Source organism: Peromyscus maniculatus, chromosome 7, assembly GCF_049852395.1.
Source record: "Peromyscus maniculatus bairdii isolate BWxNUB_F1_BW_parent chromosome 7, HU_Pman_BW_mat_3.1, whole genome shotgun sequence".
NCBI lineage: Eukaryota > Metazoa > Chordata > Mammalia > Rodentia > Cricetidae > Peromyscus > Peromyscus maniculatus.
The window spans coordinates 94,330,037-94,388,853 of NC_134858.1; the positions used below are offsets into that span (position 1 = coordinate 94,330,037).

General features: G+C 45.2%; 1 long non-coding RNA gene and 1 other non-coding gene across 2 annotated transcripts; one reads left to right on the forward strand and one right to left on the reverse strand.

Annotated features, from left to right (window-relative positions):
- Positions 1-6,328: 6,328 nt before the first annotated feature.
- Positions 6,329-31,329, reverse strand: LOC102911884 (uncharacterized). The gene is made up of 5 exons (XR_013052886.1): positions 30,861-31,329; positions 29,761-29,842; positions 9,521-9,586; positions 8,530-8,979; positions 6,329-7,482 (listed from the first exon to the last, which is right to left on the reverse strand). It is a non-coding gene; the product is annotated as an uncharacterized LOC102911884 (transcript).
- A 6,748-nt stretch (positions 31,330-38,077) lies between these two features.
- On the forward strand, positions 38,078-52,091 carry LOC121830946 (uncharacterized). The gene is made up of 2 exons (XR_013052887.1): positions 38,078-39,280; positions 50,592-52,091. It is a non-coding gene; the product is annotated as an uncharacterized LOC121830946 (long non-coding RNA).
- The last annotated feature ends 6,726 nt before the right edge of the window (positions 52,092-58,817 follow it).

The window sequence follows — 58,817 nt, forward strand, 5'->3', positions numbered from 1 at the left end:
TGAAAGCCAGGCTTAATGGTCCACGCCTTTAGTCCCAGCACTCAGGAGGCAGAGGCAGGTGGATCTCTGTGAGTTCAAAGCCAGCCTGGTCTACAGAGAGAGATCCAGGACAGCCAGGGCTAGAGACCCTATCTTGAAAACAACAATATATAAAGTGTGGGATTTCCTTTGAAATAATGAAGGCCTTGGCATGAAAGAAGGGGACATTTGTTAAGCCCCTTTGCTTCTATTTATGTTCAAGATCTTCATAGCAAAGTTTTAAAAGGTTATGTTTGTGAAAGATTTTTAAATGGTATAAAATGCTTGTGCTGTGTTAATCAACGTGTCTAGAAAACATTCAAATGTTCACGGAATGTAGATAAAAGATTAAAATGACAGGTGTGAAACATTAATATTCTAACTGTTTCACAGTATGTATATCATAGTTTTATAAGTAAAAGTAATGAAATTAGAAGACAACATTCAGTAGAAAATATTACTAGACATTGGGGCCAGTGGGATGGCTCTGTGGGTAAAGGTGCATGCTGCAAAGCCTGGTGGCCTGAATTCAGTCCCTGGGCTCCCTAAAGTTATCCTCTGATCTCCCCAAGTGTGTGCACATGCGGGGGGGACGGGGGGTGCACATCCGCGCGCGCGCGAATGTACGTGCGCACACACAGTTTTTAAAAATATTATTAGAAATCAAACAAAACTTATCGACTTAATCTGGCCAGTTGACCCCCCAAACAGATTATAATTTACAAACAGAATCATCATCCATGCATGTAATCCCAGTACTCTGCAGACCAAGGCAGGGGAACCACGAGTTTAAATTCAGCTTGAGCTACAAAGGGAAATCGCATTTTAATAAAGGGAGGAAGAGAGGGAGGACCGATCTTCAAATCTAACTAACCTGTGACCTGTTTTTGTATGGCCTGAGAATAATTTTATATTTTTTAAGCGTAAACAATCTGTTTAGATTATGTGTATTCATAATATGTGTCTGTGTTGCGTGATATGCACATAGTACAGGTGCCTGCAGAGAGGCCAGAGGCACTGGATCCCCTGGAGCTAGAGTTACAGACCGTTGTGAGCAAGACGAGTTCTGGGAATCCAACTTGGGGCCTTTGCAAAAGCAGCATTATTTTCTCTAAACCAACTGAGCCATCTCTCCAGCCCAAGTTTTACATTTTTAAGTGATTGGGGTAGGGAGAGTGTCAAAAAGAAGAACATTAAATGATGAGAAAATCATATGAAATTCAAATTTCATTGCCCATAGTAGTGTAGAGACACAATCACAGCCATATCCATTATAGTTACTATTTTATATCATATTTCGTGTCATCAATACAAAACTTGTGGAAATTTGCTTCCTTCTTTGTCCCATATCCTCAGCTTTGCTTCCACTCACTGTTTTTGTTTTTTTCTTGTTGTTTTGTTTCTTTGAGACAGGGTCTCACTGTAACTCTGGCTGGCCTGGCACTCACCGTGTAGATCAGACTGGCCTTGCACTTTGAGAACTCTGTCTGCTTCTACCTCTGGCGTGCTGGGATTAAAGGTGGATGGCACCATGCCCAGCTTAAATAAAAACTGATACAGAGTTCCTCGTGGATCCCAGTAGATGAACCAAAGGGGAGCCACTCAGCACTGGATGGTGAAGAAAGAAGGAGAGAAGGGGGGAGGGGGGAGGCTAGGAAGGAAGAAAGGAGGGAGAGAGGGAGAGAAGGAAGGAAGAGGCAGGCTTTGAGAGAGCCAAATGCAGAGAAGCATGGATTTGGGAAAGAGAATTTCTTGGCCCTGCAGCTTACAGCAGGTATTTTGGATAGTGTTAGCCATGGTCATACCATTTTGTAAAGTCCCTCCATTTAGGTTAAAAAAAAAAATTGACAATTCTCAGAACTAAAGTAACTTGTTTTTCTAGATTCTTACCCCCCTCTCCCCAATCCTACCAACCCCTAGTAATAAAGGCTCACCACCACAGGAACGTTTATTGCTCACCGACATTCTTTAACCCACTGCTCAGTTTATTTCTCTAGCTACCCTAGCATTGGCTGGCCAGGGGCCAAAAGAGGGACATCTCCCACCCCCTTCTCCTTTTCTGCCCTCGGACTCCCCCAGCCTGTGAGTGGAAAACAGGCAGACTCCTTAGACTGTGAACATCCCTATGGTCTTCTCCCAAATAAAGTCTGTGCTGTCCTTGAGTCACTGGTCCCGTTGTCTGTCTTTTGTTGTGGAGATCGCTCTGTATAAGTAAAATGCTGATTGGCCAGTAGCCAGGCAGGAAGTATAGGCGGGACAAAGAGAGAGGAGAATTCTGGGAACAGGAAGGCTGAGTCAGGAGACGCTGCCAGCCGCTGCCATGAGTACCAACATGTAAGATACTGGTAAGCCATGAGCCATGTGGCAAGGTATAGATTTATAGAAATTGGTTAATTTAAGATGTAAAAACTAGACAGCTAGAAGCCTGAGCCATTAGGCCAAACAGTTTAAATAATATAAGAGTCTGTGTGTTTATTTTATAAGTGGGCTGTGGGACTGCCGGAGCTTGGCAGGACTCGGAGAGAAACTCTCCAGCTACAGTCTTTCCTGCTCCCAGACCTTGCAGGTAGAACTCCAGTCTGTGCTCTGTAGAAGTCCAACAGCACTTGGGCACAGCACATCCTAAAAGCCCCCTCATTTTGTTTAAACTTTGGTGGAGATCTAATAGAACAATAGGGAAGGGGGTCTTCTCTGGCTTAGGATGGAACTGGAGACTTTGTAAGGCTCCAGGATTTATCCCATCTAAGGAGATCCGTCAGTGGGTGCCAGCCAATGGGCTACTTGGCATAATTAAGGAACAAGGTCAATGAGATGCTCAAAGACCAACAGAATGGCGTGGAGCTTTGTCTCTGGTGCAGCCGGTCTGCGGCCTGCACCCGACTTCTGTCTCTACTGCAAACCTTGTCCACTTTCTCCCTGTACCCTGAACCCCTGGCTTCAAAGTGGGGCAAAGTAGCCCCCCCCCCGTTTGCCCCCACTGCCTGCCGCTCCCTTTGTTCCCACTTTCTAACCTTCTGCACCCCCACCCACCTCAGCGCTGCCCTTTCAGTCGGCGCCACCCCCTTTTGCCTTCTGGATGACACCCTGTTCTCTCCATCTCTCCACATGACTTCCCTGGACCCCGCATACAGGCGTAGTTCCCCTGAATCCATGGCGTAGTTCCCCCTGTCCCTACTAAAAACCCTCCTTTTCCCTTTCTCAGTTCTAGAAATAAGGAGAAAAGGGGGTGGGGTGGGTGGGGATTACAAGGGCACTGCCCTTCTGGGATTTAACCACATTCTCAGCTGGTGGCCTTTGTTTCCTCATCTCACTGGCTTGTAAGGCCCTCAGGCGGGGCACTCTGCAGCAGGCTCAGTGTTGGGGACCCGGGCAGCACAGAGTGAGGCCTTAATTAGAGCAAGGCCTCAGACCTGGTGAGGGATTTTAGTATGCAGACGGAAAAGGAAATTTCAAAATACCCATTTGGTAGAGCGAGGGTAAAGAAGATGGTTATTATGTAAAGCAAACAATGAAAGCCTCCATGCATTCGTGAACACAGAAAGAATATTTAGACTGGCGTTTTTAAAAACAAAGCAGTACTAGAAAACAAACCCCCTCTGCAGGTCTGACAGAGTGAGGGTGGACACAAATACTGCTCTCCAGCCCTTAGCAGGAAGGAGCTGCGGATGCAAAGATGCCATTAAAGGAAAAGATGCAGAGTCAGCGGCAAGACCAGGGAGCAATTTTCTGGTCACTGAGATGTTTAGGCCACAGCGGTGATGTGCCGGGATCACGTAACATCACCTAACAAAGATGAGTGATTTAGCAACTGGGTTCAATTTACCTGCTGACCAGAAAGCTTTCTGTGGATTGGTCAGGAGCCGGGCGTCCCCGCCTCCTTGCCGGCAGCAAGGTGAAAAGGCAAAAGCATCTTGCCTGCATCACAAATTCAAATGTTTGCATTCAAGGGCTTCTCAGCCTAACATCTGCTCATGAATTCAAAAGTGGCAGCCGTTGTTGAGGTCACCTGGCAGTGCAGGCAGACCAGCTTGGAGAAGGGCAGCCAGGCAGACGGTGGCTTATTAGGAGCCAACACGACTTAGCAAGGTGGTGAGAGAAAAGACAGGGTCCAAGTGAAGACCTGTCCTTGACGTTGGCTGAGCTGCCTGTAAACTGAAGAATGAACTTCAGGGAACAATAACAAAGCTTTCTTTCTGCAACAGGAAGGATACATAATTGTGCCTGTCCATATCATTATCTCGCCCTGTGTGGGGACCTGAGAACAGAGTCCCATGGGGGCCCTGTCATATTCCATTTGGCCTAGCTGATAACAGTGTCTGTTACTTAGTAAATGCTCAAACACACCAAGATGTGAACCAAATTGCTGAGGCATCTATCTCTTCCTTCCACCCATGGCAGGCCGTTCTCTGCAACAAAGGACGAGAGCAAGCTTTGTCCTGCAGGAGGATGCTTCATAAAACCAATGAAGAATGAGGAATCAGCCAGGCCACCTCCGTGGTACTGTGTAGTCAGTTTTAGAAAGAACATTCTAGAATGTTCAGAAGGCTTTTAGGAACCATATAGTGTTGAACTTGTCTAACAGATCATCCCTGTCCTCCGATCCTCATCAGCAGCCTAACCTAACAGGCACAGAGGAGCACTGGCTCTTAAGACCTTTCTTAGCCCTGTTACTACAACCGAGAAAAAATGACGGCACTAAGGCCTTTCAAAGCCACTGCAGAGCCGGACTATGTTAGGCTTTTCAGGACAAAGGCTGTTTACTGGCCAATTGAAATGTGGACCCTTCAAGCATTTTATCTTAGAAAAAAAAAAATCAAAGTTTCAATGTTTTGCCATGAGCTTAAATCCTGGAGTCCTTATGAAAAACAAAACAAGATACTTTCCAGAACATTCCTTGCTCCAAGAGGCCGTTACTGAGTTGATATTGGGTCTGTGCCAGCGTTGCATCACTATGTGGGATGCAGTGCCAAGAGTTTCACTCTACCTTCCCAGGCAGATTCAGGGTGCCGCTGGGGTCAAAGGCAGCCATATCTGGTGTCTGCCAGGCCAGAACCAGCCACAGGGGCTGGGCTGCCTTCTTCACATCAGGAGCTCCCCGAGGCAGAAGCAACCGTGGAGCTGTGAAGCCTGGCTTCAAGAGGCTGAAGGGTCCACAAAGACATGATTGCAATTCGTGCTTGAACATGGCGCTGTGTGGAGCAGGCCTGCCCTCTCCTTGCTTGGCTTCGTCCTCTCCTTGCCGGGCTGCGTCCTCACCTTGCAGGTCTCTACTCCTGTACCACACACAGCCCCAGGAAGGCTTTCCCAAACCAAACATTCAAGTGGTTCTCCCTACAACTGTATCACCCTTGCTGGTTTTGTTTTGTTTGTTTGTTTAACTTTTAGTTCTTCTTTGTTTTTGAGACAGGGTTACTAGCCCAGGCTAGCCCAGGGCTGGAACTTGTGCTACTGCACCCAGCTGCTTTTCCTTCTTGTTCTTGTGTTCGTTAGCTGTTTGCTTCCATGTTCGTTTTTCCCACTCCCCCGCTGTCTGCCCTGCCATATCGGAGGCAGGGGCATGAGAAGCAAGCTCCCGTCTGTCTTGTTGATTCCTGTATTTCTAGCTTCTAGAATATGCCTGGTAGACAGTAGGCGCTTAGTAAATGTGTTGAATGGTTAGCCTTGGAAAGTAGCTATTTGAACAAGCCGCATGGGACCAGAAACTCAAAGGCTTACTTAGCATGATTTAGTAATAAAGAGAAAGGTACTAAGTGTTTTTTAGATTCCCCCCCACACACACACACATATAAAGCAATAAAGAGGCCCCAAGTCTACACTGTGGCCTGGCTGCCAGTCTACGGGGTGTGTGTGTGTGTGTGTGTGTGTCCCTCAGAAAAGACCGAGTTAGATCCACGTCAGTGTAGAAGCAAAAGATGAAGCCTTACATCGCCACTGAGCTAAAAGCTTGGAAAAACATTTCTCTGTTCCCCAAAGAAAAACAAGGGTTGAGAATTTCATACGATAAATCATTCAGGCAGAAAACCACACATTTGCCCATTTCATTTTGGTAAGAACAAAGCAGTTGTTTGCACATTCTCCTGTCGCACCTGCTCTGGCCTGCCCGGCACAAACACCTCAGCCAAAACGTGTAAATGGGTTAAGCCTACCTCTGTTAGACAGCGGGCGGCGGCGGCGGGAAGGAGTGAGGGGCGCTTCCCCCGTTCAGCTCATCCAGGAAATCCAATGATCATTGTAAATGGGGAAGTTTAGAAAAGCTTTGTGCCTTGCAAACATCGCTCTAAGCGACACACAACAAAGTCATAAATAACAATTATTCTTCCATTCACTGGTCTATTTATTAGAGTCATAATGGTACAGTGTATTTCCCAACAGTCTTATTTGGTTTTCTGGCTCTATGAATTATATTTGAAATTCTTTTAGGCATGACCAAGAGCAACACAAATGAATAATGTCAATTAAAAAAAACATTAGATATGAGCATCTACGAGATGACGTCACCACGCTTAAGTAGAAAACAAAAGGACCAACATTCTGTGAATGTGGGGGCTATCAGGCATTCATTCATGCTAAAACAACAACTGCATTTCATCCATCTAATCTTGTAATTAAGATTCAGATTCATTTGAAATGATTAATTTGCACTGGCCTATCAAGATGGAAGACATTCTGTTAGAATCTGTCTGGACAGCAAGTGTTTTAACTACAAATGCTGAGCTCGCTGTGTTTGTCCAGGAGCCACTGACGATTGCCCGATCTTCCTGAAACTGTTAATGCTGCTGGTCCTAAAATAAAAGTCCATTCCGAGTCAGGTCTCTGACATTTCCCTTTGGTCTGCAATCTGATAGATACTATATTCAAAATGCACTTAGTCATTTTAAGTCACAGGCAAGAAGCAAAATGGCTCCCAAGCAGATTTAAAAAAAAAAAAAAAAGGTGTTGCAGGAGGAAGGCTATTTCGTGGCAAGCCCAGAGAACGAATCACCAGATGAATCACGTTCTAATATAACTGAGCCACAGAATGATTCCAAGCACAATAATTTAGTTGGCCTCAAAACAACACAATAACAATAAACAAGCACCCCTCTTTAGCCCCTGAGAGATTTGACTGCAGATCACACTGTAGGAAATGAAACAGACTGCTAAAAACAGGCAACTATTTACATGCACGGCTCTGAATCTCAAACTTCTTCACCTGGGAGCACCTCCCAGAGGAGGGAGGTTTCAGGTCTGGCAGCAGCCGCAGAGAGGCTCCCGTGAGGGCTCAGTGTGCACTTGTCATGGGGAAGGAAGGCTTGGCTTTGGGTCCAGCTCTACCCTGCGCTGGGAGGCTACCATGGAGGGCTGAGGAAGGTGGAAGCAGAGGCATTGGCTGAGTCTTAGAATTTCTGCAACAGCTTTTGTTTCAGAGGCGCTGGTGAGCCGTGAGAATGGAAGCACACCTCTCCACAAACCTTGACCTGCATTCTAGAGCGCATGGAGAAACCTTAATTTAGAACGCATTGAGCACAAAGAGGGGAGAGAAAGGCGTTCACGGAGCCAGCCTCTGTAAATTTAGAGATGCAGTTGAGATGTTAAGGCTTGAAACTGCTTTTTTAAAAAAAAATGTCTAAAGCCAGTTCACATTCTATGTGAGAGGACACAAAACTGTGTGTGAGACTCTCACGTGGCAAATGTCTCCTTTTCTAACACATTCTTGTGCATATCTATTACTGCATTTTTAAATACGAGTTGGTTACCAAGGAAACAGGTTCTGGCCCAGTGTTAAATTGAAACTAAAATATTTTTGAGGGGTTAGGCTCAAAGGGAAGAGCTTGTGAAATGATTTTGGAAGATGCCAGGGTTTGGTACATAGAGAGCACAACTGTATTTCTGCACCAAGCCGTTCCAAGGGCTCAGCTTCCAGCCATTCTAGGGGCTCAGCTTCATTTAATGGAGCTCAGTTTCTGCTAAGAGGGCCACGGAATCTTAGCATTTCTCCCTTTAAAAATGATAACTCCCCGCCCTCCAGCTATATGCACATACAAATAGTGAATTTATCATTGTATATGACAAAAATATGATTTTGAAAGGATTTAACTTTCAGTTTTCATAGTCCACACAATACAATTAAAGTCCGCTTCTTAAAGATTAAACATTTTTGATAGTTCCTATTGAGCTTATTTACGCTCTTTGAAATTATCTCAGAAACCCATTTGTTTTTAGTTTCAAGCTAAAATTGAGCCAAATCACCAGACTTTTCAAAAAATTCTTTTGTCTAGTGGCGCCACACCTATCATACAACTAAATTTCTTTGAAAAAGAATCCATCTCACTTTTATAGCAGAATCACTTTATAAGTTGTTTATGCTTAGGTTTATATAGTATTTGGATACAAGAGGCTATCCAGTTTAATGCCATCCCTAACATAATACAAGTATCTTAGTTTTAATTCTGAAAGTCACATTTTAATGCATCTAATGTTTTTCCTGCATGGCTCCAAAAAAATCTATAAAGCATGCAAATTCCAACCTACCTGTGCGCGTCACTCAGGGCAGCGTTAGCATAACAAGACACTCGGCCATTTTTATGGAAGGCGATGGAGACCCACTGATTTCTCCGTCTTCTTGCTCACAAGTTTTAGATGCGATTGTCACACACCCCAAAAATCATACGCAGAACAGCTTGAATGCACTCTGATCACGAGGGCTGAATTTATCAACAGCAAAACAGGACTGAAAAAAGAAGTTTCTGATCCAAGGATTCTCGGAGGCTGTAACCGAGGAGGTGGTGTGTTGAATTTTTTTTTCCTCCCTTGCTCCTTTGAGAGTTCAAAGCTCAATGCTGACCGCTGCAAAGGCCACTGTCACATTTGCTGAAAATCAAACCACTGATCCCAGCACTGAAAACACAATATGAGAACCTGTGTTGCTTGCACACGATGCAGTGCCTAGGAGTTAAAAATAGAGTCCACCTGGCCTCCTACCTGCATAATAAACATGTAAGTTTCAAGTGTTTAATTTGATATTCACATTAATTAACAATACAACATACATTATTTAAAAGACAGCAAATGCAAGAAGAAAGGGGAGCCACCATCTGGTAGCAGAGTTTTGTTGTTCTTGTTTGGGTTTTAGGGTTTTGTGGGATTTATTTGGCTTTGTTCAAAAAAAAAAAAAAAAAAAAGACAGGATCTTATTCTGAATGTGATGAAAAGCAAACCTCCAGAAGCAGATGAATCCGAAAAGAAAGATGATGTCGAAATAACGAAGGTTGTAATGAGGCAAAGCAAGTCTTCGCTACCAGATGATATGGCATAGAGAGCATTTACATACTCACATCTGAAATACTAGGCAACATGTAATGAATTCTACACAGCACGCACACACAGCACAGCACGGCTAATCCTGCCTGCCATCTTAGGCTCACACAAGCAAGATACGCACTGCATGCAGCCCACGAGCGAGCGAGCGAGTGAGCAAGCGAGCGAGCACGAGGGAAGGAGGAGGAGGCAAGGGACAGCTCACCTTAAATGCAGTATCTGATTAATGTTGTAAGTGACATTGCATACCAGCCTCAGAGTCTTGGCTCAACTGGGTAGGAGGGAACAAAGAGAAATGTCATCAACTGCTGATGCAGGATGAGCCCAATCACTAACCACTGTTTAGCAAACTCCAAATTCTGCAACCAGGCAGTAGAAGGCATTTCTTGCACTTAAGCAGGGCGGCCGCACAATGAATGAGTCCTTCTGCTTCTGAAAACCAAACAGTCCTTTTGCTAAGGAAGAAAATCAGCAGGAACGAATACTGTCATATCCTCTTCTTGGAGAGAGCTTGCAATACAGTATGTATCTGCTTGGGGATGCATTTTATAGACTGTTCCTTTCATAGAATTGCTAACAGCAGCAGAAAAAAAAATTTTTTTTTTTAAATCAAACCTGCTAAGCTACAGCCAAGTGAAGATGAATTCTGAAAAAGGGCATAGCATTTGTAGATTAAAAAAAAAAAAAAATCCTAAGGTGCCGGCAGGCTTGTAGAAAAATGCATGATCGGTTGTCTGTATCCGTTCTATAACCTTTAACCACAGGCAGCGTAAATGTATCCGGCTAAATGTATCTGCAGTACAGAATGGCGGATACCTCTGCAGACAGAATTGTATGAAGATGGAAGTGGATTTTCTTACAGCTAGAAGCCAAATAAAATCGGTATAGAAAAAGAATTCGACGTCAGGTTCCTTAGGATGTACAGCTGGCCTTCATAAACAATTTTAAAGCTATCTTTAGGATATTGACCTAAATACTAGTAAGATTTACAGCAGCACACTGTACGTGTTCCAAACATAGAAAATGCAGAGTGCTTCGTCTTCCCCCTCCCCCTCCCAAGCGAACAAGCCAGTTACAGGAACACCGAAAGGCAACGGACAGTGCACACTGGAGGACAGACGGTGTGTGCCGAGAGGCGATGTCCCTTTGTTTTACGTTGAGGTTTATTCGAGCTACACTGGCATTAGGAGGCCAGGGCTGATGGGGGGTTGCTCTCCATTTTATGAGTGAAATGTTTCCCGAAAATGAAATCTCCTCTACTCAGACACCCAATTCCATGTCTTCTTCACGGCCACCTCCCCGACTGCTCAGGACTGAGGGGACCCAGTCTGGGTGTATGTAATAAACTGGGGTCACTTTCTATAGACTCCAGTTCATAATTGTGAGGAATTATTTTTTAATTAAAAAAGTCTTCAAGAATTCATAGGCACAGACCCTTTCGTCCCTTCCTCTCTCTTACACACTTACACGTGCATGCACACGCATGTGCACACACGGTCATACGCACATACACACACACACACTTGGAGCTCAAATGGCAACAGAACGTTTAACACAGTGGAACAAAAACTGTTAAATGGCTGCTTATTCAGGATTTTAAAGAAATACTTCATAAGCAAATACCATTTTGCTACAAAACCAGTGTAACTATGTCTCCAAAGAGGAAGACAGGGTAGCAGGGTAGCTTGGTGGACTTTTTTTTTTTAAGATCCTACCAGCAGATTAAAAACAGAAAAAAAAAAAAATTAACAAGAAGTCTTTTATTTTAAGAAAACAAAACAGATTCTTTTTTTTAACAAAGAAACCATACCCACCCCCACCCTCAGAGCCCAGATATAAGCTAGCATTTTTATGAAATGCTCTGATTATTTTAAAATATGTAATCTTTACATATTTCTTTTCATCTCTCACACGGTCTTTAATTGCCTATTGCATCACCAATATGCTAATGTTAATCAATTTTAACAATGCAACAATGAATTAATGTTTCCTTGGTTTGCCAGTTTCCTAGTGACTCTGTCTTCTGTAAGAACTGCCTGATAATAATGAGGTTGGCAAATCGTTCGTGTGCCCTAGAAATTGCTGAAAGGAGAAAATCCATTTGAAAAACCTCGGCTTAGGTAGTAGGCTTCCCAACTGGATTGTTTCTAGTTTGAATTCTGTCTTCTCCCTCGGAACAGAAGTGATTTGCAGCTGACCGTGTGGAAGGCACCCCTGCCTATCTCTAGCCCATCGGCGTTATTCTGTCAGTCGGACGGTGGGTCCTACCTGATCCACAGCAAGTCATTTTCTTGTTGAAGCACACTTCTCTCTCACAAGTGCTCCAGAAATGAATGTGGCGTTAATGAAACCCGTAGCTCTGGTGTTCCTAACACCAAAGCTGGAGCCCTCTTCCCCGCCCCCCACATCATGGCTCTCTAAGCCCTGGCTAACAACATTGACAGCGACAGAAAATTAGAACGGAGTGTGTTTGTGCTAATTCCTTCCTTACCAAGGGGTTCTAGAATTCGACTGTTAGGGGGAATTACAAGCGCCAAGTTATTTACCATACGGTCGTCTCTAAAGTGGGGTCCTTCAAGAGGAGTTGAAGGGTGAAGGAAACACCTTGGCACATGACACTCAATGGCTGTTGAGAAAGTCCCCGTGAATGACATCAGAAGGCTAGACGTTCACATTATATATGCACAACGTATTATTAAGATACAGAATCGGTGGTGACCATATTGAGCCAAGTCAGTGCCTCCTCTGTCTGGAATAATAAATGCCAGTGACAACAACTGTCATCCATTTCGAGCTCCCTGGAGACAAGTGAATAGTGTTACATCCCAACCTTCCTTCCTAACGCTGACCCTTCAAGACAGTTCCTCATGTTGTGCTGACCTCCCACCATACAATTATTTTCATTGCTATTTCATAACTGTGATTTTGCTATTGTTATAAATCATGATGTAAATATCTGACATGCAGGATATCTGATATGCATCCCCTGTGAAAGGGTTGTTCAGCTCCCAAAAGGGTCAAGACCCGCTTTATAGTGCAGGGTGGTGGCTGTGGTTGGGCCCTATACTGGTACGTCTTATAACCAGATGCCAGGGCAAAGGGTTTTCACACCTCTCTGTGGGGTGCCCTTGTTCACTACTTGTGTCAAAATGAGCAAAAAAACACATATTGAATGTTATTTTGTGATTTCCCTAAACAGTGATCAAACGTGATATATTTACCAAACCTACTTGGGTTAAACAAACATGAATTCTAGCTGTAAATATTCTGAGGAATGAGTGTGTTTGGGCAGATGCTGTCAACTAATAAATCTTGTTTTGTACTGGAAAAAAAAAAAACAAGGCATGCTCATGCCTGAATTATTTAAGCTTTGTCACGATTATGAGTGGTGAAGATATGCATGCATTCGCTTAGGATTTTTAAAAAATTGAATGCCCTTCCTCCTCAGGGCATATGCACAGACATTAAGTTAAATGAGACTCCCTTTTCCACAATGAAAATTGTGGGCTTTGACAAGTCAAACATACGGTTCCCAAAATAATGCCGCAAGCACCCGCCCGCTGGAGGACGGAGCAAGGCGGTGACGATTCATACATTTTTGCTTGCCCTGGCCTCTGAGTTCTGCAGGAGGAGCTAATTTTATTTCCAGGCCTGTGGGTTAAAGTTAAATTGTATGGCTTATGCAAAGTACATAATTCAAGTATGAACAAAGCTCGACTCTTCTCATTTAAAAAAACCATCAGGTCAGGGCACTGAGTCCCAGAGGAATCCTTGGTTTATAAACATTTGGATGGGTTTGCATGTTTCTTGATGCCAGTCACAGCTTTAAAAATCACAGCTGGTTTCATTCTATACCTAATCTGCATAGGAGTAGGTAAACTCATGATCTGGTTAGCTAGACAACTGGATTTTAAAAATAAATGTTTACCATGTATAACATTTTTATGTTTAAATTCTTATGTAAATATAAAAGGCAGAAAATTTTTTATGAGGTTGATTATATTCAGGCTTGGAAACAATTTGGTAGTTCTTTTTCTGTTTTCTTTCTTTCCTTCTTTAATTAATTATTATTAGTGTCTGTGTTCTTTGAGACAGACTTTCACTGTGTTGCCCTGACTGGCCAAGAGCTCACTGTGTAGGTGATTCTAGCAGCAAACTCAGAGCTCTTCTATCTCCCTCTGCCTCCTGAATGCTGGAATTAAGGGGTGTGCTACCCCACCCTGCAATAAAGTGATTTATCAATAACTTAAAACAACGTAGTGGGGCTAGAGAGATGAGTCAGCAGTTAAGAACATTGGCTGCTCCTTCAGGAGACCTATGTTTGATTCCCAACACCCACAAGGTATCTCACAACCATCTGTTACTCCAGTTCCAGGGGACTGAACACCCTTTTCTGAACTCCATGGGTCCCAGGCACACTTGTGACACGCAGATATACACTCAGGCAAAACACTTATACACACATTAAAAAAAAAAAAAAAACCTAAAAAAATAATAGGATGATATTTTTGAGACAGGGTTTCTCTGTGTAGTTTTGGTGCCTGTCCTGGAACTCACTCTGTAGACCAGGCTGGCCTTGAACTCACAGAGATCCGCCTGGCTCTGCCTCCCAAGTGCTGGGATTAAAGGCATGCACCACTGCCGCCCAGCTTTTTGGCTGACATTTTAAAGAAAGTCCATTATTCTTCCACTGGCTACATCTTGTCCAGAGATCTAGCAGGAACTTCTGTGTGCTGATCAAAACTAAAAATCATACTTAATATTTTAACTATGTTATATAAATAAATTCTAACCTAATAGCACTGTATCCTATAGTATTAACTACCATCAGTTTTAAAGATAACTATCATATAGAGACTAGGATTAAAATCTGAGACTAGTTGATGGAAAACCTGGATCTTCCCCCATCCCTAAGGGATGAAACTACCTCCTGCATCTCATCTCCAGCTAACTCCAGAAATCTTCCCACTGGGATGACATCCTGGGGGATGGTTTCTCATGGAGCACCCTGGTCCCCTGTGGCTGTGGCTACCCCTGTTTATATGAACCAGGCCCAGGGAACTGTGGGTATCTAAGCTGTCACCAACCAGAGACAGCCTGGGCCCAACCACATGAAAAAAGAATTATATATATATATGAAGTGACCATGTTGGGAAATTAGTACTAGAAAGCAGAGTAACAATTTTGGAGGGGGGTTTGTTGCAGTTTGTAAATGTTTCATGGTGCAAAGTGGGTAGGAAAAGCTTCCATTTCTGCACATGCTAAAATCTCATTGAGGAAAGTCCAGTTTTTCCATATTACACCTTAGGCTTGGGGTGTATGTAGCTCAGTATACATAAGGCTTTGAGTTTGACCCTTAGCACCACATGCATACAGATTTGCCCCAAATCCCACCCTTAGTAAGCTAGTTCACCCACTCATTGTATTAAAAATCACAGCTGCTTTCCTTCTATACCTACTGTGTTTAGCATTTATGAACAAATTTGTTATAGATTATCTGGCTTTTAACCTAAATTAGCAATGAAGGAAAAAGTCGAGTGCAGACACCGAGGCCAGCCTGGTTTCAGGTCACAAACAGTGTTCTCATATGAAACGAAAACATCAAGTCTATGTTATGAGGCCCTTTCCCCACCATGTGCTTTCCCTTCGTTTTTATTATATGTCTGTGGGGGTCTATGTGTGTGGAGGGGGTATACATGCACATGTGTGTGCATGCATGTGGAAATCAAAGTTCAGCCTTGGGTGGTGGCTGTCCCTCAGCATCAATGTCCACCCTTTTCTTTTCTTGTTTCATTTTTATTTCATTTCCCACGGAGACCTGGGGCTATCTCCCCAGCCGTCCCCGACTCCTACATATTTTTTAGTGGACTTTTTTAAAAAAAATAAAATTTACTTTATTGTAAGGAACTCACAAATAAAAACATCACACAGCTAGATTAAGGTAGCCGCTCAGACACTTGCCCAGCCCCATCTATAAATTTGGTGAACTTCTGTAGTTAGAATGGCCATTCTGAAGCCGTGGAGTTTTGCTTAGGAGTTTACACTTTCATTCTTCAATTATATTTTAATGCACTTTTCCACCATAAAAAAAAAGGAAGGAAGGGAGGGAGGGAGGGAGGGAGGGAGGGAGGAGGAAGGAAGGAAGGAAGGAAGGAAGGAAGGAAGGAAGGAAGGAAGGAAGGAAGGAAGGAAGGAAGGAAGAAAATTATGACAGAGTTGGAAGTAGAAAAACATTTAGGTTATATCCTCTTTTATGACTTATGTGTGTTTTTAAGAGCCTAATTTTTGAGTAAGACAGTAAGATATTTTCCTCAACTAAGCTAAATGTTTAAATATATCATTTTAATGAAGTTTAATAGCTGCTTGTTCTTCCTTCCCTCCCTCCCTTCCTCCCTCCCTCCCTCCCTCCCTCCCTCCCTCCCTCCCTCCCTCCCTCTCTCCCTCCCTTCCTTTCTTTCTTAAATAGGGTTTTCTGAGTAGCACTGGCTATCCTAGAAATGGCTATTCTCAGACTGGGAGATCTGCTTGCCTCTGCCTTCTGAGTGCTGGGATCCAGCTGTTCATTTGCTTCAATCTAAAGTCCCTTCTGTACATGTACACAGAAGTTCTATTTGTATGTGATTCTAAAAGAACCCACCCCAGCTTGCTGTCTAGGTTGAGTAGACCAAGAGCCGGATCCCAAGCCTCCTGCCTCCTTGTAGCTTGCGGCAGATTATTTCCATTACTTGTCAGCAGTTTTGTAGGCCAGTGAGGTGGCTCCCAGAGGGGCTTTCTTATCAACCTGCTCCACCCTGCCTGGGAATGGGAGAGGATTACCTCACTCTGTCTAGTGAGGGGGTGAGTGAGTGGCATGCCTGAGCAGTCAGAATGCTAGGATGCAGTCAAGTCTTCCGTCAGCATCAGGGAAAGATCTGGAGGCAAGGTCAGGCGGAAGCCTTGGGGACCGCGCAGAGGCAGATACGCCAAGAAAGAGCTAGAAGGAGAAGGGGAAACTGAAACACGGGTTTCCAACAGAGAGAAGGTGAAAACTGGGAGGGAGGCCACACAGCTCAACCCGAGCTAGTTGGACAACCTTTGAGGTGGACATCGCTCTGTCAGCTTTAGCAAGTGCCCGAACTCTGCTTTCCTTCCTCAGTGCATTTGAAGAATTGAAAGAATTCCTACTGAGTTACATCTGGCCTGGCTCCAGAGTGCTAGCACCTAGCCTTAATTCATGTTTTGTTTCTCAGTTATCCTTTGTTTCTCTTGTTGCCCTATGTGATTCTTGTCTGAGAGTCTCCCAAGGATACAAAGCCTATGCAAAACTTGGTTCGGAAACCTAGAAAATTGTGGTGCCTGATACATCGAGAAATTTGCACTTGGCATTGTATTTTCGGAAGCTTCTTTCAGGTTGTTTTGAACATATGGAAATCAACTGGCTAGAGTGTAAATATAGAGAAAAATACAAATGCCCTGGGTGAAGGGAAAGAGGTTCAATCCTTAGAGGCTGGACACCCCTGTAGCCAAGAGAAAGGCTAGATTCATTCTTAAGGCGCCTCCGAGTCTTCAGTCAATGGATTGGAGTGAACCCACACACCTGCTATTTGAAGAACAATATTTAGAAGACCTTGAGTCCACTCAGGTCAGTGGCATTACCACATCTGGCCCATCTACCCCCATGATCAGCTGCCACTGACCAGACACACAAAACGATAGGCTAGTCTAGACTTGGAACAAAAAAATACTGACCTGACAGGGAGGCTGTTTCTTTTTTCTAGAGAGAATAATAATCAGCTAGAAAAAGAAAGGTGGAACTATAAACAAGATTTCCTATGGAATACAGCATCTACCTCATGTGAGAGAATCATCCTTCCCATATGCCCCTCCCCTTGACAACAAATACCCCCACACTGAACCTACCAGTGTACTAGTCTTTTCTTTTACCAGATAAATGAGCCTGCAGCTCAGAGTCTCCACCGAGTACCTCACCTCAGCCCAGGCAGCTCGACCAACACCCCAGGAACTCCTTTTCCTTGGCCTGAACAAAAAGCACAGTAAGCGTTTGCTGGTTGAAGCAGCCATTGTTACCTGAGGCTCTGGGCTTTCTCCTGTAGAGTCTCTGTGTCTCCCTGGGCACCTGGAGTCTTGCCTCGTGCTGTGGAATGACTCACTGGAGTATGATACTGACTCCTAACATAAGTCATGAGATTCTCTCCCTGCTCCCCACTGCCAGTGGCAGCTTCAGTTTGGGGGCTGGCAAGACACTTCCTAAAATGGAGAACTATGGCCCACGAGAGAAGGGATGGAGACGCCTATGGAGATCTTTTAAAGGTTTCATCACGCACTCCTCAAAGAAAAACCCCAAGTTGACTGAGAAGCTGTGAAACGTCCCTTTCTGGGACAGGGAAAGAGGAAATGGAAATCAGGGTGGCCTGACAAGACCACCTCCACCTCCAAAGAATACCTCCCTGTTTCTTCAGGGCCCTGGTACCCGAGTGCGGTCCACAGAATTCTAGGACAAGGAAGATGGTTTGGACAATGTCATCTACACACTCCAGTTCAAAGGTCAGTCAGACCTTACACTGGTACAGAAACAAGGCTCCTGACTTTCCAGCGCTCTGCTCTTTGTGACCTCATAGACTGGTTCCTTTCAGAAGAAATTTCCAGACTGTTATTTACTTGTTGAGCTGCTGTAGATTACATGAAAATGATCAGCGGCCAGGAGAACAGGGTTTATAATGTGTTTCTCAATTCCTCTCCAAAGCAAATACACCTACATCTTTAAAAAGCTCAACTAAAAATAATTTTAAACAAAATATATAAGTAGAGGGTCAAAATTCCCTAGGCCCAAGTGTCTTTGATACTTGGGTCGGATCAGAGACCCAGGCTTACTCGCTGTAAGTCAATCATTCTAAATTTAGCTGGTTGAAGTCACCTTTCTTCTATTTGGTTTGCAAAGAAACATCTCATGAGTTAGCATGAACAGCTAAAAATAAGCTGCAAGTTTCGTTTTCTGTTGTTCAGCCTGGCTTGGAAACAAAACCGTACAAACCTAGGGATTGGTCGAGTGGTACGAAAAGCCAGCAATTCAAACTGCTTCCTTTCCTGTCCTGATGACCAACTCACCATCAGGCCTGAAACCCTCACACCTCTGTCCCTCTCATGGTCTTGAAATGAATCGTGCACACGCATAAATAAGACATGGCAGGAAACTAGAGGCTGGGGCTAGTACTGGGGGGTGGGGGCAGCGGCTTGTATGTGGACACATCGTCACTTCCGCACAGAGTGTCTCATACACTTCAGCCTGAGTCTCAAGGGATGCCGGAGGCCCTTCTGCGGGGCCAAGGGATAAATAAGACGTCGGTTCCGTGACGACAGGTTCTGAGGTGTTGAGCTCAGAGTCTCCCTTGACCCAGATGCCCATGTTCCTTATGCAACTCCATGCTACAGACCCACGCAGCTCACAAGTTCAGTTTCAAAAGCGTCTTTTCAGGGCCAAGTCGGGCGAAAAGGTGTTCAAGCGCAGTGCCTGTGCTTCAAAGGGAAGGCAGCCACCCTGCTCGCCCTGGAGCACTCAGCTGTCTTCAGGCCCGGCAAGCAGCGCTGGGAAAAGCAAGCTCTCAGCTAAACAAGATTGAAAGGGGCGAAGACGGGTTAATCTCCCTCCATTAAGGAGGGGCCCGCTTGGTGGAGGTAAAGAGAATAATCTGTATGAAGTGCAGAGCCGTCAAAGCACATTCTGGAAATGAAATTATGGTGCAGGGTGAGAAGAGTGATTGTCCTGATTTTTCACTGTGTGGCCATTTCTTAGATCTTGGGGTCTTTACTTAGCTTTGAAGTTACAGCCTCAGGGAAGGGGAGGGGGGCATGTTCGCACTGAGAGCAGGGCTATCTGAGCTGTGATTCCATGCAACTGGGCTGTCTGGGAGCAGAGGGTGAGGCCACAGCTGCCAGGATACTGGACAGGCCTATCCAACCACAAGTCAGACACCAGCCACATAAACAACAGGAGAGTCACTTCCCCAGGGTAGGAAATGGCCTCTGCTTCTTCTTTTTCATTTTGAAAAACTTTTTTTAAAAAAGATTTATTTTATTATTATTGTCTTACACATGTGTACATGTGTGTGTACGTGCGCTCAGAAGCATGTTGGATCTCTTGGAGCTGAACTTACAGACGGTTGTAAGCTGCCCAATGTGGGTGCTGGGACTCAACTCGGGTCCTTTGCAAGAACAATACATGTCCCTAAACCCTGAGTTATCGCTCCAGACCCTATTTTATTATTTTTAATTGTATATGTATATATGTGGACACAGAGGCCAGAGGCATCAGATCCCCTGGAGCTGGAGTTATATATGGTTGTGAGCTGCCTGACCTGGGTGCTGGGACTCAAGCTTAAGTCCTCTGGAAGAGCATCAAGCATCCTTAACTGCTAAGCCATCTGTCCAGCCTCCTATTTTGAAAAACAAAAGTTTAAGAAATTTTAAAAATAAAATTTTCTTTCTTTTTTTGGCAATGGGGAGGAGTCACAAGAAGTTACAGAAACGGCATAGGAAGGGTGATTCACACACCTGGGATCCCAGCAGAGGCAGGAGAATGGGGAATTAAAGTCTAGCCTGGCCTCAGGGTAAGACCCTGCGTTGAGTAAGGAAATGGAGAGAAAGCGTGGTACTCCCCAAGTGGGGTCTTACAAACGGTAGGACACTGACTCTGAGTTCAGGGATGGAGCTTATCTGATGTATCTGGTTTTCACATGAGCTGTGTTTCGGTAGTTCTGTAATGTGCTTTCACATACAGCGTCTACACAATCAGGACACAGATTAGTCTGTCACTCCCACGGCCTTCTTTAGAGTCACATACCCACCAATCCTGGACCCTGGCAGCCATGGAGCTCACCTCCCTCGCTGTGATTTAGTCCCTTAGGAAGTAGTCTCTAGGTATGTAACCCTCTGAGATGAGCGTTCTTTCACCCGGTGTGAGGCCCTTCTGATCCATTTAACTTGTAGGCCAAAAGGTGCCCTTTTCGTGGACAGTGTTTCACACCCTACAGTTGGCTGCCCATTCGCTTGTTGAATGAAGACTCTTTGGCTGGCTTTTAGGCGTTAGGTGTTACATGCAAAGCCATGGATATTTATATACAGACGGCTGTGCGAACAAATGTAAGCTTTCCTTTCTCTTGTGTAAGTATCCAGGAGTGGATTTGCTGGATCATATGGAAAGCATGTTTTACTTTGTAAGAAAACTATCAACTGTTTCAAAGAATGGCTGTACCATCTTACAGTCTCACTGAAAAGATACAAGGCATCCAGTTTTCCCATGCCCTGGCCTGCCCTTGGTGACAGTTGTATTTTCTTTTCTTCTTTTTAAAATACTTTATTTATTTTTATTTTATGTGCATTGGTGTTTTGCCTACATATATGTCTGTCTGAGGGTATCAGATCCCCTGGAACTGAAGTTACAGACAGTTGTAAGCCGCTGTGTGGGTGCTGGAAATTGAACTCAGGTCCTCTGGAAGAGCAATCAGTGTTCTTAACTGCTGAGCCATCTCTCCAGCCCCCGACAGTAGTATTCTCTTTTGAGCCATTCTGGTAGATATATAGGGGCTCCTTTTGCTGATGTACAATAAAACAGGAATAACGTTTGGGACTACTGATCCTGGGTAGGATGGTCACTAAAATGCTCTCACTGCTTTGGCTTTCCTGGCAACTGTCAATATGGCAGTTTATGTTGCCTGGCATTTTGATAATGGAAAATTGCTGGTCTCTTGTCTGGGGTGAGCCTTCAGGCTTGCTCAGGTGCTCCTGGCTGTGGTGATGGATAACCCCATCAGGAGCTGCTAAACCTCTTTGAGCCAGTGACCCCTTGGACTAGTGGTACCTGCTTCTATAGGACAAGAAGGGTGATACAAATTTATGGAGAAGGGACAGAGTTTTCTTGGGCTAGAACCTTCCTGCTCCTTTGGTCATAGACTGTGTAGATGCCCCTTTTCATGGTGAAGGTGGGGCATGGAGTCAATACAGATGAGTAAGAGGAGGGCCACCAGCAGTACCTGCCAATCAGAGGACCTACTGAACACTTTTTGCCTTTGGGCTTTCTGCCCTATGACCACATAGGATTCTCCAATGGGATGTATAAACCCTATCTAGATGTCATGGAACTCTGATTTCTCTCTCTCTCACCGCTTAGGTATATGGAGGCACCATCCTTACCAGTTTCCTAGCCCGAGGATGCAGTCCTTTGAGTGACCAGAATGCCTGTATCAGAAGATGCCTCAGTCATGAAAGTTCTGAAGGGGAGCTGCAGAGATGGCTCAGTGGTTAAGGGCATCGCTCTTGCAAAGGACCTGGGTTTGGTCCTAGCACCCACATGGTGGCTCACAACCATCTCTAGCTCTAGTTATAGGGGATCTGAGGCTCTCTTCTGACTTCTGAGGGCAGCAGGAATATCCATTCATGCCAGCAAACACTCATATGCATAAATTAAAATAAATCTAAAAAATGTTTGTTTGTTTGTTTTGAGACAGATTCTTACTATGTAGCTCTGGCTGTCCTAGAACTCACTATGTAGACCAGGCTGCTGGCCCCAAACACAGAGATCTGCCTTTCTCTGCCTCCTGAGTGCTGGGATTAAAGGTGTGCACCACTATGCCCAGCACTAAAAATAAATAAATAAATAAATAAATAAATAAATAAATAAGCAAATAAATAAATAAATAAATAAATAAATAAATAAATAAATAAATAAAAATTTCAAGACAACAGGAGCATGAGGCTCTTATAGAGCAGACATAGTGAGGACATGGATTAATTACCCTAGACATCCCTGGACTATCAGTCTTCATCAGCTGAGCCCCAGACTTGAGGGAAAGCATAAACACCACTAGAATCCATGCTTAGCATAGCTTGCACTCATACATTTGGACTAGAAAGCCAAGAATCAAGAGTTACCAATAGGGATGAGGACAGCCCTTGGGCGATGGGGACATGTGCAGAAGTGGAGACACTAGGTGATAACATCAGCTTCTCCGGTGTCTAATCATGGAGATGGGCACATCTGCTTCTCTGGTGTCTAAGCATGGAGATGGGTACATCTGCTTCTCCGGTGTCTAATCATGGAGATGGGCACATCTGCTTCTCTGGTGTCTAAGCATGGAGATGGGCACATCAGCTTCTCCGGTGTCTAATCATGGAGATGGGTACATCTGCTTTTCTGGTCTAATCATGGAGATGGGCACATCAGCTTCTCTGGTCTAATCATGGAGATGGGCACATCAGCTTCTCTGGTCTAATCATGGAGATGGGCACATCAGCTTCTCTGGTCTAATCATGGAGATGGGCACATCAGCTTCTCCAGTGTCTAAGCATGGAGATGGGCACATCTGCTTCTCCGGTGTCTAATCATGGAGATGGGCACATCTGCTTCTCTGGTCTAATCATGGAGATGGGCACATCTGCTTCTCTGGTATAAGCATGGAGATGGGCACATCTGCTTCTCCGGTGTCTAATCATGGAGATGGGCACATCAGCTTCTCTGGTCTAATCATGGAGATGGGCACATCTGCTTCTCTGGTCTAAGCATGGAGATGGGCACAGCTGAAGCTCTACCATTGGGTTTTGTTCTTCACCAGCTGAGGGTGTGGACATGGAGAGGCAGAGGAACTACACAGAGGTTTATGGTATCTGACTGTGAACAGGGGACCTGTTGACAGGGGAGCAGTCTGTAAGGTAGAATTTGAAAGGCAAACAACAGCGGCATACGTCTTTAATCCCAGCACTCAGGAGGAGGCAGAGACGGGTAGATTTGTGAGTTTGAGGCCAGCCTGGTTTACAGAGACTAGCCAGGGTTACACAGAGAAACTCTGTCTCAAAACAAACAAACAAACAAACAAACAAACAAAAAATGAAAGGCAGATGACGGGATGTGCCCCTTTGGCAGTTGAGGCAGGAGAATGAGAGGAAGTGTGGGGCTATCAGAAACCATCATGTGACTGATGGGTGTGGGTTAATGGTTTCTGCAGTGTTGTTCGGATGCAGTGGGCCATTAGACTTCCTCTCAGATGACAGCGCTTTTAAGTCTTGCTTGGGTTTGCTCAACAGGTTCTCCGCGACTGCTGTTTCTCCGGTTTCTAAGTTTCCATGTTCCAGTCCCTGCTGTCTGGCTCACTGTTCCCACTCTCCCGGTGAGAAGGCTCAGTCACAGCCCCTTTCAGATTCCACAGACACCCCCCGTGGCTTGGAACTTCATCCCAGTCTTCCCGGGGGTGGGCTCCACGGGGGCTCCACACCAAACCCTTGCTCGGTCTTCTTTTCGGTTCATGTCTCCCGACCTGAGATCCGCCCACACTCAAGCTTGGCACTGGCCACGACGCTGCCCTGCTGTCCAAGTTTCTGCCCCTGGACCCACGGTGGCCCGGTTCTGCAGGAAAGTAGCTTATAGATGCTCTCTGAATGACTGTCCTAGCTCCTCCTAAGTCCACTTCAGGGCTCAGAGGTCACAGGGTCTGGCATCACTAGGTGACCAATGACCTGGGCCCCTCCCGAGGTCCAAACTGTGTGTATCCTGAGGTATGACCCCACCTATCAGAGAAGAGACGCAGTCTCCTCGGCTGAGGCAGGAGCCCCTTCAGGAGCTGGCCTTCTTGTTGGCTCCTTTTTTTTTTTTTTTTTTTTTTGAGACAGGGTTTCTCTGTGTAGCTTTGCGCCTTTCCTGGAGCTCACTTGGTAGCCCAGGCTGGCCTCGAACTCACAGAGATCCTCCTGGCTCTGCCTCCCGAGTGCTGGGATTAAAGGCGTGCGCCACCACCGCCCGGCCTTTGTTGGCTCCTTTTGCCTGCTACCAGAAGGTTGGGTGTCTTTGGGTCCTCCGTCTGGGTCACCCTCTGCCAATAAATCTCTGGGTGATCATTAGGAGGCAAATGACTATGTTTACAGTACTGCTCTCATATTTACAGTCAGCTTTCCTGGTTCCCTAGCTAATAATCATCTCCATGCTGTAACATACCAGGTAAAGCTGAAATGCAGAAGCCAAAAAGAATGTTCCTCATTCGGATGTGTGCTCTGGTTTGGTACAGTTTTTCCTCCAGAGCTTACGTGCTGGAGGCTTGGCCTTCTGGGTGGCGGTGTTGAGGCAGTGGGACCTTTAAGAAGCGAGGCTCTCGGAAGGTAACTGGGTCATGGGGGCATTGCCCACTGAAGGGATTATTGCAGGTCTTGTGAGATGGGATTAGTTTCCCTGAGAATGGTTGCTGTAGATAAGCCTGGCACCTCTCCTGGATCCTTCCTCTCTATCTAGCAGGTGCTCCCACCATGGTGACGTCATTTGCCTAGAGGCCCTCACCAGAGGAGAGCAGATGTTGGCACCGTGTTCTTGAACTTCCAGAATTATAAGCTAGATAAATATCTCTTTAATGATATTTTTATCTACCAGGTGTTTTTGATAGCAATACAGACTATGACAATACGCCAGCTCAGAGTTCCCTAACTGGAACCTAGGAGCATACATTTTCATCCCGTTCAGTTGAAGGGGACCAGGTTCTGAAATAGACCCTGATGCTTTTCTGGAACAGGATTAACTAATCGGTGACCTCAAAAAACAGATTGTTCAACTTCACATTTCACTTTCTGGGCATTTGTCTGAAATTGCCCACAAGGATTTACCTTCAAGAGTGTTTACATATTTGTAACAGTGGTACACCAGAGGCAATTAAATATCTATTAAAAAATGGCTAAATGAAAATATGCCCAGGCAAAGATAATAGTCATTAAAAACAACAAAAACCAAAACTATGGAATGGAAGAAGGAAGAGAGGTGTTGAAATGAAGTTGACAGTCCAGCTGAGCGTGGCCCAGCTGCAGATGGAGGATGCAGCCTGTCCCTGGGGAAATCTTAAGCTTCTTCTTTCACAAGACACCTTGGTATAGTTGATGTCATGAACTTTAGTCAATGAGAAAGGCCTTTCACAGACTACTTCCTTCCTCCTGTGCCTCAGGATGATAGCCTATAAGATTCTGGACAGAAGGGTGACCCCCATCACATGAGATAGACTGACTGAAGTCTTGCCTGTAGCATAGGAAGCACAACCCAAGATCAGTGCATCCAGGAGGGTTAGTGTCACCTGTCAACTTGACAGGTTCTAGAATTGCTTAGGACTCAGGCCTCCGGGTATACCCATGATTATGTACAGATTAGCCTCTGAGAATGTCTGTGATATAATTTAACTTGATTAGGTTCATTCTTGTGGGAAGACCCATCTTAATTATGGGCAGGACCATTCCCTGAGTGGGAATCCTGCACTTCATGAAATGGAGAAGGCAGACTGAGTAGGACCATTCCTTACTCGCTGCTCCCTGCTTGTGGATGTGCTGTGTCCGGCTGCTCCAAGCTCTCGTTGCCTTGACTTTCCTACCACAAAGGACTATCCCAGACTGTGAGGCAAAATAAATCCATTCTGCCTTAATTGGCTTTTGTCAGGGCCTTTTTTCACAGCCCCAGAAAAGTAACTAAGATTGCTTCCATGAAGTGGACATCAAGCCACCTTGTTCCAATGTGCTGGACCCTCAGTAGAATTCCAGGAACCATCTCTTGGCACAGAGAGGACTCCACCAGTTTCTCTCAAAGACTTTAGTGAAGCTGGCGGCCTTTTGAGCCTCTGGCCCACAGTCAGGCCTTATCAAGGGGCGTTGAAGTAGTCGTACCATGTGTTTTGATTAGGCATGTAGCTAAGGGTCACAGATTTGAGGCGAGTCAGAGAGAATTTTTCTTTTTTCAAAACAGCTGTACTTCATAGCAATCTACAGATCAAAGACACCAACACTGACCGTGCGGTGGCAATGGTTCTCACGAGCACGTTCCTACGTTGTCCAAACCATTCTGCGCATGAAACCTCACTCACTCTAAGGGTCTCAACACTGTAGTTTAAACAGAACAAAACACTGCTTTGGAGGTGAGAAGGAGCTTTAAAGTTCTGGTAAAAAACCAGAGGCTTCTTGAGTTAACAATAAAACCCCAGAGTCTTTTGTGTGGTGTTTTCCAAATTGGTTCTTGACGAGAACTAGGGGATTTCAGTGTGAGAAATGACAAAGCCCAATTACCATGAATTCTTAGCTTTCGTAAATATGACGTGAGCTCATTGCAAAATTCTCTAAAAGGGGTAACAGGGCATTCATAACGCTGAATTCTCCAGGAAGAAGGGAGTTAGCACGTCTGTGCTTTGAGAACGATAAAACCCCTGAGGTCAAATAACCAAGCGGCCCAGATGTTGCCCATGTGAGGCTGCTGTGTTCAGCTTGTCAGTGTGCATCGTGGATAAACAAAGTCAGGCAAACATCTTCAGGTGACCTAACTCTGCAAAGACCGTGGTGTCTCCAATGCGAATTACAGAACTCGTGTAATTACAGTGGAAAAATAATAAAATATGAGATTAAAGTGAAACAGACTTATGAAAGCCTTTTTTCCTGTGAAATCTATTTTGATGCCATTTAAAAAATGTCAAATATTAAAATATGAATTGTGTCCTTGTACCCAATCCTGCCTTGCTGCTGATGTCTCTGAGGTCGCCCTACCTGCTGTCCTAACACTGTCAAGTGGTCATGAGGCTCTGTGGCTTTCTTTCAGACATTACATGTTTACAGTAGTGAAATTGTGGTTTCTTGATTTGGTGGTCACACACCTCTCCTTGTCATACAGTGTAGCTAGAAATGTTAGAAATCGTTTCTGTATCAATTTGGTATGCAATATGTATTGAGGGGATCCTATCAGATGGTAGCTGAAATTAATAAGCCATTAGTCAGTGTGAAGATTTGAATTTGAAATGCTCCCTCATGGGCTCATGGGTTGCACACAGGGACCTCAGCTAGTGTAATACTGGAAAGTTCTGGAAGCTTTGGCAGATGGAACCTGGGAGAAGCGTGTGAATGAGGGCATGTCGTCACAACTGGACTCTACCCTGGTCCCTCCATAGATCTCTTTCTGCTACCCAGCTAAGGCAAGAAGCTCCACTGCCACACATTGCCGCTGCCACACATTGCCGCTGCCACAACATTCTGCTCAGGAGCACAAACCTCCACAACCACGGAGTGAACTCTCTGGAACCGTGAGCCTAAATGAATGTCTCCTCCTCCAGCCACTCTTCCAGGCATCTTGTCACAGTGGGAGAAAGTAACCAATACAGCCCATCTCCTAAGTGAGTGGATCGTGACAGTGCTCATCCTGACCGTGGCCTTGGGCTCTGTGTTTCCAGAAAAACTGTTAAGCTGGCACTTTGGAGACCTTGTGCTCATCTTCAGCCTTCTCCTTCAGACGTCTGCTTCCACACTCAGTATGTTTTACTCTTCACTCCTTCGTCATCCCAGACTGCTCAGCAGACACTATGTCCTCAACAACCCCAGAAAGTGGACTTTCAGAGGTGGAAGTATTTTTGAAAAAAAAGAAACCATCAAATTGTTATTTATTCAGCCCACTCCCGATCTGAAGGGACTAACGGCAGTCTAAGAAAGCTGTCAGATCAGCCAGATCTTCCCACACAATGGACAATGCTCACTCTTCAGGGTGGGGATGTGGGAGCCAGGAATAGCAAGTCCAGTGGCAACATTTAATCTCCTTAGATAGTTATTGACCATGAAACTAGAGAACTATGTACCAAGCAGCCTGGGCATGATACTGGAATCCTTTCCTAACATTTACCGGTGAGAAGAGAATTTTACAAAGACCAACAATGGCTAAAAATCTACATAAATGATAAAGTGAGACAAGGCTCTCCAAACAGGGCCCATACCTTTGCCCCTCTTGTTTCAGTAAATAAGACTTCCTGAAAAGAAACAACCAGAACATCAGGTATAATTTTTTATATTTTGTGGGTTAATGCATTAATGTTCCTGCCCAAGTCTTTCATAGTCTATATTAAAATATTTTTCGAATAGTTTTATTTGAAGGTCTCTTCTTAGAGGACCCCTCTCACTAGTTAAGCCTGGCCTGGTACAGATGGGGTAAAACAGTCTCCCAAAGTCTCCAGGACCAGGCAGAACCGTGAGCTCGGGACTCCAGGAACATTCCTATAGAGTACTGCAGCTCATAGTCATGGGAGCAGAGTCCCACTGAGAAATTCCAGCTAGTTTGCCTGACTCAAAAACACGAAAGGAACAAAGCCAGAAAAGACCTAGAACGAGAGAATAGAGGGAGGAAAAATAAGGGGGAGGTGGGAGGTGCCCTTCTTGGCCACTGGCAACAGGGATGTGTCTACCTCAAATCTTAGGATTAGAATGGACAGAGGCATCTTGGGAAATTTCTCTCACTGTTATTTCCTTCATGGACAGATAAAACCTGCAGGTATCCAAATAGGGAATTCTACATGTCTCCTGATTTCTGCTGTTGTTTTGAGGTTGGGTCTTGCTATGTAGCCCTGGTTGGCCTGGACCTCACTACATAGACCAGTTGGCCTTGAACTCATGAGCAACCCTCTTGCCTCTATATCCTGCCTGGGCTTACAGATGTGCACCCTATATGCTTGGCATTCTAATCTGCTTTTCTAAGATTAATTTTTATTTTATGTGTCTACACCTGCTACTTATTTGTCTGGAAGTATGTTTGTGAACCATGTGTATGCCTGGTGCCCAAGGAGCCCAGAAGAAGGCACTGGATCCTCGGGAACTAGATAATTCCAGATAGATCCAGTTCCCGAGCCCATGTGTTCTGGGAACTGAACCTGACCTCTGCAAGGGCAATAAGTGAGCTTTCTCTCCAGCCCATCATCTAATCCACCACCACTAACCCCCGCCACAAACACTGCTCTACTCTACAAGTCTTATATTTGAGCATTTCCAAGTTTTCACATTCAATGCCGAAGAGAACTACCTTTCTCCAGAACCTTTTCACAGTTGTCTCTGGGAAGTGGTTTCTCTCTATAGTTAGCTACAGTCATGTGCCTGGGTTTTAGCCAATGGCATGTGAAGAAAAGTGACGTGTACCACTTCCACCCCTAAGAACCTCCCACCACGTACACGCTTCCGGTTCTTTGCTTTTTCTACTGCCGACAAAGATGCACCCTGGTGACTTTGAAAACCACACGCTGCAGATAGCAGAGCCTCCTTCAGACTTTGAATTTCTTTGCTTTTGTTAGTGTTTGTTGATCATCAAACCAAGGTACTTGGGCACTTTGGGCAAGGGGTACCTCCCCACTAATCTGCCTCCCCAGCCTTACATCTGAAGGAATGCGTGAAAGAGAGTTACCCCAGCTAACCCGCACGGTCACGTGATCAAGGGGTAAACTCTGCTGTGTTAGAGCCAATCTGTATTTGGGGTCTGTGGTGGCAATTAGCCTATTGTGACACGCATCCCCTTTGACACAGCTGTTGTCTTTGCGTGCAGAAGTAGCTGTGTCCTGTACCCTTTTCTTTATTATCCTACAAACCAAAAAAAAAAAAGTAGAATTAGAGACTTAAAGTAGGAACTCTTTAGGGACAGATGACACTCACCCAAGTACTTGTCACACAGCACTCAGTTTTTTCAGCCAGAGGAACAGCAGGCTGGCACAGCCGCTCTTCAGGACAGCCTGATCTGTAAAATTATATTTAAAAAGTAAAACACAAGACCTACAAAACATATTAAAGCATGATAGTTAATCTCAAACGATGTTAGTTCACAAAGGAATTTGTGTTTCTCGCTAAATGACAAACTTCTGCATGGCCTTAAAGTAAGGGCTGGTTTCTAAAACACACGGCCACCACATTAGCGTCTGAAGGACAGACTTCACGTGCTGAGGCGAATGCACAGAACAGAGACGCTCACTCAGGAGGGGGCTTGAGAAGCCAGAAGAACTGAGATACCGCTCTAGGCCTGTCCTGAGGCTCTCACGCACGTGAAAAATATTTTTTCATAGAAACTGAAATTTCTTGAGTAGAAACTTCCAGAACTCATAAATGACAGGTTATGCAAAGACCTAGGAGTCTTTAGATAAAATTAAAACATGAACTACGTTTCACCTCTGCTTAACGTCCCCGTGGCAACGTAAGTGAAAATGAAAAACTGTAAACAAGACAGCAAAGAGGTCATGGAGGTGCATCAGCCAGAGCGTGGCACATGCTCTCAAGGCAGGCAGGCAGGCTGTGAACCCTTACCTACCAGGACTGCCATGATCCCCACCCCACCCCACCCCGCCCCCGCTAAGTGGGAAAATACTGTTTGGCTGACATAGCACATGGTTGCCTAGAATGGGACTCGTGTTATGTCTGATCACCCCATAGAAGATCCAGGAAGCAAACTGTCCAGGACCCCAAACAAATATTTTGGCCGCCTTCTTGAAACCGAGCTCAGGTGGGCAGAGAAAACAAGAAGCCTGAACCCAGTAGGCCATTCTCCCCAGGGCTTCAGCACAGCAGCTTTTGTTTATACGTTCTTGTTTGGCCCCATGGGGAAGAGAGAGAGAGCAGGCCCCTCTGAGGCTGCATTTAGAGGGTGTCCCAAAGGCAGTCCCCACTCCCCGCTCTGGGCCAGGGCCTGGAGGCCTGGCTCTGAGGAGCAAGATGGCGCCCACAGTGTTGGGCCTTGACTGAGGGGCTAAAGGGCCTTCACTTACACAGAGGTGCTGGCTCCTCCGAAGCCCAGACGCTGCCAACTCCCGGGGCTCAGGAGTCACCACTGCGTTCTTCCTCTGGATCCCTCAACTCCTGGTTGAGATCTGCGTCACGTAATTTCCCATGATGTCACTCATTCTGACTGCTTACAGTCGGTTTATAAGTTAAGCCCTCCTCAAGGCTTGAAGAAGAAGAAGAAGAAGAAGAAATGAAGGTGGGCTGTGGGGAAATGGAGAGGGTGCAGCAGAGGCCTCCCTGTTTGGAGATTTGCTGCAGCTATGAGAACCACTCCCTGGTCAGGTTCCTGGCTGCGAACGGAGGCCAGTGGCAGGGCGTGGGTGACGTCAGGGCCAGGCCTGAGTCATAGCCAGTGGCCCGGCTGCCCTGCCACTCGGAAAGGGACAAAAGGAACCTTTGATGTCCAGAGGCCCTCCTCTCTCTCTCTCACAGGCTGGCTGCACTGAACAGCAGGCCAGAACATTCCAGCTGTCTTCCCACCCCGCCCGCCCTTCCTCCTTCCGGAACAGTCCCAGACAGATTCAACAAGGCCGCCCTGAAGGACATCGCCCTCCTGTCCAGCTAAGGCATGGCCACTCTCTGTAACTGAGAAGAAGCAGGGAAGGACAGGGTTCCCCCCAGGACCCTCTCACTTCCTGTCTGTCATGTGCCTTCCTCCTTGTGGTGCTCACCTTAGCACAGAATTCTAGTGGTATTTAAAAACTCCGAAAGATGAAGTCACTGTCACCATCCCCGGGCAGCCTCCAGTGCTCAGGGTGTGTCTGCATGTGCTGTGGAGGCAGGCCTCGGGAATCCACTGTTCCTCCTGAGTCTAAGTGGCTTTCCTCTTAGAAGACATAGTCATACCCCAGTACCTGGCATGAAGCTCATTAAGTACACCATGAATGAGTGAGTGAATGAATGAATGAATGAATAGGTGGAATCTTTAAAATAAATGTGGAGGGCATATATTGAAAACTTACGGTGAATGTTTAAGTCTCCACGGTAAGTACGTTATGATAATATTTCACTTACTATTTTGACATAGCTGTGGATGAGGAAATCCATAGATGAGGAAATGTGTTCTCACAAAAATAAAGACCTTCTTTGATGTCTCCCAGCTAACCAGAGCCTGGGCAGTCAGACCTCCCATTCTCTTTTAGCCTCCATGTTGAGAGGCTGGGGTGAATGAAGGAAGACTGACTGATGTACTTTCCAGGAGAAGAAAGAAAAGAAAAAAAATGGTCTGGAAACCTGATCCTACAAGAACACGACAGAACCATGAGGTGCATTCTGTCTAGGTGAGGTCGGCCTCCTGTCCTCTTGACGGGCCAATGCCACCGCTGAGGCGTGACAAGTGAGCAGTCTGTCCGGAGAAGCTGGAGGCCGATGGCAAGGCCAGGGGAGCCGGATGTCCCAAGCTCTGGTGTGTGGTGAAGAGCCACAGTGGGTGGAGCCCTGGCTCCATGTGCAGAGGTGGAGGACCCGTGAGGTTAAAGGGATGAGTCTGCGCAGGTAGGGACGCCAAGGGGAAAGGGACACGCCAGTGCCCTGGAGAACTGGGAGGCCAGATGAGGAGCTGAAACCACCGTGTTTTCAGAGGATGAGAAGGGGCCTAGACCTAACAGTCTTCTGTTATCTCCGCCCCACTGGGAACAGCCCCGGGAATGGCCAGGACACAGCAGGAGCCCCAGCGGTGGCGCTCTGCTGTCACACGGAGGCAAAGGGGTGGCAGGAAGAACGTCTGCTCAGGAGTCGGGCCCCTGTCAGGATGCGCTCCTCGGCACCTTCTCCGCGGTGGCTTGTGATTCTGTCTTGTACTTTTCCACGACTCTCAAATGCCTCATTTCAAGAGGAAGACAAAAGCCAGGAATTTCCAGCCCTTGGGGAAAGGGCCTGGAGACTTTGGTCTCAGTAATAATGTAGTCTCACAGCATTTCCTCCCTCTGTAGAGGCAGGGCAGGGAGACCTCTCTCCGTGGCTCACAGAGTCTGTTTTGATGGCCAGGGGACACCATGTGCTTACCTTTTCATGAGGCCTCTGCCGGACGACACTCAGGAATCACACTGGGTCTTGGAGTTTGGATCTCGAGGCAGCTGGAATTAGCAGAGAATTTCCGAGGAGAAACCCGAGCGCTTTTCTTCAAGGGAGCAGCAATAACAGGTCAGCTTGGCTGGCAGTGTCCACCAGAGCCTGACCTTGACCTGAGGAGGGCGTTGGGAGTTTCAGGCTTGTATGGCAGAAGGTTTATTTATTCATTTCTGCCCTGTCTACAGAAATACCACTGGATGCCTCCTTGCTCTGTTTCCCCTGGGCCTTGGTGGCCTAGCCTGCTCCACGGACCATGGTCTTTATTTCTTTAGCAAGAAGACTAGAGGTTCATTATTTCCCACTGTGCCTAGTGACGAGACAAACAAAAGAAGGAAAGAAAATAATAAGCAGAAATGATCCGTAAACTTAAGCGAGCGGCAGATCCTTGTGTTTCAGGCACTGTGGTTGATACTAATGGGGATGGGGGCAGGGCAGCGGGGGATAAAGTCAGGAAATTAGGCAGACCTTCCACTTGGAGATACAGAGAAGTGGCCTCAGGAGTTCTTGCCTGTACCTCATCTGGGAAACCTCCTACTTGGCTACAATAATATAACTGTCTACTGCTAATTTTCTGGAAAACCTTTAAGGGTTCAAGGAATTCCTCAGACCTGTCATATTTGCCGCCTCCAGTTTCTCCCTCTTCCTTCAGTCTTTTTAAAAACACAATTAAGAGATAATTTACCTAGCAGAAAGTTCAATCACTTAGAGTGTGCAATTCAATGGATTTTAGTATATATATTAGCATGTATTTTGTATTTTTACATACTCATGGTCTACTTTTGTAACATTTTTGTCACATATCTCCTGCATTGTACATTTTAGCCACAGGCAACCATCAACATACCTTCTAGCTCTAAGGATTTCCCTCCTCTGGACATTTCACACAAATGGAATAATGCAGTGCATGACCTGTTGTTGACTAGCTTCTTTCATTTAGCATGATGCCGTCAAGGTGTGTCCATGTGGTAGACTATTTTCTTGCCTATTCCTTTTATGTCTGAATAGTATTCTACGGCATGAATAGAAGACATTTTGTTTATTATCTTTGAATCAGTTGATGAAAGTTTGAATTGTTCTACTAGTTTGTTTGTTTTTTTGTACAACACTGAAGATTGAACCTAGAGTATCACACGAGCCGGGCTCTACCACTGAGCTATATCCCCAGCATTTAAAAAAAAAAAAATCCCTTTTTTCTATTTCAAGCTGGTCTTGAGTTCACCCTGTGTCCCAGGCAGACTTTAAACTTAGAGCTCTATTACATCAGTCTCCTGAGTGGCTGAGGTTATAGGTCTGTAGTACAAGTACAACTCACTTTTAAATTATCATGAACAATATTGCCATGGACACTGGTGTACAATGTTGTTGTTGTTGGTGTGTGTGTGTGTGTGCTTAAGTGTTTGCATGCTTAAGTTTTTGTTTCTCTTGGGCTGGTGTCAAGGAGTATGATTGTTTAGCTGTGTTAGTTACTTTTATTGTTGCTTTGAATGTATGATAGGGAAAAATTAAGAAAATACCCATTGTGGCTCACAGCTTCAAAGGGCTCAACCAATGGTTGCTTGGCTCTCTGTACTTGGGTGGTAACATCAGGGTTCTAGGAACGTGTAGCAGGTAGAAAGCAGAGAGGAGAGAGAGAGAGCCTGGGGAGATGGCTCAGTCAGTCAAGTGTTTGCCAGGTACACACGAGAACCAGAGCTTAGATTTCTAAAACCCATGTTAAAACAAAACAAAATAAAAAACAGGCAAGCGTGGCAGCCACCTGCAATCCCAGAGCTCTGGGAGCAGAGACAGGGGAATCTCTGTGGCAAGTGGCTACCTAGACTGGTTGGAAGTGGCAGGCTTCAGGTTCAGTGAGTCAGTAAATGAAGTGGAAAGTGGTTGAGGAAATCACTGTCAACTTCAAGCTTTCATGTGTCCATGCACACACATGTGCACATGCACTCCCACGTGTCCACACACATATACACCATGTAGATACACATGTAGAACCAAACCCAAATCTAGTATGTAAGGATTTCAGAAGAACGGGAACAAGAGCAGTCCAGCTACAAGATATCCATAGGGCCCACCCCATTGATCTGTTTCCTCCCGCTGAGACCTACTTCTTAAAATTCCCGGAACCTCCCCAAATAGTGCCACCCACTGGGGACCTAAGGCTTTCACATATGAGCCTGTGGGGACATTTCATTTTCAAACCATGTCACGGAAGATGTGGAAACTCTGTTTAACGTTTCTGAGGAACTTTTGAACTGTTTCACAAAATGCCATCTCCTGTTACACTCCCACTGGTCATGTGTAAAGTTTCTGATTTCCTGGTATCCGCATCACTAGTTCATTGTCTCTTTTTGATTATAGCCATCCTAGTAGGTGAGCTACAGTGTCCCACTGTGGCTTTGAATTGCATCTACCTCAGGACTAATGATGTGAAGTACTTTTCATGAGCAAGCTGACCATTTGCATATCTTCTCTAGAGAATTGTCTGTTTAAATCCTTCATCCACCCCTAAATTGCCTGTGTGTGTGTGTGTGTGTGCGTGTGTGTGTGTGTGTGTGTGTGTGTGTGTGTGTGTGTTTAAATCTTTGAGTTGTAGAGGTTCTTTATATTTTAAGTCTATTCTGGATATAAATCCTTTTATATTTCATATTATCTCCCTGTCTATGGGTTGTTTTTTCACGTGGTTTAAAAAATATTTATTATTATTTTTATGTGTGTGTGTGTGTGTGTGTGTGTGTGTGTGTGTGTAAATACCATGTTTGTACAAATGCCCTCAGAGGCCAAAAGAAGGTGTTGGGGCTGAAATTACAGATAGTGTGAGCCACCTGACATGGGTACAAGGAATTAAACTCAGATCCTCCAAAGGAGCAGCCAGTGCTCTTAACCCCTGAGCCATCTCTGCAGCCTTTCCTTCACATGCTTTTTTATTCTTTTAAATATTTATTGTGTTTTTATTATTTATGTGTATGTGTGCATATCTGCGTAAGCATATGGGCACACTTGTGTGCATGCACCCACAGAGGCCAGAAGAAGGCGTAGGCTCCCCTGGAGTTGGAGTTATGAGCTGCCCAATATGGATGCCGGGCACAGACCACTAGTCCTCTGCAGGAGCAGCAAGGCTCATAGCTGATGGACCATCATTTCAGCCCCATGTTTCTTCACAGTCTTGATGTTATCTGACGCAGAAGAGCTTTACTGTTTGAAGTAGTGCAAATTCTTGTTCTCTTTTATCACTGGCCCCTTTCACGTCAGAGTTGGGAAACCTTTGCCTAACCCAAGGTCATGAAGATGCCACCTGAGTTTCCTGTAACAGTCTTCCCGGAGCAGCTGTTAGGCTTAGCTCTATGAACCGTTTTAGGTGGTGTGAGGTTGAAATCCAAGTCCAGTGTTTTCACGTGGATGTCCCATTGTCTCAGCATCGATTATTGAAGACTGTTCTCATAATGACAGTGCACATCTGAAACTGGCCTAAAATGGAGTTTATTTGAAGGACAACCGATTCTTTCCCCTACAGAATTGTCTTTACTCCTTTCTAAGAAGTTGACTAGCTGTAATATCAGTGATTTTATTTCTGGTCTCTTAATTTTCATCCCCTTACTCTAGGTGTCTTTATGCTGGTACACACTAGTCTGCTTACGGCGGATGCGTAAGTTTCAAACTTTGAAAGTTTCTGTCCGGCAGCTTTGTTCTTTTTCAATATCATTTTGGCTATTCTGGGTCCCTTGCATTTTATATGATTTCCCCTCTCCTTTTCCCTTCCTCTTCCCCTCCCTTCCTTCCCTTCCCTTTTTCTTTTGCTCTTTCCTCTTTCTGTTTCTATCGTTCTTTCCTAAGAACAGTAAGGGTGTTGCTTGCAAAGCCTCACGGGGCTGTGTCTAGAGTCCTGGAAACTTACTTCCCCGTGTCCTACAAACGGACCTTGAGAGCTTGTTTGGAGGCTCTTACGAGGAAGAATGGCTACTCATATAGCCTTGAGCAAAGAATGGTCTCTATCAGGGAGGATTGTCCTCTTCAATCAACAGGAAGCTTCTCGAGGGACACACACATAGGATGGGGCCGGGCACCTAAGTGGTTTGTCAAATTGCAGAATCAGCTCTGACAATCAGTGGGCTAACAGGCGTCACCGCCAGTTCACACTCACGTCCCCCAAATCTGAAATTAATTATTAATCCACACCTGCACTTTTCACGGGGTGTCTCATACCTTGCACACTGTGCAGAGCACCAAGGTGCTCCTCGGTGGTCCTCCCTGCTTCCCACAGCTCCGGCAGCCTTTTTCCCAAGCTCCTTATGAAGCTCCTCACTGCAGTCCAACGCTAACCAGTGTTCTTCTGGTTCTGCTTCTGTCCAGTTATTTTGCCCATGGAGCAGGAAAAGCTAGACCGGAAAGGCCAGACCTCTTTAGCAGGCAGCAAGAAGAAAATCAAACTCATTCCACCTTAGTTTATGACGATCACCATGTAAGTGCTTTGTGCAACGTCTGTTCTGTGGTAAAGGACAAGCATTCCGTAAGTGTTGGATTTGGATTTCTGTAGTCTATATTTGACTTTCTGTAGTATGTTGTGACCGCTTGTCCCTCCTGCTAATGGTGTAGGGTTTGGATGCAGTCTAGGAGCTGATGCCCAGTGGCTCCCCTCACATTTTGGGATTTTAAACGTGGAATTGTCCTTCTTGAATTGTGCTCCCTGAAGTCAGCCCCTGGGAAACTGAGACAAGTTAATATCTGGGACTCTCCGAGTGACTTGTGGGACCACATCTCCTGCCTACTCCCTGATCAGTGTGAGGACTTTATGCCCCCTCCCGTCCTCCACAGACCGAGCACACTGCCTTCCTTTTACTGTCTGTTCTTGGGGTGCCCCCTCCCATCCTCCACAGACACACTGCTTTCCTTTTACTGTTTATTCTCGGGGTGCTCCCTCCTGTCCTTCACAGACCGAGCACACTGCCTTCCTTTTACTGTCTGTTCTTGGGGTGCCCCCTCCCATCCTCCACAGACACACTGCTTTCCTTTTACTGTTTATTCTCGGGGTTCTCCCTCCCGTCCTCCACAGACCCGAGCACACTGCCTTCCTTTTACTGTCTATTCTCGGGGTGCTCCCTCCTGTCCTCCACAGACACACTGCTTTCCTTTTACTGTTTATTTTCGGGGTGCTCCCTCCCGTCCTCCACAGACCGAGCACACTGCTTTCCTTTTACTGTCTATTCTCACAGTGCTCCCTCCTGTCCTCCGTAGACATGAGCACACGGCCTTCCTTTTACTTATTTATTCTTGCAGTACTGGAGATTAAACTCAGGACCTTGTAACATACTAGACAAGGGCTGTACTATTTAGCCACATCCCTAGCCCTTAGCTTTTAAAGTCTGAATCTCCCTATGAAGCCCAGGCTAGCCTCATGTCTCCTTCCTACTGCCTCTACCCCCTGGAGCTGGGATTACAGGGATGTGTCGCATCACCATTCCTGACAGTGGCAGGCTTTTCAAGCTGCAGGCCAGCAGCCATTATTTAGTGGGTCAACACCGGTCTTAAGTGACGATGCAAAAGAAAGCAAGATAGAAGTATTAACTACGTCAGCCGCAGAACATTTGCCTCCATTTTACAGTATACCACGGGCTGGGTCTCTCTCTGGGGAACTTGTTTCCTTCTGATTCAGGCTTTAAAAGAGATTGATAAATGGGGGCTGGGGAGAGGGCTCAGCAGTTAAGAGCATTTGGTTGTTCTTACAGAGGACCAGAGTTCAGTTCCCAGCCACCCGCACGGGGAGCTCACAACTGTTTAACGTCAGTTCCGGGGAATATGACACCTCATTTGACCTCTGTGGTCCCAGGCATGCTTGGGGTACACATGCATACATGCAGACGAAACATTCATACACATAAAATACAATTTTAAAATATTAAAACGTTTTAAGTGCTTAAAAGATGGTTTTAGAGGAATAGCCATTTATTTATTTACTTACTTACTTACTTATTTATTGTACATAAGGCTAGGCAAGGCTTGTAACCCCTTGATGTAATTCATACTCGACACTGAGGAAGTGGCAGGGAGCCTGAGACTAGATAGGTTATGGGGCCTAGAGGTAAAAAACCTCCTACTGTTTTTCAGCTGAAGGGGCATGGCACTGAAATGACTCCTCGTGACATAGTGCTCTACCCATAGATCAGCGCGGCATCAGCCCTCATCAGAGAAGCTGCTTCTTGAAGTAGATGGGAATTAACACAGAGACCCACAGCTGGACAATGTGCAGAGTGAGGGGCTTTGGAGCACTCAGTCCTAAATGGGATGTCTTCATCAAATCATCCCCTCAAGGCTCAGGGGTCCGTGCGGAAGAGGAGGCAGGAAGATGGTAAGAGCCAGAGGGGATGGAGGACGCCAAGGAAATGGTGAACTCACCGAGCGTGGCAGCATGCTCAAGACCCACGCAGAGAGGGGAAGTGGACACAGAGTCCCACCCTTTACCAAGAAGCTCTTTATAAATGATACCCACTGGCAAAGCGACAGTCAGTTTCCTCTAATGGAGTGTCACTAATGGAGGTTAGGTCTATCAACCACAGCCTAGGGCAGGCCCTAGGTCCAAAAGTAGGTGGCCAACACAAAACAAATTCTATCTTTTTTTTTTAAAACTTTTTGTTTCATTTTGTTTTGTTTTGACATTTTTTGCTTATTTATTTTGATTTGTTTTGTTTGAGAGAGGAGGAGGGAACATATAATTTGCTGGGTAGGGAGGTTCTGGGAGGAATTGGGGGAGGGAAACAACATGATCAAAATATACCATAGAAAATTTTAATTAAAAAAAAAGATGGTTTTAGGGGCTAGAATGTTGCTTGGTGGTAGACCATTGGCCCTGAATGCACAATGCCCCAGGTTTGATTTTCCATGGTGACAGAAAGGGAGAAGGAAGCAGGAAGAGAGGGAGGGAAGGAGGGGAAGGAGAGAGAGAAGGATAAAGGTGGAGGGCGTTAGAGTAGATCCTTCCCATCTATTGAGTCATTTAAGTAACTCATAAGAGCATGGATGACACCGGCTGCTTCCATCATGAAGGGCGGAAACCATGAACGTCAGGATGGAGTCCAGCAAGAGTGAAGGACCAGGAACCACTACCCTCCTCCCAGAGAGCTCCTCTCAGCCAGCTCCTCATTCCCTCAATGTGGACACAACTTCCTACTGAATGCGTCTATCTTCTGAGACTCTAACACACCCCGTCTCATTTTATTCTCCCAGCTACCCCAGGAAGTAGATGAATCAGACAAATCCCTATATGACCACACCAAGCGACCAAGCTCCTAAATGTCTTAGCTCAGTGTCCTCAGCTCTGGTACAGGTAAAACCAGAGAGGCTGAGGATCTTGGCCAACCTCACACAGCCTGGAACTGGCAGTATCAAGAAGAGAACTCGAGTCTTGCCTCCCGGTCTGGATGTTGCACTGGCTCCCCTCGTGAACATTCTTTTTTAGAAGGATGATTCATCTGGCTGCCTTAGGAAGAATGTTTTCCAAAGCCAAGATCATTTTGTTCTCTCCGCTATGTCTGAAAACACCAGAAAAGCACAAGACAGGCAACACTTGGTGTCTCAAGGCTAAGGGTTATCACTCCCAGCATCAAAGACTATTTAAAGCCAGAGCTGTCAGAAGTAGAAACCGGTCAAAGCAGAGGGGAGACTGAGGTCCCCGCCTGAGTTTTGCTATTTTTGCTCTTTGCGTAGCAGAGTGTACCCTCTAGTGGCTTTGGTGAAAATAGCCTGTATAAACAAATTACAGCATTGAAGAGGACAGAGAGCGTCTCAGGTTCTGGGCTTCTCTTCGCCGATGAGAGACTGAGGTTCTCAAGCAGAGTTGATTTTTGCCCCCTGTAGAATGTTTGATGACATTTGGAGACCCATCATGTCAGCGGTGCTAATGTGGAGGAGCCCCGGCCAGCAAGTGACGTGCCCTGCCTGAGACCTGTGGCTTCTTCCTAGCTTAGGTAGGCTCAGGCTGAGCATGCAATTTCTTTTTATTAACTTGTACAAATAGCAAGGTAGTGGTGGCACACACTTTTAATCCCAGCACTTGGGAGGCAGAGGTAGGCCGATTTCTGAGTTCAAGGCCAGCCTGATCTACAGAGCAAGTTCTAGGATAGCTAGGACTACACAGAAATCCTGTCTTGAAAAACTAAAACCAAACCAAACCAAACCAAACAAACAAACAAAACTTTTACAAAGTTATATTAGAATTGTTGAAAATCCATAAGTAATACAGCAATGCATACTCTCAAATAAAAGCAATATAATAAAAGAACTTCTATTTTCTCATCCCTTTCCATAATCCAGGTTAGCATCCTTGAGAGTTTGTTACATTGAACTATATTAAAATGCCAACTGGAGACTACTTTGACCAAAATGGCAACTTCCTTTGGTTAAGATGCCCACCCTTTCTCTACGCATATACTGAAACAATGTTGATGCACATATATGAGAGTCTTTGGCTGTTGGAGTCAACACTTACCACAATTTTACTAAGTGGACTATGCCTTCAGATCAAAGATACATTTTTTCCACGTTTCCACATCACTGGGATGCTCGGCCTTGTGGCGTTAAGATGATCCATGAGAGGCATTAAAGACACAGAATCGAAAGGTACCTGCCTGAGATTTCACTGCCTTGTGGAGAGCTTGGCTCAGGATTATAACTTTCTGTAGGCAGTACTAACTAGAAACGAATAACATTACCTTGTTGTTGTATTTATTATTTTATGCCAACAGCTGAGTGACTGGTTGGCTCATACATTTGGGAGGAGGCCTGCCACAATTACAAGGCCAGCCTGGTCTACAGAGTGAGTTCCAGATTAGCCTGGCCTACAGAGGGAAAGCTTGTCTTGAAAAAAATAGTAATAAAAAAGAACAGGAAAAAAGACTGTTTATAAGAAATAATGTAATGTTGTCTTGCTATTGACTGGAGGGATGAAATTTATAGCAAATTTATATAAAAACTGAAGTAAGAATTTTAATTTGTATTCGTTTCTTTTATGTGTATGGGTATTTTGTTTGCATGTGTGTCTGTGTACATATATGTGTTGCCTGGTGCCTGCTGAGGCCAGAAGAGCCCATTGGCTGCCCTGGAACTGGAGTTATAGATGTTTGTGAGTCACCATGTGGGTGCTGGGAATTGAACCTAGATCCTGTGGAAGAGCAGCCAATGCTTTTAACCACTAAGCCACCTCCCTAGCTCACAAAAGTATTTTAATGGAACAAGACTGATTGATATTGACAGTAATAAATCTTGGCATGGCTGACCACATGCCACTCAACAGTTGCAACGGATAAACAAATAGATTTAATTCCAGGAGCTAAAAAAATTGTTTTTCTGTTAAAATAATCTTCCATAAATATCCCTTCTTATTTTAATTTCTATTGAATACAAAGTGAGACTGATAGTTTTTATTTTATGTATTTTAAATTTTAATAGATGATTTCCACCAAAGTTGAAGTAAGTCATACTTTTATTCCACGTGGCAATATATAAGTCAGTCTTCCCCTCATTTTTAATGTCATTGGATGTCATCTGACTAGATTTATGTCTGGCACTTCAGACCACAGACTCTGAAGCCAAACTCACTGAAGTTGCCAACTAAGGGCATGGTTAATTTTCACGGCTGAGAGTGTTGGGGCTTTTCACACCTGTCAAGTGGACATAATAAAAGTCCCTCCCACAAGAGCTGCTGTGGGAACTAAGGGAGGAGTTTGTATGCATGTAAGAAGAGTGCCTGGATCGGGAAGCCCTCACTGCGAGTTAATGTCATAGGAGAGTTTGAATTGGAAGCTCTAACCATGTGTAATACAGATGAGTTTGAACAGTTTTATTTATTTCTGTAAGTTTAGAATCATTTGGATGTCTTCTTTGCAAACTTTTGCTTCTTTTGACTATTTTTCTGTGGACTCACTTGTCTCTTATTAGTTTGTAGGTTCTTTTTAATATTCAGAATATTTGGGCTTATGCAAGATGTCTATTGCAAATAGACCCTTTGTGCCCTCTGTCATTGAAATACATGCTTCTATAATTAATTATATTAAGAGAAGATGCCTTGGAAAGCAACAGCATCTTGCAACCAAGAGGGAAAAATCTCGGTACAAAAGTCAGTAATCTAAGTTGATGGAGCAAAAGATAAAGACTTGGGTCCCTGTTAACATGGGCGAGACACGGTCAATGTTAGCCTAACCTACCTCCAGATTTCTTGTTAATAGACAGCGTGTCTCTGTTGTGTAAGCCATTTGTGGCCCAGTGTTCTTATCTGCAGCCCAGAGATTCCTCATTGAGCCCTCGTGACTTCACAACAGCTCCTGACTGTCGACCTCATGGTTCTCCCCGGCCTCCCAGCCGATCCTAGCACTTACACCGTTCTCTCTGCAGAGCTGGTCTGGAGAATTAGAGCTTGAGCCTTTTGTGATGCACCATGCCATGCATGAGACATTCAGAACAGGGCACTCTATGGAGAAGAAAACAGGATGGTGACTGCTTAGGGTTAGGATGGGATGGGGACTTGGGAAGGTGACAGTGCGAAGGTTGGAGGCTTCTTTTTGAGGTGGTGAACATGTCTAAAATTATTGTGGCATCGATCATTTATGTCTGTGACTAGTCTAAAAGCCGTTGGATTATGTTGAATTATATGCTCAAAAACAGGCACTTTATATGGCATATTGATGGTATCTCAAGGTCACTGTTGTTTTCTTTTGTTTGTTTGTTTTGTTTGATTTGTTTTGTTTTTGTACTAGCCACCTTTTCATTGCTGCGATAAATCGTACGATGAAGGCACCTTATAGGAGGAAGGGTTTATTTGGGCTTATGGTTCCAGAGGGATAAGGGGCCATCACCATCATGGTGAGGAAACATGGCAGGAGGCAGGCATGGTGCTGGGGCAGCTGAGAGTTCACATCTTAAACAGAAAGCAGGACTCAAAGATAACTAACTCGGAGCATCAGGAGTCTGTAGATTCTCAGAGCATGTCCCTAGTAACATACTATTGGTGAAATTATTAAGGCTACTCCACATAGTTAAAAGGATATTTATTTAATGGCATAACTTACAAATTAAGGGATAGGTAGGTTGCGGGGTCTGGGGAAGGTGTATCACAATCCAGTGGTGTTCTCTGGAGCTCTGCTCAGTCCACCTCCACCGTTCAGGGTCCTGGAACAGAGAGAGCGCTGGCCCATCCAGATCTCGGGTCTCCAGGCACCCCTCCCCCCCGGCCCCGCCTTATAGGCGTGACAGTTGCCGAAGTCTCAATGAGGGTTGGAACTTCCAGATCAAAGCTGGAATGGCTACCCACTACACATACTTCCTCCATTCACCTCCTAAGCCTTCCTAAACAGTGCCAGTAACTGCAGACCAAGTATCTAAATAGATGAGCCTATGCGGGATATTCTCATTCAAACTACTCCATTGCACTCCATGGCCCTACAGCTTTGTAGCCATATCATAATACAAAATGCGTTTAGTCTAACTTCAAAAGCCCCCATATGAGGGGGTGCTCCAGGAAAAGACAAGGGGATAGAGGTGAGAGTGAGGCAGTTGAGGGTGACAGAAGCAATGGAAAATTATAGGGTTAGACCTGGGCCATAAAATGGAGTTTAGAGTTGGGCAAAGGGGTTGACTCATGAGGAAGCTTGGATTTCTACATGAGGATTACATGCTGAGAGGAGGGCTAAAAGGGCTAGCAGGGAGCGCCCATGGGAGGCACCACCTGTTAGCAGTTCTGTGGGTTAGGGATGATTTCTTTGCAGTAGCACTTATGGTATGTTCTTAAAAATTGACTTTGAGCTGTAAGCATTGTGAATATTATGAACTGACCTTCTAAAATGGTTTATACTTTGATATAATTTAATTTACATTATTAGCAAGAGGGGGTGAAGGAAATATTGACTTATGAAGCCAACAAGCCTAGGCAGGAGGGTGTGGGTTCAAGAAATTTGAAATAAGCTCTGACACAGTGTTGACTGCTGTGGATATCGTTCTGTATAAATACAACACTGATTGGCCAGTGGCCAGGCAGGAAGTAGGCGGGACAAGGAGAGAGGAGAATTCTGAGAGTGGAAGGCTGAGCCGTCACCATGACAAGCAGCATGTGAAGATGCCGGTAAACCACGAGCCACATGACAAGGTATAGATTTATAGAAATGGGTTATTTTAAGATATAAGAACAAGAAGCCTGCCACGGCCATACAGTTTGTAAATAATATAAGCGTCTGTGTGTTTATTTTATAAGTGGGCTGCCTGAGCTCGGCGGGACCTGGAGAGAAGCTCTCCAGCTACAGTTGACTTCATAAGGGGGTTACAGATTGCAGAAGAAGCTGGGTGATGGGCATGTTGTTCTGTAGAGTCCCACTTGCAAGAGGAGCAACAGTGGAGGTCCCTAAAACAACTAGTGAAGTCCAGGACAGCTTCTAAGAAGGCACCAGAGCTGCTGGAGACAACAGTGAGCCAGGACTGTCACATGACCCCTCTGGAAGCCTCAAAGCATTCATTTTCCATGTTCATGCATTCATCAATGCATTTATGTCTGCTAAGGTACTACAAAAGGTTCTGACTTCGACAGTGTGTGCCATGGTCTCTGTAGTCCCATGGTAAAAACAGATGTGAGGCAGATGTGCACAAACAGCGGTAGCTCCATCATGGTTTCTTCTGTTCTTTGGCTGCCCCTCCCCACCACCTCTTCCCTCTGGAAAACAGATACTTGTTGTTTTGGTAGGTGGTTTCTTTGCTGATTTCTTCCAGTGTCCACTTTTGCACTTTGGTTAGTAACAAGAGAGATCAGTCCAGTAAGGCGTTTCTAGAACTCCTTATCTTTCTCTACCTTTCAGAGTGTGTGGGTTGGAGGAAGGTTCTCTGGTTTGTCTGCAATAGGGATGTAAATGGGAGGTCAACCTCATGGCAAGGGTTCAGAGTCTCCTAAAGAGAGAGAGGGTGAGAACTGGGCTGGAAGTCGAAGGCTTGACTTGGTTGGAGAGAAAAAGGCAACTGGGGACAGAGAGTGATGGGGGCAGAAGGGAGATCTGGGTCTAAACATCCTTAGTAAGCAAAGGGATGTGGGGCAAGGGCCTCTGAAGGAAGCTTCGCTGTGTGTTGTGTTATGGGGCGCCTTCACCATGGCCCATACAATGCTATTTTTCAAGGTACTGTGGTCTGAGTGCGTCATTCAGAGTTCATAGTTGGAATCTTCATCCCCCAAGCAGCAGTGTTGGGAAGCCAGGCCTTTGGGGAGGCGCTTGGGTCACAAGGGCTCAGCCTTTATGAATGGATAGTGTCACGATAAAAGAACGTGAGGAAGGGAGTTGGGTGTTTGCCCCTCTGCCTCTGCCACCTGAAGACATCGAGGTCCCTCCTCTCTAGAGTAATTTAGTGTTCACGTGAGCATCTTGGAAACGGAACAGCCCTGGCCAGCTCCTTGATCTTACGCTCTCCAGCCCTCAGAACTGTGAGAACGCAATTTCTAGATTTTTCTAAGTCACCATGACTAGGATAAGGCAAGAGGTCAAATTATTTTTTTTTTTTGTAGTGAACGCCTTGGTAAGACTGAAGGCAGGTCAGGTGTGGGGCTTTTATGTCCCCTTCTGTTTTACAGTCAAGTTATATGTCTGTGCAGGTTTGCTACCAGAGTTCCTTGGCCTGAGTGTGTCACGGTATCACAGTTGGCTTCAGTTGCTAACTTGACACATAGGAAGAGGGAACCTCACCTGGGAAATTGCTTCCATCAGACCTGTGGGCATGTCTGTGGGGCATTTTCTCTTAGCTAATTGATGTAGGATGGCTCGGCCAATGTGGGTGGTGCCAGTCCTGGGCAGGTGAGCCTGGACTGTTTAAGAAAAGAAGCTGAACAAGCCAGAAAGCAAGCTAGTGAGCAGTGTTCCTCCACCTCTGCCTCGGCTCCAGCCTCCAGACTCCTGCCTTGAGCTCCTGGCCTGGCTTCTCTCACTGATAGACTGTAAGCTGAACTAAACCGTTTCCTCCCAACATTGCTTTTGGTCATGGCATTTATCACCGAAAGAGAAAGAAAAGTAGAGCAGCTGGGTATGATGTAAGCGAGTGCAGCAACGAATGAGCCCAGCATGGCATTCCTCCATCTGGAGAATACAGACTTCATTTACATTCCTGCAGACCTCTGTGGTGAAGACAGTGCCTTGTCTAATTCTCTGGTCTCCTTATTTCATGTCTCGTGCCTGGAGTCCATTTGGCTTTAAGTCCCTCCCCCCGGGCTTTCCTAACCCATGTGTATGTACCCCTCCCTCCCCATTGTCATTGTCTTTCTTCTGCCCGTCCAGGTGACCCTCCTTCCTCTGCCCGTCCAGGTGACCCTCCTTCCTCTGCCCATCCAGGTGACCCTCCTTTTATGGACCATTTTTGTCATTCTCATTTCTTGTTCTGTTTTCTTTTGAGCTTGAAATTCTCTCATTGACCTTTTCCATATCCCCCTCTAAACGCATGCTGAATCTTACCCAGTCTACACAGTTCTGATTCTGAGAGTTCACCTGGCTCTTTCATAATCTACATATATCTTAAGTTAGAAATATATTTGTTCATGATTTCCAAAATATTGGGGTGGTGGAATATGTCCCCAGATAACTTCCCTTACTCCATTCATGCCTCTGCATGATATGGCAGCTCCCCTGGACTGGTCAGGGTTCTCTAGAGGGACAGAACTGATGCAGTGAATGTGGCTTAGAGTCTGTGGTCCATCTAGTCCAACAATGACTGTTCAACCAACAGCAAGTTCAAGATCCAGTAGTTGTTCAATCCACAAGGACGGATGTATATGGTCTTCAGTATATGCCAGAATCCCAAAGAAGTAGGCTCTAAAGCCAGCGGAAGAATGGACTTGCCAGAGAGAGAGAACGAGCAGGCAAAGAACAAAAGCTTCCTTCTTCTGGGTCCTTTCTATAGGCTGCCACCAGAAGGTGTGACCCGGATCAAAGGTGGATCTTTCTACCTCAAAAGATCCAGATTAAAAGTGGGTCTTCTCACTTCAAATTATTTAATTAAGGAAAAAAAAAACCCTCACAGGTGTACCCAGCTGCCTGGGTTTTAGTTAATTTCAAATGTAGTCAAGTTGACAACCAAGAATAGTCATCACACCCTTCCTGGTGCCCTCATTCTTTCCGATTTCTTTCTTTATCACTTGCTATCAAACATAGTTAGTTATTATCCCTAGAATTAGAATGTAAACACAAGGAATTTTTCTGAATTTCCAAACCTAGGATCATGCCAGGCATAAGTGTGTGTGTGTGTGTGTGTGTGTGTGTGTGTGTGTGTGTGTGTGTTATGTATTATGGGTACACATGTATGAGTGGTTCTGTGTGTGTATGTATCCAGGCCAGAGGTCAATTTTGAGCCTCTCTTTCTATGGCTCTCCATTTTATTATTTTTTAAGACAAGATCTCAAATGGGAAATCATAATTTCTGCTAAACTAGCTAACCAGCAAGCCTCCGGGATCCATGTGACTTCCCTAACCGCCAGCACTGGGTTGCAAGCATACAGCACCCACAAAAACTTTTACATGGGTCTTTTACACAGGCCTTTTACATGGATCTTTTACACAGGACTTCTACATGGGTCTTTTACACAGGACTTTTACATGGGTCTTTTACACAGGACTCTTACATGGGTCTTTTACACAGGACTTCTACATGGGTCTTTTACACAGGACTCTTACATGGGTCTTTTACACAGGACTCTTACATGGGTCTTTACACAGGACTCTTACATGGGTCTTTACACAGGACTCTTACATGGGTCTTTTACACAGGACTCTTACATGGGTCTTTACACAGGACTCTTACATGGGTCTTTACACAGGACTCTTACATGGGTCTTTTACACAGGACTCTTACATGGGTCTTTACACAGGACTCTTACATGGGTCTTTACACAGGACTCTTACATGGGTCTTTACACAGGACTTCTACAAAGCTTGCCGTTTACCCACTGAGCTCTCTTTAACTGCCCTGTTAAAATCCTTCTCGAGTAAATGGATTCCTAGTGGCCCTTGTTATTCAGTCAATGTGGAACAGATTTGAATAATCTGAAATACATTTCTGGAAATGTAATCTCATAAAACAAGACGTTAATGTTGCCCATGATAAAATTCTGAGCAAACCGAGCTTCCCACAGTGACTTCTCTTTCTGTTCCATGAGGATTAAAAACAAACAAACAAATAAAACAAAACAAAAACCTCAAAGTAGAAGCCTAACCGGATGTCACTGACAGGTGGTTAGAGGATGATTGTGCTTCATATCTAGTATTTGGAATTTATAATATTAACTAGACAGAAGCAAAGGGGGAAATGAATGATAAGCATTTTCTACTTACAAAGAGAATTATTGATTTTATATTTTGCTCTGCTGGGCTTCGATGACATATTTGAGTTGGGATTTGGAATGAGTGTACATTATATGACTCTTTGAAAATCATAATTATCCAAAGAAATCATAAACCATGCATCTATCACTTACATGGCGACTGTAAAGCGTGGAACCTGGCTAAGTCTCCTCCAGTCAGGGCAGCTCTGGAAGTTCCTGATGTCCTTGTCTCCATTCCCCAGGGGCGACAGAACCTGGACCAGCTGTGTGAGAAGTTTTTACTGGCTTTTTTTTATAGTTGTATAACCCATGTTTCATTATTTTTAAAGTTTTGTTAAATAATCATATGCCTTGTTAAGAAAATAAATAACGCCAGTGGTTTCCTGTCTCTCCACACAAGCACTCCTTCCTGACCTCTTCAGACATTTCTGGGTGATCTCTCCAGACCTGTAAACAAGGTGCTTAGATCCACTTTACAGGAGCAGGAGGCAGATCGGTTCTTATCAACAGAGCAAGTGTTTGGACTGTGTCTGACACATCCTTAGCAACACTAGAGACCGGGAGGCACCAGAGCAATCTTATACTTTCTTTTTTCCCCCCGAAGAAGTTTCCTGAGGACCTGGGTCCCCTAGAAGAGCAACCGGTGTTCTTAACCACTGAGCTGTTAGTCCAGCCCAGTGGGTCTCAACCTTCCTAAAGCTGAGACCCTTTAATACAGTTCCTCATGGTGTGGTGACCCCCAACCGTAAAATTATTTTTGTTGCTACTTCATAAATGTAATTTTGCTATGGTTATGAATCGTAATGTAAATATCTGTGTTTCCCAGTGGTCTTAGGTGAGCCCTGTGAAAGGATTAGTCGGGGTTTCGACCCACAGGTTAAGAACCATTGCTCCAGCCCCTTCAGGTGTTTTTATTGCAGATATTGAATGTGGCAATATGATTCTAATTCAAGTCCATTTTCTTTTGTACTTGGGTGGGGCGTGCTGTGTGACAGCTTTCCTACGCGGTGACTTATCACCATCTCCCACTTGTGTGAAGCAGCCTGACAATAAGAGGTCCTGCTTTTGCTCAAAGTTCACTGCCTCCTCACTTGAGCCTTCGAGGTAACTAAAAGGGGCGTGAAGCCCGGCCTTTCTCTTCCGTTTTGTGTCTGTCTCCTTTACTTTGGGTCAAATGTCAGCCTCCTGTTCTACTCCGAACAGGAGTGTGGTCACCCGAGGAGTGTCTAAAAACAAGCGACACAGGGTGCTCAGCCCTAAGTGATCTAACCCTCTCCAGGCTAAAGACACAAAGATAAGAATAACTAAGATATTTTACTATCTGCCTTTACAGCATCCTGTTCCAGGGCCTAGGTGCCCAAAAGTCTCCAGTTCTGTCCTGAACCTGAAGTCACCTTGGATTCTAGGAATGTGAAGCCTTGCAGGTCACCCCTTGATGAGATCACCCTTAAGTGGAAGCAATGTTCCTATGTTGGGCACCGAGGAGCAACCATCTCATGGGAACTGGCTTGTCCTCTCTGCTGATAAGGACTTTTCCAGAGTCACCCTATAGAATGAAGACCAAGTAGACCACAGACTGATGGAGACTGCTTAATTATGCATGTGATGTACAATTTCTCCTTGCCCTAACCCTACAGCTCCTGTTGGGTCCCAGAAGACTTGGTGCTTCATTTCTGTCTTCCCAACATTGCAACATCTGGTCAAAATGCTTCCATGATTTTCCATTATTACTTTCCCACTGATTTCCGGGGCTAATGGACAGACCTGATTTGTGGGGACTCCTGGAGTCCAGCCACTGGCCACTCTAGACTTGAGTAAGTGAACTAATACATAATCCACTTGTTACAAGGTGATGTAACCATCTGCTGCTTTGACTTTTACTCTGACAACTAGGTAAAGACCCAGATATTTAACAGGGAACTCCAAATACCAGCATATGGAGTTTTATCTTTGAGAGGAGAGCGAGGTGTTCGAGGTTACCCCTCTCCATCTGGCTGGGTCCACAGAAGTAGAGTGAGTCCTGTCTGGCTGCCAGGTGACTGTCAAGAGGTCATTTGCTCATCCGTGGGGTGTTATTAATCGCCACAGATCCAGCTCCGTTGTTCACTCAGCTGATGTTTACAGATTGCCCGGGCCCCCAGAGTTTGTGTTGTGAAAGATCTCCATCTGGGTTTTAGCCTCCAGCCCTCACTTATACAATGCATGTTTGACATCCCTGGTCCTCCTGTCAAAATTCCTCTGTCCACCACCCACCTCCAGAAACTCTTTGAAATCACCTCTCTGCCGTGAGTCCCCCCATCATTGCTGGATTTGTGTCATTTTTCAAGTGCTTTTACTATTATCTTCGTATCATCTTGGTTAGGAGAAATCAAGCATGCTTAATCTGCTATCTTTCATCAAATTCTTGTTTACTGTCTGGGTAGTTACAGTTCCAGGGTTCCACATCTGAAGTCCGAGGCCTTTTGCATGCTTTTCTTGAAGTTGAAGGTCCTGGATACTTCTGAGGCAAGGTAGTCCTCCCCCAGGTGACACACTTTAGTTGAGAGCCCTTTAGAGATTGTTGCCAAATGCAACCCCCAACCCCTAGTCTTTCTGAATTTGCAATTAGCAGTGGAAAGGATTTTAGGCAAGGGTTCAGGAACGGTGTTCCAAGTAATGATGGAAACCATTTATGAATAAGATATAATCACTGCCAAGCTCTGAAGTCCTTATGAGCATGCCTTTTAGTGTAACTGCTAACATCTCATTCCTCTGGGCCAGTGCAGGAAGTCAGTACGCATACTAGCTCCAGAATGGATGTGGATTCTTCCTTTACAATAGAGGAGTGATTCCATTCTGAATAAGAGTCATTCATTGGCTTCTAATTCACTGTTACCATTACGTTTACAATACGAACATGCTGAATGAAAGATAGTGGAATTTGTGAGCATTTAGGCATTTTAAAATGTTACTGGCAATTGACTGTAACTTCCACAGATGAAGAACAAACCCTCAACCAGCTAACCAGAAATAACAGTAAATTGGTAACCACATCCCTATTTAAGGGATATGATAATAGTTGTCCATGTCTATGGCCATACCACCCTGAATGTACCCGCTCTCAATTGGTAATAGTTGGCCATGTTAAAGGAAAACCATGTTATATTATAAGAAAGACATCATTCTGGACAATTTTCAGCATTAGATGTGCTTAGAGCTCATCAAAGAGTCACAGGAAAGCAGAGGCATAGGGCCCCTCTCCCCAGCTGGCACCCGGCACCTGATGATCTCAGAATTCAAGAGTTAGAATATCGCCTGCAGCCTGCTACATGATGGAGTCCATGATCAGAAAAGGGGGCAGGAAACAGCCCCAGGATGTCCATCAGATAAAGCTGTGCACCCTGAATGATAGGGTGAGGATTTGGAAGGAGTGTCTTTGAAAACTGCAAGTAGTGTAACTCTTTGGAGTACCAGGGAAGGGGACAGGGAAGTCCTGTGACTCGGACTAGAGAAACCAATCTTGAGCTGAATCAGCTCGCCAGCCAGATTCATCCTTTCCTGATGCTGCTTGTCTCTTTCTGCAGAATGCTGTATTAAAAATAGTTGCACTTTCACAGACTGAGGGTCTTCTCAGTCACATGTGTGTTGATCACCACTGAATCAGAGCAGCAGTGACCAGTATACATGTCATCAAGATGGGATTTAAAGTGGAAAATTGGTTACACAGATGACAGAGAATCAGAGACACTCGGATTAGTGGCAGCAGGAGTCACTCCCAGTCTGTGTGACAGGAACAATCAGAGTCTACTGGGGTCACTGACAGCAGTTGGAGACGGGGCAGATTTTCCTGACTGGAGCATCCCATAGTTAGAATCAGTGGCACATTCAAGGCCCATAGGCTTGGCAAAAGACGTCTGGCCTTCCCCTGTCTCCCATCCTCCAGCGGTTCTCATGGACTGATTCCCACAAGAGCCTCCCTGACTTGCAAGCCTGGGAAACCTGTTTGCAGGGTCAGCACCTGTAATGCAGAGCCATTAGGAGAAGCATGAAGAATGGATCTGAAAGCAAGTAGGCTATGCCCTGTGCATTGCATTGCACACATTATGGACACTCCTTAGATTAAATGTCTAGTAAGACACTCTGCATCATATAAATATGTGTGCATGTGTGCTTCTGCAGCTCCCTGCCTGCAGTCAGATGAGCCATAAGCTGTTGCTAATCAAGCTGTCAATGACATGATATTTTAAAATGTATAAGCCAGAAAGTTTATTGACCATCCATCTTTGAGCAGAAAATTATTTCCATCTTCTGGTTTTATTTCCAGTCACAACACTATGAGTATCTGGTCCCAGATGCATGGCTACCATTCCCATGACTGCATAAACACCACACAACCCACACACATACTGCTTCGTCTGTGTGCCCTTTAAACCAACGCCATCAAAGCTTAACGACATTTGGGGGCAGTTTTCACAAGAAGGTAATGGAGTAACGTTCTGAAACCTGGCCTTCACAGGTGACAAAGGACTGCTCCTTCTCTCTCTCCAAAAGCTGGTGGAGAAGCACAGAGCTGGCTATTTCCCCTCACCCTTTCCACCTGGCAGGTGGCAGGATAAAGCATTAGTTGCAGACAGTGCCTTCTTAGATTCGAAACGTATAGGGCTTGTGGAGAATGCTGGCGTCTGGCCTTCTTTAGCTGAGAGCATCCAGCTACAAAGGAGGTGGGAAAGGCTGGGAGGCAGCGCTGGCAGTCTGCTGTCTCCAAAGTCTGATGGTCCAGCATTCAGAGAGCCAGGCTGTACACACCCCTGTGGGTACCAACTCACTTCTGACTTCTCAGAGTCCAAGGGTCTCATGTCACTTTCCCTTTGGTCAAGAAGACTTTAAAGAATGAGAAAATGGAACCCCAAAGCCGTAGCTTATGCTGGCTGTTGCATCCTTGCCTTTTGCTGCAAGGATGTTAGAGCTTGGAAGAGCAAAAGAAACCACATGCGCATCCTAAATAATGGTAACAACATCGGGTTGGGGGGCGGGGAGAAAAGGAGACTATGTAATAAATTAGAGGGGGTACACCCCCAGGCAAATGATTAGCCCTTATTCCAGTGTTGTTAGGCCCTGTAGAGAAAAAGGTCTGCATAGCAGCTCCTCAGACCAGCTAAAGCGGCCTCTGGAGTGACCTAGATAGTCAAGTATTCTGGAGGGCCCTGTGATTTCAGCACTTAGCAGTGTTGGGAAGCCCCAGTAAGACAACAGGAGTTCCTGGCAGAGGCGTGGCTTTCCCAGCTAAGGAATCTCAGCACTGCTCAGAACAGTGGAGCCTCGCAGAGGGGAGACTAGACTCGGTGGAGGAAGCTCTAAACCGTGCTTGCAACAAACAGCATGTGTCTGCAGTCGTTTGTGTGTACGCACAAGCTCTTATGTGGCATATTTTTTATTTTCTCTTGTGTGTTAATTAGGAGAGGAATCGCTGGGTCCCGTGGGAAGTTTAACATTCTGAAGAACTGCTGTGTCCTTTTCCCAACAAATCCCACCAGCAGTGTATGAACCTTCACATCTCTCCATCCTCATCAACATTTGCTACTATCTGCCCTTTCCACTGCAGCCAGCATAGAGGGATATGGTATGCCATTGTGATTTTGATTGGCACTTCCCTGGTGATTAATAATTTGAGCATCTTTTCATATGTTTGTTAACCACATTAAAATTTCATTTATTTTATGTGTGTATGTGTATATATGTGGTGTGTGTGTGTGTGTGTGTGTGTGTGTGTGTGTGTGTGTGTGTAAATCAGAGGGTAACTCAGGTTCCAGTTCTCTCCCTCTACCATGTGGGTTGGGTTCTAGAATCGGAACCCAGGTCATCAGGTGCCTTTAACTCACTTAGCCTTCTCAGCAACTCAAACCGTTTATATATCTTCTTTAAAGAAATGCCTATTTGGGTTATTAGTCTTTCTATTATTGGGCTGTAAAGTGAGTCTTCATATAGTCTAGGTATAACTCCGGTTTTAGAAATAATTTGCAGATAATTTTTCCTATTGTGCCGGCTGTTCTAGGATGCCTCTCTCCCCCGCCCTCTCCTGTGTTCACATTGGCACGGGTGAACGTGTGTGCCTCAGAGTGTGTGTTCCTCTAGCATCTTCCTCCTGGGTGCTCTGTTTGGTTTTGTTTTTTTGAGACAGGGTTTCTCGCTGCCCTAGAAGTTCCCCAAGTCAGTGAGGCTCGCTAGCCAGTGAACCCCAGAAATGTGCCCATCTGAGTTTCCCCATCACTGGAATTAGTGCATCGTCACACCCCCTGCTCTTTTTAAATGTTATCTAGGGATCAAACTTTGGTCTTCATGCTTACGAGACAAGCACTTTGTCGACTGTTCCATTGCTGGAGCCTGGAGCCTGTTTCCTAATCTGATTTTTAATCATAGTTTCCAGTATCCAATGCACTGGATTCATCTGATGCACTGGTCTTTCGGGCAAAGTCTTTAATTGTCCCTTTTACTTCTGCCCAACTCCAACTTCCTTAGAATAAATAAAAGCTTCAGTTCGCTTGTTATATGAAAGCTGGAACTGGACATGTGCACTGTCCATGTGTTAGTGAACTTCCTAAAAAATGCCTGACTAGCTAACTCACCTGAGAGAGCTCTGGGGGTTCCAGGCATTGCCATGTTTGGCCCTGCTGCTTCTGGCCTGTGGTGAGGCTGCACGTTATGGTGGGAAGTGTATTACCATACAAACCTGCTCACTTCGTAGTGGGTAAGTGAGCAAGAGATGGGAGGTTTTCTACCCCTTCTACTATACACCCACAAGGCCACACGCATCCTAAGTTTCTGCTGCCACCCAGTACTGCCATAGTAGACATGGCAGTACATACATGGCAGGCCCTCAATACATGGGCCTTCATGGGACATTTAACATTCAAATGACAGGAGCTTAAGACTCTGGAGTACAAATGACTTTTTTTCATCTATCTATGTGTGTGGTATGCATGTATATGTGTTCATATGTATATGGGCACATGTAAGTGTGTGTGAATACTTGTACATGTGCATGATGGCCTGAGGCTAATATAGGTCTTCCTTCCTCAATTGCTCTTCACCTTATTCATTGAGCCCAGAGTTTGCTAATATAACTAGTCCAACTACCTCCGGGAATCTCACTCCGCCAACTCATGTAGATGTAGGTTCAAGGTAGTCTAAGGTCTAGGCTCATACTTGGACAGCAAATGCTTTATCTACTGAGCCACATTCTCAGCCCCTAAATGACATTTTAGTAACAGATTATTTTATGTGGATGAATGTTTTGCCTGCATTATATATGTGTACCACATGCATGCCTGGTGCCCACAGAGGTCAGAAAAGGGCATTGGATCTTCTGGAATGGGAGTTAGGATGGTTGAGCTACCATGTAGCTGCTGGGAATTGAACCTGGGGCTTCTGCAAGAGCAGCCAGTGCTCTAAACCACCGAGCCATGTCTGCAGCCCCCTCCCTAGGATAATTTTTGAACAACAAACTTTTAAATAAAATCCTAAGCCTTTCCTGGCCTTATTCTCTCTGTTATGAATTGGAGGAAGGTTTTGGAATCTGGGCTTGACCAATTTCTAAGCATATTTCCCCTCTAACATTCAAGAAAATTAATAACAACGAAGTTTACAGCCATTCCTGACAGCATGCAGGGGTCAGAGAAAGACACTTAGAGTAAACACTGCGTTATGTGTTGCTGTGTTCCTCAGAGAACTGTGACTTACACATAGTAATTAGTAAACTGAATCCCTATTAAACCCATTGAGACCCATAGCTATAAAAAACATTGTCTTTGTTAGAGTTTCTACTGCTGTGAAAAGACATCATGACCAAGGCAACTCTTATAAAGGAAAATATTTTATTGGGGCTGGCTTATAGTTTAGAGGTTTAATCCATTATCATCATTGTGGGAAGCATGGATGCATGCAGGCAGACATGGTGCTGGAGAGGTAGCTGAGAATTCTACATCCAGATTGGCAGGAAGCAGAAAGAGAGAGCCACTGGGCCTGGCTTGAGCATTTTAATCCTCAAAGTCCACACTTAGTGACATACTTCCTCCAATAAGGCCACACCTACACCAACAAGGCCACACCTCCTAATAGTGATACTCCCTGGTGACCAAGCATTCAAATATATGAGCCTATGGGGGTCATTCCTATTCAAATCACCACAACCATTATGATATTATGATCCACTCAGTGGTGGTGGTGGCATACACCTTTAATTTCAGCACTCTGGTGTCAGAGGCAGGAGCATCTCTATGATTGTGAGGCCAGCTTGGTCTACAGAGTTAGTTCTAGGACAAGGGTACACATAAAGAAACCCTGTCTGGAAAAAAACAAACAAAAACAAACAAACAAAACCAAGATGGTATGATCCAAATTTATATCCCTAGATTCTTTGTCCCATGGATCTATTTAGCTGATTCAGCACTTTCATCTGTAGGTGTAACATGTGTCAGAATTGTGCCAAAAATAGGACCTTTGGTTCCTAAATTTATCCCTCCCTTCTCTGTACCATGCTAGGCTTTCTAATTTTAGTAGGTGGCCTTACCTCCAATAAGATGCTCATCAAAATCCTAGGTATCAATCAGAGCTGCTCTTCTTCCTTCAAGGTTATCCCACTATTCAAAAGCCTTGTCCCAAGGCTGGGGAGATGACTCGGTGGTGAAGAGCACTTCCTGTGCAAGTCCTGAGCACCCATGAGAAAAGGCAGCACTGACCATACATGCCTGTAACCACAGTGCTGTGGAGCAGAGACAAATGGGTCCCAGCTCAGTGTCCAGTCAGCCTAGCTGAGACGGACCTTCTGTTTAGTGAATGGCACTGCTTTAAAGGGATATGGTGGAGAGGTACCAGAGGAAGACACTCAACATCTTCCTCTGGCCTCCACAGTCATGTGCTGGACAGGCACATGACCCGAAGACCCGTGGTACCCACGTGCATGTATCACACACACACACACACACACAGAGAGAGAGAGAGAGAGAGAGAGAGAGAGAGAGAGAGAGAGAGAGAGAGAGAGAGAGAGAGCCAGCCTTGTCCTTACCTTCTAAACACACGTGTTTGTTACTTTCTGTCTTAGGGTTTCTATTGCAGGGAAAAGACCATGACCATAGCAACTCTTATAAGGAAAACATTTAATTGAGGTGGCTCACTTACAGAAGTGTCCATTGTCATCATGGCAGGGAGCATGGTGGTATGCAGGCAGACATGGTGCTGGCTACATCTTGAAGGCAACAGGAAATGGTCTCAGACACTGGGCGCTATCTTGAGCATAGGAACCCTCAAAGCCCGCCCCCACAGTGACACACTTCCTCCAGCAAGGCCACACCTACTTCAACAAAGCCACACCTCCTAATAGTGACACTCCCTATGAGCTTATGGGGGCCAATGACACTCAAAGTACCACACCTCCTTACCTTCTCCAGAGTTCAACACTCTTGTTCCGGGCAGCTCTATTCTCTTCCCTGAGTTCCTCTGGTAGCATCTTTCTGAGGACCCTCATTCTACTCCATCATGTCAACTTGACAGCATCTAGAATCACCTGGGAGGTGGGCCTCTGGCA